Source organism: Primulina huaijiensis, chromosome 15 (assembly GCF_012295235.1).
Source record: "Primulina huaijiensis isolate GDHJ02 chromosome 15, ASM1229523v2, whole genome shotgun sequence".
Classification (NCBI taxonomy): domain Eukaryota; kingdom Viridiplantae; phylum Streptophyta; class Magnoliopsida; order Lamiales; family Gesneriaceae; genus Primulina; species Primulina huaijiensis.
The window spans coordinates 1,954,344-2,024,213 of record NC_133320.1 but is presented as its reverse complement, the minus strand read 5'-3'; the positions used below and the strand labels follow the sequence as shown (position 1 = coordinate 2,024,213).

The 69,870-nt window shown below is 33.4% G+C and overlaps 8 protein-coding genes and 2 long non-coding RNA genes across 13 annotated transcripts in view; 6 read left to right on the top strand and 4 right to left on the bottom strand.

Moving 5' to 3' along the window:
• Nucleotides 1-1,094: 1,094 nt before the first annotated feature.
• Nucleotides 1,095-7,879, bottom strand: LOC140959722 (RNA demethylase ALKBH9B). 2 transcript variants are annotated; one of them, XR_012172053.1, is made up of 7 exons: nucleotides 7,617-7,879; nucleotides 5,924-6,595; nucleotides 2,734-2,819; nucleotides 2,322-2,632; nucleotides 2,176-2,247; nucleotides 1,688-2,098; nucleotides 1,095-1,388 (listed from the first exon to the last, which is right to left on the bottom strand). XR_012172053.1 is itself a non-coding variant. In XM_073417709.1 (6 exons), the coding sequence occupies exons 1-6, from the start codon at nucleotides 7,771-7,773 to the stop codon at nucleotides 1,843-1,845; spliced, it is 1,554 nt and encodes a 517-aa protein (XP_073273810.1). In that variant the 5' UTR covers nucleotides 7,774-7,879; the 3' UTR covers nucleotides 1,463-1,842. The 2 variants fall into 2 exon arrangements, 1 of the variants encoding a protein (XP_073273810.1); XM_073417709.1 differs by lacking the exon at nucleotides 1,095-1,388 and having other exon boundaries at nucleotides 1,463-2,098.
• On the top strand, nucleotides 6,603-7,417 carry LOC140959723 (uncharacterized). The gene is made up of 2 exons (XR_012172054.1): nucleotides 6,603-7,012; nucleotides 7,051-7,417. It is a non-coding gene; the product is annotated as an uncharacterized lncRNA (long non-coding RNA).
• Nucleotides 7,880-8,667: 788 nt separating the features above from the next.
• LOC140959608 (ranBP2-type zinc finger protein At1g67325) lies at nucleotides 8,668-13,599 on the bottom strand. Its single transcript, XM_073417528.1, has 7 exons — nucleotides 13,249-13,599; nucleotides 12,322-12,725; nucleotides 11,355-11,421; nucleotides 10,040-10,113; nucleotides 9,783-9,937; nucleotides 9,377-9,457; nucleotides 8,668-8,896 (listed from the first exon to the last, which is right to left on the bottom strand). The coding sequence occupies exons 1-7, from the start codon at nucleotides 13,457-13,459 to the stop codon at nucleotides 8,845-8,847; spliced, it is 1,044 nt and encodes a 347-aa protein (XP_073273629.1). The 5' UTR covers nucleotides 13,460-13,599; the 3' UTR covers nucleotides 8,668-8,844.
• LOC140959609 (uncharacterized) lies at nucleotides 10,133-11,348 on the bottom strand. The gene is made up of 2 exons (XR_012172018.1): nucleotides 11,156-11,348; nucleotides 10,133-11,096 (listed from the first exon to the last, which is right to left on the bottom strand). It is a non-coding gene; the product is annotated as an uncharacterized lncRNA (long non-coding RNA).
• A 2,111-nt stretch (nucleotides 13,600-15,710) lies between the features above and the next one.
• On the top strand, nucleotides 15,711-17,696 carry LOC140960379 (protein BOLA2). Its single transcript, XM_073418630.1, has 3 exons — nucleotides 15,711-15,902; nucleotides 17,217-17,239; nucleotides 17,328-17,696. Exons 1-3 carry the CDS (start codon nucleotides 15,750-15,752, stop codon nucleotides 17,515-17,517), a joined length of 366 nt encoding a protein of 121 aa, XP_073274731.1. The 5' UTR covers nucleotides 15,711-15,749; the 3' UTR covers nucleotides 17,518-17,696.
• A 3,433-nt stretch (nucleotides 17,697-21,129) lies between these two features.
• LOC140959752 (uncharacterized) lies at nucleotides 21,130-31,786 on the top strand. 2 transcript variants are annotated; one of them, XM_073417749.1, is made up of 15 exons: nucleotides 21,130-21,366; nucleotides 21,685-21,915; nucleotides 23,045-23,359; nucleotides 23,993-24,100; nucleotides 24,444-24,633; nucleotides 25,637-25,899; nucleotides 26,321-26,450; nucleotides 27,129-27,208; nucleotides 28,275-28,523; nucleotides 28,597-28,673; nucleotides 29,214-29,305; nucleotides 30,057-30,139; nucleotides 30,439-30,510; nucleotides 31,303-31,428; nucleotides 31,548-31,786. In XM_073417749.1, the coding sequence occupies exons 1-15, from the start codon at nucleotides 21,223-21,225 to the stop codon at nucleotides 31,575-31,577; spliced, it is 2,190 nt and encodes a 729-aa protein (XP_073273850.1). In that variant the 5' UTR covers nucleotides 21,130-21,222; the 3' UTR covers nucleotides 31,578-31,786. The 2 variants fall into 2 exon arrangements, with proteins under 2 accessions (XP_073273850.1, XP_073273852.1); XM_073417751.1 differs by lacking the exons at nucleotides 29,214-29,305; nucleotides 30,057-30,139; nucleotides 30,439-30,510; nucleotides 31,303-31,428; nucleotides 31,548-31,786 and adding an exon at nucleotides 28,773-29,202.
• Nucleotides 31,787-33,173: 1,387 nt separating this feature from the next.
• Nucleotides 33,174-37,307, top strand: LOC140959137 (autophagy-related protein 13b-like). The gene is made up of 4 exons (XM_073416920.1): nucleotides 33,174-33,474; nucleotides 33,643-35,036; nucleotides 35,110-35,294; nucleotides 36,538-37,307. Exons 2-4 carry the CDS (start codon nucleotides 33,648-33,650, stop codon nucleotides 36,896-36,898), a joined length of 1,935 nt encoding a protein of 644 aa, XP_073273021.1. The 5' UTR covers nucleotides 33,174-33,474; nucleotides 33,643-33,647; the 3' UTR covers nucleotides 36,899-37,307.
• A 1,377-nt stretch (nucleotides 37,308-38,684) lies between these two features.
• On the bottom strand, nucleotides 38,685-43,810 carry LOC140959257 (probable nucleolar protein 5-1). The gene is made up of 9 exons (XM_073417135.1): nucleotides 43,696-43,810; nucleotides 43,423-43,549; nucleotides 43,280-43,321; nucleotides 42,622-42,801; nucleotides 42,350-42,514; nucleotides 40,693-40,893; nucleotides 39,532-40,029; nucleotides 39,314-39,448; nucleotides 38,685-39,229 (listed from the first exon to the last, which is right to left on the bottom strand). Exons 2-9 carry the CDS (start codon nucleotides 43,498-43,500, stop codon nucleotides 38,834-38,836), a joined length of 1,695 nt encoding a protein of 564 aa, XP_073273236.1. The 5' UTR covers nucleotides 43,501-43,549; nucleotides 43,696-43,810; the 3' UTR covers nucleotides 38,685-38,833.
• Nucleotides 43,811-56,338: 12,528 nt separating this feature from the next.
• Nucleotides 56,339-60,110, top strand: LOC140958658 (uncharacterized). Its single transcript, XM_073416185.1, has 8 exons — nucleotides 56,339-56,964; nucleotides 57,189-58,143; nucleotides 58,232-58,322; nucleotides 58,432-58,589; nucleotides 58,678-58,729; nucleotides 58,821-58,897; nucleotides 58,986-59,079; nucleotides 59,168-60,110. Exons 2-8 carry the CDS (start codon nucleotides 57,229-57,231, stop codon nucleotides 59,707-59,709), a joined length of 1,929 nt encoding a protein of 642 aa, XP_073272286.1. The 5' UTR covers nucleotides 56,339-56,964; nucleotides 57,189-57,228; the 3' UTR covers nucleotides 59,710-60,110.
• A 5,807-nt stretch (nucleotides 60,111-65,917) lies between these two features.
• LOC140959172 (NAC domain-containing protein 82-like) overlaps nucleotides 65,918-69,870 on the top strand; it is a 4,611-nt gene continuing 658 nt past the window's right edge. The window contains exons 1-5 of one of the 2 annotated variants that reach the window (XM_073416977.1): nucleotides 65,918-67,019; nucleotides 67,221-67,495; nucleotides 67,833-68,216; nucleotides 69,098-69,496; nucleotides 69,606-69,870. The exon at nucleotides 69,606-69,870 is cut by the window's right edge and continues 197 nt beyond it. In XM_073416977.1, coding sequence (XP_073273078.1) covers nucleotides 66,863-67,019; nucleotides 67,221-67,495; nucleotides 67,833-68,216; nucleotides 69,098-69,496; nucleotides 69,606-69,692 — 1,302 coding nt within the window. In that variant the 5' untranslated portion in view covers nucleotides 65,918-66,862 and the 3' untranslated portion in view covers nucleotides 69,693-69,870. Of the gene's footprint in view, nucleotides 67,020-67,220; nucleotides 67,496-67,832; nucleotides 68,217-69,097; nucleotides 69,497-69,580 lie in introns of both variants that reach the window. The other variant, XM_073416978.1, reaches the window with a different exon arrangement.

The following is a 69,870-nucleotide window of genomic DNA, read 5'->3' as shown; positions in this document are numbered from 1 at the left end:
AGTTAATGAACATTGTGTTTGTAGTCAGTGTTCTAAAAAGCAATCGAGGCGGCCGTCTAAACGGTAGGTGGCCCTTGGCCGCTTTGCATTTGTCTAACGAGGCTATCCGACAGACGAGCAGGAGGTGGAGACAGTCTAGATGGTCAATAATTTTAAAATCTTAATAAAATGTCACATGTCATCCACCGTCAGCGACCATCTGCTTCAAACCGTTTCCAGTTGTCGTCGTCGTCAACCACAATCTTAATTATCTTGTTAATTTGTATTTATATATTTATTTGTACTTTGTTTAGATTGTATTATATTGTATAGAGTTTTTTTTATGTATAAACATTATTTAATTACATATATTACATAAAAAATGATGATTATTTTTAATTATATTGCATCATTATATAAAATTATTTATAAAAATTGCTAAAAAAATTCAATCACCTAGATGGTAATAGGTCTTTGATCGTCCCCCACCGCCTCTCCCATTTACAACATTGCTTGTGGTTACTGGTTAGTCGTAGTCCTTTTAATGCAAATTTTGTATGCATTAAGATTTACTGATGAATTCTTTTAAGTGTTTTTAAATTTATTATTATTTTAATCTTTTGAATAACAAACTTCTGATAAAAGTTCCCTGGTCTAAGGATTGAACTATTTTTTTTTTTGGTAATTTCTGAAAAAGAAAACGAAATACATGGTATAAATTAAAAAGAAAAGAACAAGATATTTTTTTACAGGAAACAGCCCACTCTTTGAGATGACCGACGGGGGCTTGTTTCATCATAAAAAAAAATAATGAAATTAAAAAAATAATAATAATAAAATAAAACTAGCATCCTCATTTCCCTCCCAAACCAGCAGAAGTTTGATAAAAATCAACTATAAAGAAACTCATCACTGAACATTAAAATTGAATATCAACAATCACAAAAAAAGAACAAATAGAATATTTGATAACGAGGAAGGCTCTAATATTTTTAAAATAAAACTCAATAGTCATTACTAAATTTAACATTCAAAATCAAAGTGTACTCAATTTGAACCAAGCATGTGAGCATATCCATCTCAAGTAACATAAAATATAAACAGTTCTTGTGATACCAATTATCAATGCACCAAAACCTCAAGCCTAAACCAAGTATGAGATTTTACAAGATAGGACCATTCAATTTGGTCAGGTTCAATCTTAAAATAAGAGGCCAATAATACAAAAAATCAACTCAAATAAGGAGGATGTGTTTCATCAATCTTGATTTTAATACCCAAAAAAAATGTACAAGTTGAGGCCTAATGTTGATTCCAGGTGTAGAAATGAAGAAAATAGTTTCTGGTATTTCCCTCTATCAAACATTTGATGGCGACCAACATGAATCCAGTTTTCTGGTAAACATGTTCTGCAAATTTGATAAGTCGAAGTTCGACCAAGCTGACAATACATGAAGGAGCCAATGAAGTAGGAAACAAACAGGATAGACATCCTCCAAATTTCATCAGTTTTTTTCTATTAAATAACAATGACCACCCACCCACCCTACCTAGGTCCACTGCTGAAAGCAATCACACTAACATGAACTTCCCCAGATCATTTTCAACATAAAAACCACACACTTGAAGTTTAAAAACAAGCACAACTCATACGGCTGCTACAACTATATGCCAACCAAACTTTTTGCAGTGATGACCAAAGTGATACCTCATGATCTCTTGAGTGGATAACCAGTATATTTAGTACAATTGTATGCAAACTGCCTCCCTTTCTCACAAAAAAATGATAGAAGTCACACTTGTTAGAGCTGTAATAATAAAATTCACTTTCATCAAATTTCCACACCTACTCAAAACTTTCGCCTACTGACTGAACCTCCTTGTTGGGTTTTGACCTGATTGACGAGCATCCAAATGTACACTATTCAATCCCCTACCTCTGTCTACCTGCTCTCTTCCGCCAGCTGGCTTATTCAAAGAACTTCTGGATCTTGAAGCACTATATTTCCTTGATTTATCCACGTGATCTGGCAGCGGTTGCAGCCCTTGCAGATCAGGTTCAGGGACATAATCGACGGGCCATTTAGATCTATCCATTTTCCTAAAGGTAATTGATATCCTGGCAGACGAACAAATAAGATTTAGCATGATTGGAAAAAAAATGAAAAGAAAAAGTATATTTTCAAAGAATGGTACCTCTTTGTGGGAACTGCAGGCACAGAGTGTTTAGCCACATCAGCCCCATTTCCGTTGAGAACAAGAACCGACCTAGAGAGGTTTAAAACAGCTGATCAGTTGAGGACACAACCAAACACTTTAATTTATATAAAATAAAGGCTTACCCGACTGGTAGGGGGATAGAAAATGAACCGGCAAATTCACCAGGACCAAGTATTTTCAAGTTTGATCCAAATATTATTTTACACTCACTGAGAAATGAAACAGTACAAAATGGTCTGACAAAGTCATGATTATCAATATGAGGTGGTATACAATCTCCTTCTTCATAAATATTGACGATACAGCTGTCAGGAACACAAGATGGAGGTATAACGTGCCACCTAACAAGCCTTTTTATCATAACCTTGAATAGATGAGGTAAAGGATCTACAATTTCATTCTTGAGGATGCCTGGTGGATTACCAACTTTATCCTGTCACCAGCGGAGTTAAATTGAGGACTGATGAAGTCAGTCGTATCACGTATGCGAAAACAAAAAAAAAATTTCAACAGCCAAAGCAACGAGGAACTTACAGAGGCATAATTGTAACAGCAACCAAATTGGAGTGTTACACGTCCTTTTCCCCTCATCCACTTTCGAGGCTGAGAGTAGGTGCGATCTAAAAATAGAAAGGAGAAAGCAGTATATTCGTTATAACTTTGAAAATATTGCATATAACTCCTTGGGTTGGGCCCACAATACAAAAACAAGAAAATAACAATTTAAGTGCCGAATTGCAACTTTAACATTACAACTTAATGTCACAGTGTCATAATCGATAAGATCCATGTAGTACGTTAACAAATGAACAAATTTGGTTGACTAAGCCAACATAAGACAGGAAAATGAAATTTTATCAATACCCATTGGTTCAAATTGTGCCATCCCCTCCTGTCCATGTTTATTATTCTCTTTGATGTTGATGACAACAATGTTTAAGAAAATACTTTCACAAATTCCATGTCACAATGCTTGAGTCAAACAATTGATAAGACTCTTATACAATCGATCACTTTACTTTCAAAAGCAAAAACTAGGTTAGGCTCATCATCATAAATAGAAAGCATCAGACATAATATGGAATACTCCATCTACGAAATTAGAAATAAAAAAATGGGGAAGTAAAGGAATAACAGATACATGATATTAATGAGTAAACATAATCTGAATTAAGTAAATAACCTCATAGCGGAAAATTCATGGTTAGATTAACTCTTCAAGTTGAAAATTCAGATTCGGGCATTAAAAACAACCTCTTAAATTTTTTTCTTATAACGTTAAAAATAGTATGTCTTTAATTTTTAGTTTTTACCATGAAGCCTAGTATAGGTGCGTGCTTTTTTATACTTAGTTTTAGCTTTCAAGAGCATCAGAATTGGTTTCATCTTGGTATCACTTTGTTTAATGCCAAAACCGAACAAAGGCTTCATATGAAATGAACAATGAAATTAAAGAAACTATCAGATGGAGTTGCAAATACACATTTCAGCAATCCAAATTCGCCATTTTGAGCCCTCTCAATTAATCCATCTATCTAGGGGTGTTCAAGTATGATTTGATTTGATTCGATTTCTATAAAAGTTCAAACAAAGGCTTCATATGAAATGAAAAATGAAATAAAAAGAAATTATCACATGCAATTGCAAATACAAATTTCAGTAACCCAAATTCGCTATTTTGAGCCCTATCAATTACATCCTTCAGTCTAAAGTATTCAAGTACTGTTTGGTTCAATTTTTACAAAAGTTCGAACGAAGGCTGCATTAATTATCACATGGAATTCCAAATACAAATTTCAGCAATCTAAATTCGCCGTTTTGAGCCCTCTGGATTACATCCTTCCATCTAGGGTATTCACATATGGTTTAGTTCGATTTTTACAAAAATACGAACAAAGGCTTCATTAATTATCAAATGAATTGCAAATACAAATTTCAGCAATCCAAATTCGCCATTTTGAGCCCTCTCAATTACATCCTTCCATAACATTCGAACAAAAGCTTTTTATCAAATGAAAACGAAATAAAAAAAATTATCACATGAAATTGCAAATACAAATTTCAGCAAACCAAAATCGCCATTTTGAACCATCTCAATTACATCCTTCCATTTAGGGGTGTTCAAGCATAGTTTGGTTCGATTTATAAAATTTCGAACAAAGGCTTCATATACATGAAAAACAAAAATAAGAAGAAATTATCAAATGGAATTGCAGTTACAAATTTCAGCAATCCACTCTCAATCACATCCTTCCATCTAGGGGCTTTCAAGTATGGTTTGGTTCGGTTTTTTATTAAGTTCAAAGCAAGCGAAGTTTATCAATTTTATTGAATAACAAACGAGTCAAACCACAAATTATTAATAATCAAACCAAACCAAAACTAAGATTTTGATTCGGTTCGATTTGAATGATCGGTTTTTAGTATTGAATATGATCTCAAGTTTTATACTTTACTTATTGTTGAACATATTTTAAAATGTCTAGTGTAAGTATTATAAATATACGAATATCAACATATATACAAAGATCCGACGCATTTAATAACACATTGTAAAACATGACAAGTTTAAGATAAAAAATATAAATCTTCAAAATCGGTTACTTTATTTTCGAAAGTACTCTACCATCATCTAAACTTTGAATGAAACCAAATTTTTTGGTTTGGTTAATTTTAAAACCGACCCAAACCATGATTAACCAAAAACCAATTAAAACCATGCGGCTAGGTTCGATTTATCGGTTTCTGAACCGAACCAGACAATTAAAACCAATCTACACCCCTACTTCCATCATCCACTAGTTTCAGGCGTTCAGCCATATAAGAATTTATCGCAGGTATTAATAAATATGCAGTTTGGCCAGGTTGCAGCATTGGATAGGCACGGAAAATGTAGTCCTAAAAAATATGGATGAACTTTCGAAGTATCGGGTAAAATATTATCATCAGATTTGATGGTGTCATAATAAAAGGGTGACAATATTTTCTCCCCAAGATTTTAGAAGGTAGGGTAAAGTTTATGCTGGGAAACACTACAATGTTGTGATTACAAAAGAACAAGAAGTCGTCGAGATTATAAAAAATGCCTTTAACTAAATGTGCAATTCAACTTATTTTTGGCGTCGGTGGACTCCAGGCAAGTTGGCTGGATGAGTTAATTCAACCTGAATCGGTATGATCTAGAGTAGGATAGTCCGATAGTGATGTACGGATTAGGAGCAAGATTTCACTGCAATACAGTATTTGAAAGAATTTGATTACCTTACCTTAAAAGAATCACAAAATACAATCCAGGTTATACCTTTTAGATTGTGGGATCAATCTAGATCCTGACAATCATGAGTATCACTAACAACCAAAAGGCTAAGGTGCCTAGTATTTTCATAACTCGAGGGCTATATTGCAAGTTTGTGAAAACAAAGCAAATTGTGTTTCACCAATGATGATTCATCCAATTCTTTGCATCTAGAAACATAAATTAAGTCCGTGCAACTAGATTAACTTTTCCTGATGGTAAAAACCAGCAAGTTAACCACTCCTTCCGGACAAAAATAACTTCAAAATTTATGCAGCTTAAACCAGACAAAACTGAAGCCATTAAACCAAACCCCATAAAAACAAAGCCAGCCAATCAAAAAACCACAAGGCTGAAGTATACGAAAAGCATATACTATTTCATCACCAAACTTCTAGAATGTTGGAGAACTATATGTCAAGAACTCACCTTTCAACTGATCACTCCTTCCCATCTCTTGAAGCTGTTCAACATACCGAACAATCCGACTCTGTTCTGCAGCACTGAAAACACCAGTATGTAACTCCAGCCCATCTAGTACATTTACTATTCTCCCAGTAACCCTTTCCAGACATATGAAATCCTTCTTCCTTTTCACACTGCCAAAGCGAATGTATTCTCTCTGATCCCTGGACAATTTCACCTTCGGTTTTGCTTCCTTCGGTGACGTTCCATCCCCTGTAAAATCATTGGCATTGGCATTGACAAACTTATTAATCTGTTCGTCCTCTTCATCTTCCTCGAGCTCATCTCCCTGAGCCATATCAGCCCAAGACTTCTTCATCTGTGAGCTTTGAGCCACATCATCCCAAGACTGTTTCACCCCAGGGCTTTGAGCCACATTAACACAAGACTTCTTCACTGGAGTGCTCGTAAGAGGTGCTGACTGGATAAAGTCACTAGTTGATGACTCTTCAACTGGATGTTCGGACAACCCATCAGCCTCATCTTTCCAACTGCCCAATGAAAATGTTTCTGCGCAATCGTTATCATCCACACTATCTTTCCTACTTCCAGTGGAATGGGTACTACAATTACCCTGATATTCCACGCAATGTTGATGATCCATGATAACAGGAGTCGAAACAGTGACATTAGCTTCTGTTTGTAAGAGTTCAAAATCATCAGATAATGCATTCATTGTCAGCATTCAATCCGATAATTCAAAATTAATAATTGAATGAAAGGGGATAAAAAGAATCATGATAAAAACTAGTTAATGAAAAGCACATTAACAAATGAACAAATCAAACTGTGAAGGGGAATTATGCAATGACAGGATAATCAAAAACAGGAATCTGGAATAATTACTCAGCTGGAAAGGTGGAGCAGCTATCACACCAGTGGCCACTCTGAAGGATGATCTAGATTGATTAACCAGAACTGAGATATCTAACCAGACCTTTATTTTTGTTGTCATTTTCGATTACTCTTTCAAATTTTTATTCATTTAATCCTCCCATTTTATATAACATTATTTGTTGGTAAAAAATTCTAAAAGATAAGCTCTTGGATTTTGTTTTAAAGTCCATATCTATATCTTTTTTTTTTATAAGAAACAAAAGTCCATATCTATATCTCTTTTCAGTTGGCTTGTTAATTCATAAATCTACAAAAGAACATAATTGAAAAGAAATTAAATCCTCATAAGCAACACGCCTACAACGTGCATTGTACCAGTCCCGCAATTTTAAAGGGGAAAAAACAAATATATCTTAAATAACAGGAAGAAAAAACTAATTTTAACATTTATAGACCCTTGACACCAAAAAACCCAGCATTGCAGATATACTTTTCAAAACCAATTAAACCCCAAGATAAATACTCCCCTGATGATAGGAATAAAAACTGAAAAGAAACAACAATTATCCCCAAAAGAAAAAGGGGAAAAAAAAAAACCACTCGCAAATTTATTGTTTCTTTTTTTAACAAAAAACTGATTCCGCAAAGGGGTCGCATAAAAAATCTTCCAATTTACATTAGTTGTGACCCAAAAAAACTCAACTTGCACAATTAAGGAAAAAAATGACGCTATAAATTCAGTGAACGGGCAGAGAACATAACAACTTAAAGGTGCGCATATACATAAGTTAGAAAGACTACAGAAATAGAGCACGCAAACCTGAATCGAGAGATCGGATGTGATCGGAAAGAGTTAGCGTGCAGGTCTTGCAGAGGCCCGGGGACAGAAAAGGCAGCCAATTGGACAAGAATTCAGCGGCAATTCGGAGTTCTTCAGCGTTGTATTTAAGCAGAAATTGGTCCATCTCTGAGGTCATTGATCGATGAAAAGCAAAAAAATTAGGTCGGAGAAAAATCTAAAGGTGGTGAAGACTTCAATTTGAACTCCGGTTTATTGTGAATTTTGACGCTGGGACTTTTGTATTCGACTTTACTGATTTGATGTATAAACAAATGGATTTGGTGGATTGGAATTTTATTTTGCGGTTGATAATAATTCACTTTCACAATTAAAAATAATTTTTTTTATATTTAAAAAATTAAATTGCTTATTTTTATATTTTTTATTAATATTTATATAAATACTCATATAATTTTTATCAAAGAAAAAATTTATTTTAATTAGATAATTTTTTTTTAAGAAATGAAAAGAATATAAAGTTTATAAAGATAAAATTAAAAATAAAGTTATAAAATTTTGATAAATTAGGTATTTAGTATCAAAAATAATTCTTTTTTAAGAAAAAAATAATAATTTATAGAATTTTTTAACTATAAAAATATGGTTGTTTGATTTTCTTAAAGTATATGTATTATATAATAGTGTGGATTGATTATAATAAAGATTTTTGATAAATGATATTTAGTTAATCCGATACAAAACAGTTTTTTTTTTTTTTTTAATCAAAATCAAACAAACAAAAGATTGGTATGAAAAATTTTACTTTCCGTGAATATTCCGATTTTGCTTTGTGCAATTATCTTGAGTAAATCGGTTTCGTTTGGGAAAAGTCATTCTATTAATTCGGTGCCTAATGTAAAAAATACATACAAATCAACTACTTCTAAATAGATTTAATTGTATCGAGCTTTTAATTGCAATTTCGAAACCCATAATAAACTTATCTCCCTCGTTAAAGCGCTAACTTTTTATGAAAGAAAAAATATCATTATTAGCGGTTGGGGTTCTATTGTCATAAATTTTTCATCTATAAAAAAAAAAACCATATTTGATTTTGGAAAAAAAAATTCAAAAAACAAAACGAAGTTTAACGTACAACACACATCATCTTCCAAGAGTCCAAGTACGAAGACTAACCAATGTCCAAGCTTCTAATTTCAGAACAATATAGTACATAACTAATATTTAGCTCTTCACAAGTTGTGAATTATGCAACACTCACTGCCTCAGCAATTGCATCATCTCTCTCAGTTTTGCACCTGCAAATTCAAAGCAAGAAATTATGGAGCTCATTTTACAGTATCACACTGAATCGAACGTAGCTATTATTTTTCTTGGCAAAATTATGAGTTTTCAATGCACAGAAGAAAAATGCCAAGAAATTTGAAAAACAACAGAAGCAAACCATGAGGAAAAGTTCTCAATGCACAGAAATTTGAAAAAATATCATTGACTAGCGGTTGGGCGTTCCCAGTTTCGTCACGTTTTACACGATAATTTGTTGACTAAGTAGTTACCATGAGGAAAGTTACTAGTGAACCAAACTTTTTTCCTACTAATCCAGTGGATGAAAATTTACCATCCATGCTTTACTTTGCAACCAAAATGTAGCCTAATGATATTTCATCAGCGTGGAGTTCTTAGGTCATTCCGTCACTTGACAAGTTGATGACCAAGTAAACATGCTAAGAAATAATCGGCTAGTGAAAATATGTTTCAATTTCATCTCACTCGCTCACCTGTTACACTGAGCTCGAGATGCATAATTGTGATTGTTACAATTTGAGCACATCCAATCCCCATTACGCCACTGCTTAGCTCTGCAGATACAACAGGCATATATTGTCAATACAGATTAATGGTGAATAATAAGTGGGATGGGGATATGTTCTCTATGAAACTTTCAGACGATGGATTTGATGAGTAAGATTTACTTTAATGGCAATACTATAGTTGAAATATTCCATGACCTAGTGATGTAACTTGCAAATCATACAAAACGAAAACATAATGGGAGAAGACAGACTCCACGTGGAAAAGAAGAGGAACAAATAAGCACCCAAAAAAAAAATTGGATGATGATCTCCTTTGAAAGTATACACAAATATGCTAGAAACAATTACATCTAATAAGATCCTGTCTTACCCTTTCCCAAGGAGCACGGGTGCTGCCGATACAGGCAACATTTGAAAATTGACTTGCAAATTTGAAGCCATCGCCGAGGTTCCACTGGAAATGGTGGGGTAACCAGACACTTGGAATGGCTCCAGTGCAGAAGATGCTTGCTGCATCCCATATGCCTGAGAGTTCATCAAATAAAGCATGCAAGGGACCCACGTCAAAATTAAAGATTTCATCTTTCAGCGTGTGAAATGAACCCGGTGATCAAATCAGTCTCTTACTCGTCCTGCATTTAATCTCTTGCTGTCCCAGTTGTTTGCAAATTCTTCAGATGCCACACGTTTTGTTCCAACAGCTTCAATAGAAGGAAAATAACATAAGATTGCGTGCTTGCTTAGATGATAAGGCCCATCCAGCTATGCAGCGGAAGAAGCACAGTTTTGAAATATTCAACACAAAAGGTACAGAAGTGAGGAACTTGTGGCAAAGTTAGCAGAAGACTTACACAATATATAAATCAACAGTACAAGTGCAGTGAAAAGTAGGCGGACATCACTGATTTTCCCTTACTTGTCTATATCCCTACCCCCAACAAGAAAAACCTGACACACCCCATATCACGGATAAAATTGCCATTTACTCACTCGTTCTATAAAATGTAACCGCCACCTCCACAGCCTCAAACCACAAAAATATCATTCCTCCCTTAAAATCACACAGCCCAAAACCACCAATACCATACCTTTTTCAAAAGTTGCAAGAACTTCAGAAACCATATACATCTGACACAAGAAAACTTTGATCAGAAAACACATTAGTCAGTGGGTTATAGTTATCTTAATGTTTTCAATATGACGATCTGAAGCCTGTGTCAGCCCATGGCACCCTGGAGTTGAAGACAGTGATTGCAGGAGTTACTACTGTTCAGCTTAGCAGCTTTTATTCCAGTTTCCCTTTCTCACTCCAATTTTACTGTTTCTTTAGAAGCATTGGTAAACAACAGTGGTTTTGGAAGCAAGATATGATGGAGTTCTTTTTTTTAATTGCGACAGAAGGATATGTTGGATAGCATTGTTCAGCACAGGAACCGGTATAGGATTCCAAAATTGATTATTTTTTTGTTAAAAGTTAAAATAGTTGACCGATTGAGGATTATGGTTGACTATTCAATTACGACACCTTTGAAATCCCAGTAGTTTGTGAATCATCAAAACATGTGTTGTCTATTCAAATGACCAACCAACTGATAATTTCAGTGAGGCAATATATACTGCATCCCTATAAAGTGCAATGGCAAGATTTTAGAGGGAAGGAACTAGTAAAGGGAATCACCGATGGCTTCAATGCTAGTAGTCATTGTGAAAATGAAATATCCATGGGCAAAAATCAAACAACACTCAGCAAAAAAAAAAAACATTTTAAATAGTTTCCGGGCAAGAAAAATTCACCACCAAACCCCCTAAAGCAAAAGAAAATAATTAAGGTTGTGATGTTAACAGGATATTCGAAACTAAATAATGTGTCCAAAGCATCAATGACTTTACAAACCTCCTCAAGTATTACGCTACTATAAACAGACATAATGAATAAACAAACCTGTAACCGCAGCATTCATGAGAGATGAAGGTGTCTCTGTTGGTGTAGGAGCATTGCACTTTTTGCACTAAAAATGACGGCAACCAATGCATATGAGAAATATAGTTTCATCAAATATAAAAGAACTTTTGCACAATAAGTAGATTAGTTAAATTAGTTTCACTCTCAAGAAACCAATCAAAAGTTCAAAAATGCACCCTAGAAGGAGGCAAATTTAGGAATTGGAAATGCCTTCTTCAATACCTGTAGCAACAACCTAGGCCTCTAGAGACCATCAAATACAGTAGACTAAGATGAAATAAAATCTAATATCTAATCTAATATATGAAATAGAACAATGAGGATATTTGATCCCACTCACAACTTTTGTTGGTCATAATCCTACCAAAATAGAACTAATCAAGTTTAATACTAGACTGACTGGCAACTGCAACAGCAAAATGACTGAGACCCAAAAAGATGACGAGATGTTGATTATGGATCATCACACAGTAACAGTACCTTTTTGAATTTTGATCGCGGGTGTGGTAAGAGAGTGCTTAACACCTGGAACTCAAATGCAGACAGCTGGTCTGAGTGCAGGGCATATTTATGCCACCCAATTCTCAAAATTCAGTAAGTTTAATGCCAAAAACCTTTTCTTAATGCTTCCTATTATCTTAAATGTTGACACTCCTTATCATCACGAACCTGTGATACCCAAACGGATCCCAAATCCTTAAAGATACGATATTTTAATGAGATTTAACGGACTAAAATTACACATCCTTTAAATTCTCCAAGCTATATACACTTGTAATTGGCAGCCTACATTAATCTCTTTAAACCGATAACCTTCCCTCCATCTCGACATCAATAATTAGCACATAATAATTTATAACTTCATATATTGTCTGTCATTATAGACTTTCGACTCTACATCATGAAAATGATTTTCCTACACCACAACATATAACACTCTGCATACCTGTGCACGTGAAGAGTAATTGTGGTAGCCACAAGGGCACAACCAATCACCTGCACGCCATCCATTTGGAACAGGATTCATGTTATCTGGTTGACTAGAAAATGGAACCATGGGCATGCGCATGCCGTTCCCACCCAAAGACCACGTAGGCTGAAGACTATAGGGATCAGCAGAATGGATTCCATACTCATCAGTCCCTCCAAGAGGCCAACCAGAGCTCAAAGATTGTTGGAGAGATCCAACACCTAACATTTGTTCCACTCCTCTTTGAACCCTGGCAAAATAATTTGGATGAGTATGGACTGAAGCTCCAGGCATTGCAATAGCTGGCATTGCGGCTACCTCCTTTGGCTGTCCACACTTTTTGCAGTTTACTCTTGATGCATAATTGTTGTTAGTGCAACCTATCGATCCATAGTATACACATCCACACCAATTGTAGCCATGGAGAAGACACATGCGAAGAGATCACACGCCAAACCGCCATCCAATACCAAAATACACATTCAGAAAGCAGAAAACAACTCAACCAATTTGAAATCAAGTTTCTTGATTGACTGACTTGAATAAGTAACACGGATTGAAAAAGAGATTCATCACATTTTCCCACAGATTCTAAAAGAGATTCAAACCATTTACAGTCATACAGTTAAAAAAATAACGTGATCATGAACAATATTTAGTAGCATGAAAGCAAGACATTTAAGTAGAGAAAAAAATACTGTGGTTTATATACCGTTATAAAGTTGAACTACTTCCACATATTTACTGATAAGCATGGAAAGGAGCAGTACTTCGGTGATTAATTGACGATAGTTTAAAAGAAAGCACACACAAACAACTGACAGTAAATTAGCATATTACAAGCTTTCCCCAACAAAACAACGCTGCCGGCACTAAAAGGCAACAAATTCGAAATGAAAGTACCAGTGCAGATCCAATCGCCGATTCGTGGAAGCCACTTGGAATCGGAAGGGGTTTTGGTATCAACGAGAAGGCGGGGCTGTTTGCACCGATTGCAAAATGATCTAAAGGCGTAGTTTCTGTTGCGGCAGCCATTGCACTCCCAGTCCCCGTCTCTTCCTCCTCCCCCGCCCCCGCCCCCGCCCCCGCTTCCGCCTCCTGCTTCGCTGCCCATCCTTTTGTTTCGTCTAACCTAAATTTTCCAACTCCTACCAAATTTTAAACAGCGGAAATTGATCGCTAACAACTGAGGTCTATATGTTTCCAATGTTTTTCAATCAGATCAGTGAAATCACTCTCATTTCGTTTTAAAATTAATGATTAATTATCTTCAGCAATTTGGAAAATAACCATTCATATAAAATATACAGTTTTTATTTTAAAATTTTTTGTGTTATTTTTTTGTATTTAAAATTTTTAAAAATAAATTTTACTTATTTATTTTGTGTTTTTTTTTAAAAAAAATTAATGTGAATGGTTTTTTTATTTAAGAAAATTAGTAGATTATAGTAATTTTTAAAATTCTTGATATTTTTATTATATAGTGCCAATATATAGTCCATATTTTAGGTGGAATATTTTTTAAAATATATTTTGAGTACCAAAACCAAATAGTATAAAATATTTGATGTTTAATATATAACAACAGGATTTTGTAATGGTTTTAACCATGACTTATAGCTTATTTGATCCCAAAATTCAGAACGAGTATTTAAATTTGAAACGAATTACAATAAACATTTTCATCAACTCAAAAAAATAAATAAATATATCTATACTATTAATATATTATTAAGTGTGATATCCTTAGAGTAACTAACTTTTAATATAATGGTCTGTTTTAATAATTATACATATTAATAAAGTGTTAAAACTTTAATGCAAGACACATACAACTTAGCGGATGGAGCTTTTGTTTTCTAAACTTCAATTTGTAGTTCAATTTCTACTATTGCTCTTTTTTTCTTGTTCTTTTATTTATTTATTTTTTAATTCATATATCAAATTACAATATAGTTCATCGATATTTCTTATAAGTATATTTTGATCTCGTTTAAATATAAATTAAATTAATTATAAAAAATATTGTATATAATATGCCTACAGTGTAGTCAATAATGAATATATAAGAATGAGATTTCATTAATTAATATCTTAAACATTGTATCAAAATTTAAATCAAAATTATTGTTTAATGTTTATACTTTTAAGTTCGTTAAGTGAGATTTTCAATTAACAATTTAAACTCACATGCTTTTTTTTTAAATGGGAATTTCGATTATCTTCGAAATATAATATGGATATCTGACACTTTAATTGAGTTATTAAAGTAAATTAATGTATGTTTACCACGATTTAGAAAAAATATGAACAAAATACGGATACCCCATTGGATTTAATGCACAGAATATCATTTCGAAGCAATAGATTTAGTTTAACTTTCTTTCTAACTGGTTAATAACTTATTTTCCACTGTAATTTTGGAAAATATTTCGAACATGTGACGTCGTTTCAGAAAAATTAAATAGAGGATGGAACATGAACACACATTTGTATGAGTTTTTTTTTATCAGATTATCGTTAGTATATTCAAAATCAACCATAATTACATAATTTGAAACGAGTTTAATTTTTTCCATCCGAACAATTCAAATAATTTGAAATCCATTATCTCGAATACATTAATCCAAGTACGACACAAGTGAATTTCAATTTATTTCATATAAGTAATAGAATTTCGATAATAGTTATGGTTTCAAACAAATCTATTAATCCAAACATAAGATAATGTATTTTTGCAGCAAAAACTTGTGTGAGACGGTCTCACGGGTCATATTTTATGAGACTGATCTCTTGTTTGAGTCATCCATGAAAAAGTATTACTTTTTATGCTAAGAATGTTACTTTTTATTGTGAATATCGGTATAATTGACTCGTCTCACAGATAAAGATTCGTGAGACAGTATCAAAAAACTACTCATTTTTGTATTCCCCACACACTTCAGAGTGAGATTGTTTTCATTTGCAAATTCTAAATAGCTTGTTTTTGTTTTTTTTTTTCTCTCATTAACAACCAACTTATTAATTGAAGGAATTAATTATTAATTAATCTTTTATGTTTTCATATATATATCTGAATATATTAACAACAAAACTCTAAATTAGCAATTAAATAGAAGAATTTGAAATACACAGGCTTGTTCAGTATAATTAATAACGAATTTCAAATTTTTAACTGGTTATTTTTCGACATGCTGTGATAAATTTTAAATTCATGTCAATATTGAATTATTTCATAGTCAAATCTAATTTCAACTGTACAAAGTACAACATATAATTTTTATAAAACATTTTTTCTAAAAGAAATATTTTATTTATACTTCCATTTTTATGATGTATATATTTTATTTAATCAAATATATATTTTCAAAAGATATATCCTCTGAATCCAATCCCGATTCCGAATGCAATTCCTCTCAAGCTCGACTTGCACGCACCATTTACAATATTTGCGGGCACGCACCGAAACACACTCGAAATACACACAGCGGAAAATGGGGGTGACGAAGGAGCAGGTCGAATCAACCCTGAAGTCAACGATGAATCCATCTCATCTTGTAATCGCTCTTATCTAGTATTGCTTGTTGTTATACGTGATTTATGGATATTTGTTTCGTGGGTTTTGGATTTTAGCATTATTAAAACGTTGGAAATGTTCGCAGCAGATTGCATTCGATTGACATTATTAAACTGATTCTCCATTTTATTTTCAGTTTGCAAGGTTTTAATGTATTTTAATTTAATTATATTCTGTTTGGTTTGCGTTTTTTTTCCCGTGTGCTGTGGGAAAGATTGAAATGATCTAAATCACTAGTCTACAGTGTAATTAATTAGCGAAGTGGGTTTTTTAGTATTTTATTTGTGACAGATATCATAAAGTTGATTGCTTTGCTTGTATCCTTCAAAAATAAGCTTGTAGTAGGGATTTCTTTCTTTTGCCTGAGTTTTGTCTTGGCAGATTGTGGCTGAGCCTACCCCACGCGCTTGACTCCACATTTTGGTTCTAATAACAATGGCTGAATCCGTCTGTTATGACAATCATAACCAAGATGACTTTACATAATAGAATTGAATGAAATATCAAGTGTTTTTCGGAGAAGAGGAGGCTTAAGATAACTGGCAATATCATGATTTTGTGCGATATTTCGATTAAGGAGTGCTGTGGCCATTCAGGGGTGAATTTTTATGGTGGATGAGGGCCATAATGCCACACATTTCTTGTGTTCTGTCTGTTAAAGAAGAAAATTGTATAATTCATTGTGTGGTCTAACGATTAATTCTAAAAGCAGCTTGTGTTGTATCGAGTGATTGCTAGAGCTATGTCTGACATTTGAAATGGATCGCCATCGAGTGCATGGGAGGTGTTGAAGGCAATTGATTGGAACCACCCAAGTTTCTATTAGCTCATGCTTCTTAGATTATCTGGTCATGCTACAGAGTCAAAGTCTATGTTTTTTTTATCGAAATTTAAGGTGTTTCTAAGTGGAGAGCTAAAGCTTAAAGTGCTAGCTTAAATATGTCGCCTTCCCATTGGAGATGTTTCTTCGTTGAAATGTGGGGGATATGCAGGTGAAGGGGTTACAAGTACGGATCCTGAAAAAAAAACAAGACATAAGGGAGTTTGGAGGGCGATTGCCCCTATCTTTTCTTTTTTTTAGATGCAATTTGGAGTCCTAGTGATCTGGAGCAATGACTTGTATGCCATATGCATCACACCTACATTATGTGGAATACCATTTGTAACCAATATTTCAAATTTTCAGAATGAACTCCATCTTTCTATTTCTACCACAATTTGCTGTAAACTCTTGCTGATCTGTTCTATCCTGTTTTTGTATCTCATTTTTTCATACTATCACCCCTCGTTTCAGGAGGTCATCGACATATCTGGAGGGTACGTTCTCACGTGATTCACTTTTTAGGTTTAATCTGATTCTTCGTAAGTTCATTGCATAAACAATCAACATCCGTTGTGCTCTCAGATGTGGTGCAAGCTTCACAGTCGAGATTGTTTCAGAACAATTTGTGGGCAAAAGATTGTTGGAGAGGCATCGAATGGTGAATGCTGCATTAGCGGAAGAGATGAAAGAAATTCACGCCCTTTCCATAACAAAAGCTCTGACTGATGAGCAGTGGAAACAAGAGACCCAAAAGTCCCAAGCAGCTGCTTGAACATGGTTCTTGACAAAATAAAATGTGCTTTCAATTGCAAATGCTGAGCTGCAAATTCAAACAACTCGCCCTCTCTGTCATTTACTTGATAATGATGAAAGTGCATTATTAGTTACCTAAAATAAAATAAATTACTGCTTGCAATATTGTCTGCTTATTATGGATCCTTACTTTCCTATTATGGTTGAGTCAATATGAATGGGATGTGTCCATGGATATGGATGAAATATGTGAGATTGTGGCATCTAAGTAGACCTTTTCCCCCTTTTAAATGTTTATTTTTTTAGAAAAAGACAGATACTCCCAATGCTCCCTAACAAGATTTTCGTCTATATTCGATGCGGTAAATATAACTTAGAGCTTCAACTATGCATGCGTTTTAGTATTGGATTATTAATTATATCATTTCGCCTTTTAGCAACCTATTTTAGTGCTTTTTAGTTTGAATTTTTAATTCTTCCACCAAAACGTCTATATTTAGTGTTTGGTTCATGGATTTAATGGAATATTGGTGAGATTTGGAATTGGAAATTCTATTTTGAGTGTTTGCTATAATAGAATTTTAAAACGAGATTGATATGTGGTAGGATTTGAAATAACTAAATGGAATCTTAACAAAAATAAAAATGATTTCATTATATTTGAGTTATATGAACAAAACAAAAACTTATTTTTTTCAAAACTAATTTATATGTCATTTTCTCAAAAAACTACAATTGAAAAATTATTTATACATTAAAAAAATTAATTAATTAATTTTTTCTTATGGGCCATTATTTTTTAATATAAAAAACTTAATTTATCATAATTTGATGATTTTATTTCAGTTTTCTTTTGATTAAAATTTTTTTCATTATTAAAAATTTTATTTAATAAAAAATATATTCCTTATTTTTATAAATTTCTTGTATATTATGTATAACTAATATGTAAATATTAAATTTTCCTCATTGTTCATTTATGTCTTCTTGCTCATTGCTTCATTCATGTCTTCTTGCTCCACGTGTAAATCTTCGATTACAAACTCGTGAGTGATATTATCTTTCAAATGAACTTTTTTTTATAAAATTATGTAACACACAACAAAAAATTATGAAGTATGTTTGGTTTCTTAAAATAAATTTTTTTTAAACACCAACATAAATGTTACTTTTAAAATGAATTTCATTGTACATGTAATACCTTAATCAAATATGTACCTTAAACAAATAGTTCATTGTTCCTCCGAAGCAGTAGTGAAGGAAAATATAATTTTTATATTAAATTTATTTCTCAAGATCAATTTTTTCTTGTTGATATGATTTTGAATATTTAATTATAGTTTTGCCTTTCTAGATAATGTGATGATTATGCTAAGATTTTTGTGATATGGAATCTTAGTTTAAAAAGAGTTTGTTTCTAACAAAACTCTTACTTTCCATATTGTGCAGGCTTTCTTATTGATAAATTCTAGGGCTATAAATAAAAGGATTCATCTCAGGTGTTGATTTACGCTGAAGCACATACATACTATTGCACTTTTGCAAGCCATAAACTTTAGAGAAAACAATCTACAAGGTTGTTGCTGATCGAATAGTGCTGAATCCATATGTTGTCGTGATTGTCGGAGACATCTGCAGACAACAACTGTGAAATAGTTGGTTGAATATTTGTTTTTGTTGCTCCAGTTTTGACATCGTGTTTTATTTTCTTAAATACTGTTTAGTGTGGTTATTTGTTTTAAGAATCATTTGATTTTCTCAACGTGTTGAGCAAATTGGTTTTTGATTAGAATCACTAGTGTTAGTTTTTGTTTAAATTCGGTGGTTTTCTAGCAATTATTTTTGCTCCGAGGCACCGCGCAAGTATTTATACTTGTGCAAAATTTATTTCGTCAATCGTATTTACTTAAAATTAATTTGTGTTACAAACTTATATATTCTGCTGCATGTTATCTGAAATATTTTAAAATTTCACATTACATTTAAATCTGATAAACACAAATTTACAGTCACATACGATCTTACTTGTTTTGATGTTAAACAAAATATATCACATAACGTACAAGTAGCATTCTCATTTACAGAGTCACACCTTAGTCCATCATAATTATCACGTAAATATTTGAATCTACACCCATCTGCCCTGAATTGGTTAAATTTCTAAATCATTAGTTCCGGAGTCTGTCTAAATTCTGCTTTGAAATTGAATTCATTGCACATATTTTTTCTATGACTTGCCAAAATTGTTAATTTTCATTTCACATCTCGTTTCGCATACTAGCAATGTATCAATAAACAGCTTAACATCTTTCGTACTCCAAATATATTCGAGAGGAATCATGCTTCTGTCAGATGAAGTTTCATCAGTAAAAATGTCATGTATATGTGTACCTCTTGGCTATTTTTTTGTACAAAGGCTTTTGCTAAACATCTTTTTGTTTACCTGAGTACGTCAATCGCAACAACTATTTTCGGCTCACGAACACGATTAACAAATGAAAATAGATTGTAAATATTGCATAGTATAGAAAAAACCAAGATCCAAATGGCGTGACAGGGTGTGGTGTGCAGACAGAGACCAAATAATCTCCCATGAACATCATACTATATTGTCATTCACCAAGAATACAATGTTATGTTGGTCCCACACCAAGATTTACGTGGAAAACTCTTAAAAATTATTAGGGTAAAAAACTACGGGCAAGATGAAAAGAATTCCATTATAATATTTTATGGTGTACAACCACTCACCGTGTTTCCAAAGAGAACACACACTCTCTTAATAAAAGAGAACAAACAACTCATAAATATTATAGAACTAAGCTCAAATGCTATAGAATAAGAAAAAACTCGAAGAAGAGATGATTTCAGAATGAAAGGAAGATCTATATTTATAGAGTCTCTTGTTCGTGTGAAGACGTGTTTCCGTCTTCTGTCTGAATTATTAGTCAATATGCCAACCCACGTTTTATAGACGTTTTTGCCGCCAACCTAATAAATATAGTCTGTCCACTTTATTTGACAAATGACCTGCCTACATATTAGAATTAATTAAAAACCTTTTGAAAGAGATTGCACAAAAACAACCACCACATTTCTCCAAAACAACAATCACACAAAGTAAAATTTGCTGACTAAGTTGATGAAACAATGGTGTTGCACAAAAGCAACAATGATTCCAATCATATTCAACAACCACGTTTCTATAAAACAATAATAAAACAAAACGATATTTGTTGAAGTTCAGTGGCAATGGTGTTGCATAGTCATGTCCAAACTGCGTGAAGAGAAAACCAAGAGATGAGATTTCTTCTCCCAAATATTAGCTGTGGATTTGGGCGGCGAGTTCGGATGAAAGGACAGACAGAAAAATGTTGGCGTAATGGGAAGCCATATTTGTTTGGGAGAGAAATGATCCATTTAATTATCATTCCTTTAATCGGGGTTTATGCCCCCACAGTTGCCAAAAAATAATTTTTAGAAAATACTTTTAAAATGAAAATAAATAATATTATGTAATTTTTTTTACATGCTTTGACCAAAAAATTAAATATTTTTTCTTATTCCTAAATTTTAATTACATATTTTATTAGTTTTTATACGTAATTTTATTTAGAATCAAAAGAAATTTCCCCAGAAAATTAAAATTACAGACTAAACTGAAAAATTCGCAACTGAGTCTCGCCGGGAGTAGTCTAACGTCTGCGGTGGCGTGAGGAGGATAATGGCGGCTAAGAAGGGAAGCAAGGGAGGAGCGGGAGGAGAAGATGATGCCGCGGAGGAGCTGACGCGTGTTCCCTTTCAGGCAATCTTACTGGCCGATAGCTTTGCCACGCTCTTTCGCCCCATCACTCTCGAGCGCCCCAAAGTATGTGCTTTGCTGTTGCTACCATCATTTTGTTTTAGTAAGAGATTAACGCTTGAAATCTTACGGTGGGCTGTATTCCGCTGCATAATTAATTGGAGAACTGATTAGTTTATGCAAATCAGTGATTCACTGCAAATGATGTGGAAAACTATAAGATGACTGTGCTGTATATTACTCTCTTCTTTTTCGTCATAGCGCTAATAGAATGGTGATATCTCAACTCATTTTTGGTATATTATGCAAGTGTTCTGGTGTGGCTGTCAGCTGGAAGGTTAATCGACTTCTTTTGGCGTGAGTTGATACGTTTGTTATTTGAAGGTACTGCTGCCGCTCGTCAATGCTCCCATGATTGACTATACGTTAGCATGGCTTGAATCTGCTGGAGTTGAAGAAGTTTTTGTGTTCTGCTGTGCACATTCCAAGCAAGTGATCGAGTATTTGGAAAACTCTAATTGGTTTGGCAAACCAAACTTTTCAGTCACCACGATAGAATCACATAATGCCATCAGTGCAGGAGATGCTTTAAGATTGATATATGAAAGGCATGTGGTATGTTGTTTTTATTGCTTCTATTTTTTATTTTTTGGTTTATAAAGATATTTTGATTTCTGCTTCAGAATTATTTCTTACGCTATTGTGTATTTTCTTTCTATAGCTACTCCTGTTACAGGAAATAGTCAACTACAGTTTATTTTCTGAAAGTTGGTTTTTCCATTAAAAGAAAGTCTCACAAAAAACTGTTTTCGTAAGTCTTTCCATGGTGCCTAGATTCGTTCCTGTAAAAGTAAGACTAAAGATTACTTCGCAATGACATGCAAAATTATTTTGGTTGTTAAAGGCGAAAAGATAAATTGGCATCTGAATAAACCTACATTCATTCAACTTAGTTCGGCATATGAAGGGTGATCGCATGGCTCATACCTGAGATGCAGACATCGACTGAAAATGTTTGTCATTTATTCTAGAGACTTCATAAGTTTGTGAGACCACCAATAATATGTGAAATTAGTGGATTGTAGAGTTTTTGAAAGTGTAATGTCACATTGAAGGTAAGTTTGCATAAGGTTGGCACGTGTCAAGATAAAAATGCTGCTGAAGCAGGCAAGGATGCTAGTTGAAATGCATATTATTTTCACTTTTTGTCGCAACAAGGAGCATATTGAGCATGGGTTGTAGGCATTGTCGACTTCTGGTCATATTTGAACCATCTCAGTGAGGAAGCGTGACATAGAAGCAATTATATGGTGTTCTTTCTCCCCTCGGTTGATTTTTCTCATAGTGAGAAACAACTTGCACCAATTATCTATTCATCTTTTGAAGTAGATCATTAACAATTTGCTGCAATATGAAGTGCAATAACCTTATTCTTTACCTCGCTTTTGTGTTCAATGCATGCCATAGAGGCTTATCATTTGATATCTAACAATGGATTGCCTTAATATATGGGTGAGAGAATATCCACCACAAAAGGTTGTGTCAATCCTATGAAAAATCAAACAAAATAAGAAATTCTTCCTTCACTTTAGCCTTTACAGTTTTAGCACAGATAAGCATTTTGATCTATGTTTGAGACTTGAGTTTCTGTTAAAGAGTTGCAGTATTCGATCTGTGAAACATACTATTTTTCTTTCAACGAGCTTATAATTAGATTACTGATTATATTTGTTTCTCTTGGCAGATACAAGGAGATTTTGTCCTTGTTACTGGAGATACAGTGAGCAACATGTCACTTTCACAGGTACTCAAAGAACACAAGGAAAGAAGAAGAAAGGATAGTAATGCCGTAATGACAATGGTGATTAAACAGTCGAAGCCTTCTGCAGTAACTCGTCAATCTCGTGTTGGAACCGAGGAGCTGTTTCTGGCAATTGATCCTGATACGAAGCAGCTCCTGCATTATGAGGAAAAGTCTGATAATATGAAAGGAACAGTCAATCTAGACAAGGGATTGCTGATTGATAACTCCTCTATATCTCTCCACAATGACAAACAGGTTCCAGATCCTTTAGTTTATTTTAAGCTTATGATTTATGGCTTTCTGCATTTCAACCATTGGACCACTTACTGAAACCCCTCTAACCCTCTAATAAAATGATTTTGTTGAATTATCTTAAACACTTGTGTCTCTAATAGATAATGAAATTACGCAAGCATTTGGACTTAATCCTGATCATGTACACAGAGCCACGTGAGTACCTGGCACTTAGTATTCAGAGTATTCACCTTACTTTCCTTATTACATGACGATCACCTCCCTTTTTTATATGATATAGATATTAACCAAAGGGAAAAATATGTGAGCAATAATAAATGTAACTTGCATTTGCTTTATCCCTCTTCATTTTCTTATCATATCAACTTGTCTCCATCATTTTAGGCATCTGATTGAACCTTTTTATGTGAGGTGGTTTTTAGTGGATATTAGCATGTCGTGGATACCAACGCCGTGTTCTGTGCATTAAACCAACATTTTTTTAGAGTTTTAGAGCTAAGCTCATTTTCACTCACGAATTTAGGTCACTCATATTGAACTTCATAATGTAGGCTTAGTGGACACTTGTTGCTTGTGAAATCTCTTTTAAGATTGGTTCTCTTGATATTCCACTTTTTGAAATGATTTTTGCAGGATTGCTATATTGACATATGCTCTCCAGAAGTGCTGAGCCTTTTCACAGACAATTTTGATTATCAACATTTACGTCGTCACTTTGTGAAGGGGTTACTCGTTGATGATGTATGTATGATTGAGTAGCAAATCTTTTTAGGTTCTTTGGAGTTTGTTATTTTGGTGGACCGAAGTCAAACTTAGGATCAAGCTATTCCATAACACTAAAATGCAATGATTTATCTTCTTCCTAAATGAACATGATAATCATTTGGAAACATTATTCATTCTTCAGCATGTATGTAAATGGGTCCATAAGAAAAATAGTTGGTCTGAGATTTTAGAAATGTTTAGAGGCCCCTCTGTTGCTGGACCTGGGGTTTCAATGATGATCTTGAACTACTCTACAGATTTGTAGCATGTTTTCCTCCTTTGGCCATTTGTACTGCACATCTAATCCTATTTTTTTCAGATAATGGGGTACAAAATCTTTACCCATGAAATTCATGCAAGTTATGCGACTAGGGTTGATAATTATCGGAGCTATGGCACCATTAGTAAAGATATAATCCAGAGATGGACCTATCCTTTTGTGCCCGATGTCCAGTTTTCCGGCAGTTGTGTGACCAGGCTTGAAAGACAAGGAATATATAGAGCATCAGGTGAAAAAAACTCATTTCTGTCAAATTTGTTATATGTTTGTACTATAAGTGCAGATCTATATGGTTTGCACCTGCTTTTGTACTAAAGTATGGTGGAGGACGGTTGCAATAATAATTTATTTTCTAGAAAAATAAAGGCTGTTACAATGGTACAACCCTTTAGTGGTGTTCCCCAACATGTTATTTGCATTCAAATTTGTCGGCTTTACGTTAAATATGTCAGTAACTGCTGTAAAATTGTGAGTTGGAGGATTCATAGAACTTCAAAATTTTCAGCAGTTCGATACTTGTACATAATTCCAGTCTTGGGTGTCGGCATACTTATAACTAGTTTGGACCCTTTATTACTTTTTTTTCTATAACAGCAAACTAGATAATATTTGATATCCCAAGTTTATGCTATCACAGTGTTGAGAAAAGTAAAGATGCGTCGAGGATTTTTTCCGGCTACAATCCTATATCCTTTTCTGAAGCTCGAAATAAGCTAGTGTTGTTTCTGGAATTTGGCTAATTGATAGAGGCTCTTGTAGAAAACGATTTTGATCTGGATGATTTTTGTTTTCTGCAATCAATGAAGGATGTGCATGCTCATTTTCTAAGTTACTTTTTTTCCCCAAGAAAACTTGCTCTTACACATGTATTTCCTCCATCCTTTTGTGAAGCTAAAAAATGCAAATATTCTTTCTGGAATCCGGCCAATCCCTGGAGGATCTAACAGAAGATGCTTTTTATCTAGGGGAACAATCATACTGGTTTCTAACTTAAAAGTCGTTCATCTACAAGTGTAACTTTTGTATGTTCTTCTTATAGTCTTTACTTTCTAATTCTAGATGTGATTCTTTTATGTTGGTGAAATACCTTTACCATTTTATTATTGAGCATTTTTGTTTCTCTTTGGTGTTGTTGGCTTAATTACACATGATCTCTATTTTATTTCCAGTACCATCTCAGTTGCATCAATGCCTTTGTACCATCTTGACATTGTGTTGAATATACTTCACAGATGTTGGGTTATCACATTCTGCACATATTGGCCCATTTGCTGTGATTGGAAATGGCACCACAATTGGAAGCTGCACTTACTTATCAAATTCTGTGATTGGGGAAGGTTGTGTCATTGGATCAAATGTTTCAATTGATGGTTGTTATATTTGGGATAAAGTTACAATTGAAGACGGCTGTAAACTAAAACATGCAATAGTGTGTGATGGTGTGATAATGAGATCTGGGGCAGTTTTGGAACCTGGTGTTGTTTTGTCTTTCAAGGTATTCATTGTCTAAGTGGCTAAAGAGCAGCAACCTTTTTTTTTTTGACTTTATATTCATTTCCAAAATCTTCCTTATTCAGTGGTACCGAATGGGTTTTCTTTTTTCACCTGCTTGGGAGTTTTGTTTACGATTATCTCTGATACTTGAGTTTTATTCCTAAAATATTCAAGCTCCACAAATTTGCTGCGAACCCAGTATGAAATAATTTCTTGGTTTATCAAAATTTTGTGTGAATCCAGAATGAACAAATTTATCATCTTATTTCCCTGTTGTAATTAATCGATTCAATTGTGCTGACAGTTCTTTTGTGCCTACAGTTGTAAAATTATAATGAGCAGAATATTAATGAAGATGTTATCACAGCTATTGCTTTTTCTCTTGGATTGAATTTTTTAGGTCACACTTTCAACTTGTGCAGGTCATAATTGGAGAACGATTTATTGTTCCTGCTTATTCAAATGTGTCTTTGCTTCAACAACCTGTCAAACAAGATAGTGATGAAGAGCTGGAATATGCTGATAATACCAGTGTGAACATTGAAATATCATGTAATTTATTATCCTCTTAACTATCATATGCTTTGCCATTGGTATGAAATAATTATATTGAGTCTCATTGATCATTAGGAGGAAACTTTGCATTAAATTTGCTTCTTTTTTTTCTCCTATGTATCAATTTTGAATTATGGTTTCTGAAATGTATGTGCAATGAAATTATCAAATATCCCTCTTTTGTGTACTTTATGGGAAAAATATTGATTAGTTATGACTAGCTTGTTCTTTTTTATGTTTCTCTTCTTATGCTACTGGATTTAGCTTTCAGCAGTATGTATGTGCATTTGATTTGTGCAAGGCCATGAAAATTTTAAATCAAGCCAAGCATTGCTGTTGACAACTGATGCATAGATCTTAGTGAAATACATTTAGTCATATATTCTTTATTTGTAACATGATAATATGAAGCTATTCCTATGGATGAATAATTCCTTGCAAAGTCCTTGTAAATTGTACTTGCTTGTCTTCAGTATAACATCATGTTTGATAGATAATTATGGAAACTTATGGCAAGAGACAAGTGTGTGTTCATGCACATACCCGCCCATTTTGCAAGCCCTCCAAACTGTAATTTAAGTGACAAGGCCGCGCAGCATTCGTATTGATCCAGAACTATATATTCTTTGATTATTTTTTTAAATGGACACTTATCATTTGTTCTTTGGTATTCAGCAATATCAAGTACACCTAAACAAATGGATGAGGAATTGAGGGAGAAGTCATCCGATCCACAATCAAACGCCGCATCCGAGGTCATTTTTTTCTTAGTCAATTTTCTTCTTCATTTACAATTTGAACAAGCATCGATAGTTGCTGGCTTAAGTTCTTCTCATCTTTTAGTCTTTAACAAATGGAAAGTTATTTTTTAAACTATTTTCTTTCTTTCCCTATTCCTTGGTGAATATTATGTCGTGATACTTACTTGTGGCTTCAACCATTATGCCTTCAAATTTAAATGAGGGTGAAAAACTGCATTGCCCTATAAAATATAGACCGAGACTGTGTTCAAGTAAGACAACTTGATATCTATCCATTCAGTTAACTGGCTATCCCACTTAAGTTATTGAAGTGTCCTATCTCATTAAGTCTTAGACAAGTAGCCTTCTCAGTCTCCCGATATGCAATATCGGGTGCTTTTGAACAGTAGGCCTCTACATCCACTTCTTGGATTTATCTAGCTACCATTATCACATGAAGCGGGAGACATTTTTTGGTGCTTCTTTCATAATAAGTCTGTTTCGATGTACTTTTTCATATCTATTGTGAGAGCTAACTATTGGAAATTCAGATCTTAACCCGTAGAGAAAGTGTCAGATGGTTCTGCAGAGTGTGGGTTAAAAAGTCTCAAAAGCCCACGTATCAGCTTTTCTGAATCGTCAACACTCACATTGTTCTAGAAAGTGTATCTGTAAATATAGAATAACAACAAAACTTTCATACTAATATCATCTGGGATGTGGTCTACAATGTTTCAAAATTGGGAACTAAATTTTATTTTTCTCAACAAAAGCCTGGTATGCTTGGTGGTCTTGTGAAGACTGCATTATTTTATTTCTTGACATTTTTGGTTTATCTTTGGGAAACTGGTGGTACTCTACTCCGTTTGAGTATTTGGGACAACTTTTATCCATTTGTAAACCTTTCGTGTGAATTACTTCTTCAGATGAATAGTTAAATTTAACGAGTTATCGTATCGTAATTTTCCGCAACAAGGTTCTCTGTAATTTTATTTCCACCAATAATTTAATTTCCATGTTTGTAACATGTGGTAGAGCGAATCTGGTTATATTAGAATTCTGATGACAATTGATTTGTCAGGTTGGTAATGGTGGGGCTGGCTTCATTTGGTCGATTAGTGAGGCAGGGCATGAAGAAGAATGGAGGCATTCAGTTGCCCCAATACCTGCAGATAGACTAGTTGAAATGATCAAAAGTGCTACTGATGAACTGGAGGTATCCAATCAAGATGGCGATGTTCTTCCACCTTCAGGAGAGCTGGAGCGTGATTCAATTGACAGTGACTTTGATGGAGATGTCAGAGATGATTCTGCCCATTTTGAGAAAGAGGTACACGCTGGTGTTGTTTTTAAGGCATGGATTTGTTCGAATCTTTTGCCATTTTTGACAATATTTCTTGCAGGTTGAAGCAACTTTTTTAAGGGCTGTACATGAAAACGTCAAAGAAGATCATGTAATTTTAGAAGTGAACTCTCTGCGGTATGATTCGAAAATTACTCTTCCGCTTTTGCTTTCTAAACATATTATATGCGCGAGCCTTTCTTGTAGTTGCTTCAACTACAAGTTTTACTATTTTAGGCTCACGATCACGAAATATACATGTTTGTAAAGAAAAAGGTTCCTGGCCATGACAACAGGAAAACCGGACAGGAAAAAGATTGATAGTTCATAGGATTCATTACAATTCTAGACCTACATATTCCACTGATCAGGGCGTGGATTTCAATTTCTTTATTTGTTTTCCTCAGTTGATTAGGATTTTCTCTTCGTGTATTTTGGTCCTTTTGTTCCATTTTTATGACAACAAATTCTTTCTCATGGACCACCTTAGCCTCTTTTGGTTTTCTTTGGTCAGTCCAAATAATACCTTTTGCATTCAGATGGTATCCTCATCACTTCTGACAATATTCTTGTTTTAGAAGCTCGACAAAACTACCTTATTTTCCTTACAGGTTTTGTGACCTTTGATGTGTGCTGGTATAGGGTCTTATGTTCTCCATCGTCTCTTTTATGATTCAGGTTGTCATACAATCTTACTTCAAGTGATTGTGCTGGGGCATTATTCTGTGGGATGATGAAACTAGCATTGGATACACCTAACAATTCACTTGGTGAGTTTCTTCTCATTAAATTCATTTTTTCTTCCGCCTTTCAAAATATATTGACCATCTAGTTTTTGTTTACTTTGCTTCTCATTTTGTTTCACTGCAATAATACAAGTGTGAACTTTTATTGAACTACACGATGAATGCATTGAAATTGCTGTGAAACAAATTATCTTTTTTTTGCTCACTAAACAATGTTAAAGAACTCAATGGCATATGCTTCGAGGTCAATTTCTTATAAACAAAAGCTTTCATCGCATACCAAAAGTAGAAGCTTAGTCTTACAAACATCAGTTTTTGAATAATGCCTATCTGAGGTTGTAAGTACTCTGTTGAAAATGTGGAAACTCTCCCCCTATCATCATTTACTGTCAAGTATCCACTAGACTGTGAACTGGAGCTTGTGACAGCGAGAGCCATCATTGTAATACTACTTGTGAATATAACATCCCTCCTCTCATACCATATCTTTCTTATTGATTTTCTACATAATGACGCTGCTCAAAGGAAAATCTAGACGTGCAATGGACTGATCGACTAGTTTTATGCAAGTCTTTGAGAATAATTGCTTCGATGAAAGCATTCACTACAAATCACTTGATATAAGTCTTCAGAAGATGATGATCTAGGACGGCATGTGCAATTTCCCTGCTCAATATTACATGTATAATATTGTATTATGTTTAATGTTATATACACTCGTCTTTTTATTATTATTATTATTATTATTATTATGGGATCTAATTCTTTGTTGCAGGCGAACTTGTTAAAAATGTTGCTAATGTGATTACAAAATGGAGAGGGCTTTTGAAGTATTACCTAGCTAGCTTAGATGAAGAGGTTGGTTTATGGACATCTTGAAGTTTTGCTTACGGATCAATTGTGTGTGTTGCTTTTTCAATCAAATCCAATTTTTGCCTCACCGGTGGTGGTATAATTTTGTTTTGAGAACAAGACGGTTCACCATTTGAATCAATCTTCACTACATTTCCGGAAGCACTGGTTCAATAGTCCGTTAAGAAATTTGACTGTTCTTGCTTTAATTATGCCTAACAACTCCATAAAACTTAGTTTGTTTAGGTTTGTATCAAATTATTCCTGACTTGGTGTTGCACTTGTTTTGTCTCAAATGTCTACAGATTGAGGTGATTCTGAAATTTGAAGAAATGTGTTTAGAGTCCACAAAGGAGTTCGCTCCACTTTTTGAGCAGGTAACCTATTTCTATCAAAGCGTGTGCCTTTTGTAAGAAGTTGTATCATCAGTCCTTGTCAAATTACAGTGTATTGCTGATGTTGGAGATGCTATTTTCTTCTTCATTTTCTTGTCGTGGCACCATGATTCTCATGTATAATTTCTAGTGAACCTCTGCTCCAGTATTAATGTGTAGAAAAAAAAAAAAGAAAAATGGTAATGAACAATGTCTAATTGCATGGTAACCTTGGCGTTGGCAGAAGCGGGAAAAAAAGATTTATCTTGCTGGTGAGCTTGGTTTAATTGCTGTGTATTGTCTAAAAACGTTCAAAAGAAGAAGAAGAAGATTTATCTTGCTTGTGAACAAGGAAAAACTGTTGTGTAATGTCTAAATTACACAGCTCCCTGATAATCATAATTGTGCTCATCTCCCTCGAGGAAAAATAGATGTCAGGGTAAGTAGATGTTAAAGAAGGCAGACATTTTATAAATTTTAGGAAGTTATAAATTTTAGGAAGGTCCATCTGAGAATTACTTTCAAATGAGACTTGTAATCGGAACTTTCCTAAGTAGAGTTTTTATGCAATTGGACAATACATAAAGGAGATGAGATTTCTTTATTTTTTTCCCTTCTCGAAATCCCTGTGTGCAATTGGACAAAATACATGAAGGAGATAGACATCTTTCTTTAGGTATTTTTCCCCCCTTGAAATTCATATGAGGTGCTTGTATGTGTCATGTATGCATGATCTTCCTGATTTTCTCGATAAGCCCATGTGCTCTGGCTGACTATTTAAACAAAACTTGATAGATTTTGCCAATTTTATACGACAAAGATATATTGCAAGAGGAGGCTATACTTAATTGGGCAGCTGAAAAGGAAGAGGCGGACGAGTCGGATAAAGTTTTCCTGAAGCAGGCTGAAAAATTCATCAAGGTAAGCAGCAATTAGCTTCTCTTTTTTCATTTTTTCTCCATTTCGAGAAGTGGGAATGTTGTTCGTTATGCCATTTTTCATGGTAAATTTGTACAAATATGGGGTTACATTCTATGCAGTGGTTGAACGAAGCATCCGAAGAAGAGTAGTGAAAGAAGATTTAGTACAATCACGAATTCTGTTGTTAGCTCCAGTGCACAATTGCGTGATAGTGATACTGATTTAAATTCCTTGAATTTGTAGCCTATTCATCTGCTTTTCGTGCTGAGGATCAGAAACCAAGTTAAATATTTTGAACATGTTTCCTAATTTTTTTGCAAGTACTTGTGGATTTTGCCATTTTAACAATCGGACAACCCAAGAATGCCTGAAATATATCCCATAACTCCATTTGAGGCGAATGCATGTCAATTAGGATATTAACACTTTTGAGGCAGACAGCTATGGTTCAAGTCTGCACATGAAGCAACCAAAATTTCATATTCCAAACATTTTTTAGTTCACGTATTCTAAAATAGTGTTAGCTTTTGTGTTTTATATTATCTAGATAGATGCTAAAATATGTGCTATAGTATTGTAGTTTTCGAATCCGAATGACATGCAAAAACAAACTCACTCTACCTTAATTTTATAGATAGATAATTAAAATAAATACGATAAGTCCAATATAATTTAAAATCAGTGCATTCTTCTGTAACACTCGATTTCGTTCGATACTCATCCATCTATCGCACTTTATCGACTCTGATAACACACTGGAATTTAAACATCAAATTCTACTGCCCAAAAAAAGATGTTTAGATATTTATCAAACTTTATATTACAAAATACTTTTGAAATTACAAAAAAAAAAAATCAAATACACTTTAATTAATTACTTTTTAAAACTTTTAAATTATTTAGAACGATTAAATTAAACATATTTATAATATATTCTATAAATGTAAAGATAAAATCGTGATAGAGAAATGATATAATAATTATAAATTATCGATGTAAAAAATATCAAAAAAAAAATTCAAAAAATTTCGGGACATTAAAGAGCATATGTAATAACAATATAAATGTTATTTAAATCATGTATATAAAGATAAAATATAAGATAAATTGGGAAAGTTTTTACTTTTAGCATACTTTTGGGTTAGTTTTTTAAAATCTACACATCTAGACTCAAATATAAGCTATATCGTACTTATATAACAACTTAAGTTAACTATTTTTGTAAATTGGATGCAAACAAGTTGATAGAAGTTTATTGCGCAAATCGGGGAAACAACAATAATAATTGGAAAAAATTATCGAATTTTATGAAATAATGATATACACACACATATATACACACATATAATTATGTGATATCAAATGGGTTGAGTAAATAATGGGTGCAAACGAATCGAATCGAGTCGGATACCAAAAAAAATTTAAGGCTCAAATCAGTTATATTCGAGCTCGAGTTCGATTTGAAGTTCGAAAAGTTTAATATATGTAACTCAAAATATTTAAATATATTAGCGAACTATTCGAAAATAAAGAGTCGAAATATATTTATTTAATATATAATTATATTATTTTAATAAAAGCTTCTCATAACCCTATAAAATGGGGTAGGGAAATAAGATTATTCGGAAATTCATGTCGATACAGTTTAACCGGTAGTATTTTGCCATTATTGAGGGTGTAAAAAATTTCCGAAATGTACAACTACACAAAGTACAACTGCATGAAGCGGTAGCAGTGATCCTCAATCATCTCTGAGCTGATCATCTCCTCCAGATAAAAGTATAACAATGTTCTCATCTCTCTATAGAAACCCAGGAAGCTGCGCCGCGCATCTCTCTTCATCGTTCGTCTCCGGAAACTATGAAAGCCGCCAAATTTTGAAGTCATTGGGGAGTATTTATTGCAGAACTGTGAGTATGTGTGCCTGTCCTTGATTGATTACTGGACGCGTAGAAACCACAAACGCGGCAGAGCTAGATATAGGCGTGCAGAGACGAGAATACCCATTGGGAGTTCGGATTTCTTTGATAGAACAGTCAACAGTCTGTGAGTTTTATCTTCGTCTTGTTTTCCGACCACCCTTTAGCAATTTCAAGCTTGCTTTCTACTCATGATCTGATTTTGAAGTTTTAGAAGATTTGGGTTCTTTAGAATTTTGATTCTTATTGAGTATTTTGATTGCCAAAGTTCTTTTGTGTTTGTTTATTTTGATAGAATCTATGGCTACATATCATGGAAACTGTACCAATTCAGAACCCGCGAGAATGGAACAAATAATCACTGAATTCTTTGCTAAAAGCCTACACATAATACTGGAATCGCGTTGCCCATATGTTTCTTCACGGAATTACAGTGGTGAACAAGTTTTATCCTCCCCGTCACCTTCGTCATCATCCTCTTCAACATCGAGTTTTAGACCGAGGGATAAATGGTTTAATTTAGCCCTTCGGGATTGTCCCGCTGCATTAGAAAATATAGATTTTTGGCGGCAGAGTAATCTTGAACCCATGATAGTTGATGTCTTTTTAGTGCAGAGACCAAGAGACTGTGACCTCTTGAATTGTTCCCCTAAAAGAATGCTTGTGCAGAATATATGGGGAAAAGAGAGGTATTATTATGGTTCTGATAATGATGAACTTGGGTGTGAGACAAAAAATGAAAAGATGGTTGAGAGGTGGGTTTTGCAGTATGAGAGTAAGAAGACTGATGCTAACGGGGGTGGCTCGTCGGGTAGTAAGAGAACAACTTGTACGAGCTCTCATGCTCTATACAAGAAGTCAATATTGTTGTTACGGTCTCTGTATGCAACTGTTAGGCTCTTGCCAGCTTACAAGTTGTTTCGCGATCTTATTTCATCAGCACAAATTCGATTGTATAATCTAGGCCACCGGGTTTCATCTTTTGTGGAGCCATTTACCCCTAAGGAGGAGGAAGATATGCAACATTTTGTGTTCTCTCCAGTTGATACTTCTTGTGGTAGGCTTTTCCTCTCAGTTGCATATCGATCATCAGTATTGGATGTAAGTTCCGAGCCATCAACTCCTATGTCCCCACAATTCATTCCTGAATATGTTGGAAGCCCAATGGCAGAACCACTTAAAAGGTTTCCCTCATATCTTAAATCACAAAGCTCCCCATCTCAATCCCCATTTTGTAGGCGGCATAGCTGGAGTTATGACATATATAGAGCATCACCACCTTCAGTAAACCCTACACCTTCACCCACATTTTCTGAATCTCATGCTTCAACGTCAAGAAAGCATACCTGCCGTCTTCCTCCTGCAAGCTTACCTCGTAATTTGCCCAGTGAAACAACTGCCATTCATGTGAAAAATCCAAGTTATGACGAATATTGGCCTTCCCTCGTATTTTCACCATCTCCATCTCCATCACCACCAACCTACATTCCTGGCAGCCATTCATCAAAAGCTCTTTTACGGTCTGAAAGTGCCCCAGTTAGTATACCTGCATCAAGGCTTTCTAGCTTCCCTTCAGTGCCCAGCAATCAATTGATGCTTCCTTCTCCTCCTATGAAAGCTACTCGAGTCACTGTTGTTAAGCAAGTTGCACATAGAGGTCTTCATATGGCTAATTCAACAGTAGACAAGGTATACTTTAGTTTATTTGTCCTTTTAAAATATCACCAAACGGTTTAACCAGTAGAGCCGTTTTCTTATGCAGTTGTCTTCTTTCAGCAAGGATGGGCCCGGAAAAATGTCTGCAGTGAAACCATCGTCAAATAGCTCTCCTCCAAAATCTTTGTCTAGATGTTCCAGTAGGTTATCTTTTCAGGATGATTATGATGATTCTGAGATTTCTGGACCATTTTTTGTAGACGACGACGACACTATAGATCCACTTTCCAGGTAATCATGAAACATTTGTGACTTGATTCTATTACTTCTAGGTGCAAAAAAATATGTTTGTCTATCTTTTGATGATTTTAGGCGCACCTGTTCTATTCTCATGTTTTGTTTATGATAGTGGAATCAAAATTGAGTGCAGAGATAATTAGTGATTTGAGCTTCAAACTTCAAAGCAGCTTCAGTTGAAATAAAATATTTTTGAAATTAAATGTAATGTTTTCACCTGACTGAAAAATGAATCTAATGTTCCCAGAGAAGAAATACTTCTGTGAAGATGTATGGAAATAATTTTAAACTAATCTCAATTTTCAGAGAATTTTATGTAGGAGGCAGAAACCCTTTTGAGTTCCTTTTACAAACAGTGCCGCACCGGTCTTTAGTAGCTCCTTCTAATGAGAATTGTTGGAGAGTGCTTCCAACGCCGCTATTAATGTTCCATGATGAAGTCCATTTTTTATTTATTTTAATCATCTCAAGTCATTGTTGCAGTCAGCACCATACATCTATGTGAGTCTGCAACATATGAGTTATTACCTGGAAAGGGAAAAAGGACCCCATGAGATTTTATGGCATGCATTTGTTGTTGACTAGAAAATATGGAATGATAATCGCGAGATACCCACATATAGCATATTTAAATCATTGCCGTGACTCCTACCTAATCTATTCTTAAGAAAGATGTATCTACTTGTATTTGCTTGTCTCCCACTCTTCGAGGTTTAAAGTTTAGTCATTCACTCGGTTGATGATATTTACGTGCAACATTTGGCTCTTTATCATGTTTTATTTGGACAACCTATCTTCCCGTTTTGTTCGGCATCTGACTGGTGCATCTTTCTCATTATCTACGTGCTAACATCTGCCAGGCACCTTTTAAATTTTTATTGCCTTTGTCGTCAGCACTTTGTGGTTGGGGTGACTTCCCAATTTCTCTTAATTGAATGGAGATTGCGTCACTTGATGGCTTTGTTGTTCTGTATTTGGATATACGTGTAGTGAACACAATCAATGTACAATGTTTGCTTTGTTTTAAAGCTCCGTTGAAACCAGAAAGTTCTAGCGTTGTTCTTTTTTATAATTTTTCTGGTCTTATGATACAGCTTATCTGAGTGTCATGCTACAAGCATGGAGCGCCTCTGTAGTTGTGATTTATTTCATGTCATATATAGGAGTAAGAGCTGTAATCAAATTTAGTTTAAATCACCCAACTATTTGAAAATAAACTGTATTGTGATGGTTTCAGGCCTGGTTCGTTTGATCAGCCGCGCCATCCAATGGTGCCCCATGAGCCTGGTGGGATTCTCCTGGTTAGAAAATCACAAGATGCTGCAGTCGGTGCTCTAGTTCAAATGCTGAAGAAAGCACCGCCTCTTTGCCAAGACATCTCTTTTTCAGCAGATTCCAAGCTTAAGACACCAACGAACTGCAATCAAGATTCAAATGAAAATTCTGAAAAGTCCAATATACTGCAGTCTGGTTCTACAAATCTTGCATCTTCTGGACTTGCTTCATCAAAGACCACGTCTGATGCATTAGACGAGCTTCGTGGGTACAGAGAATTGAAAGACTCGCTATTGAAGAAAGGTAAAATTTCTCAGCAATAGGCAGCCTTTTTTACCAAAGAGGATGTGTGTGCATGAATAAAGGAAGTTCCAAGTTCTCTTGCTATATACTGGACATCTCTGTAGCATTTTCTTTGCGGTGTCAAGGTTCTCTGAAATTGCACAAGATCTCGTTTGTTCCAGCCCCATTTCTATTTGTACATTTTTTAGTAAAAAAACATATGTGGGGCATGTTTGTTATCTAATCTAATGAGACGTTCGAAGGGTTCGAGTCTGGCAAATAAAATATGTGGTTGTATGAGGTGTACTGTACTCACCGATGTTGGCCGAGCCATCTGTAATACTCTGATGTACATTATAGTTGTATATACATATACAGTCACAGAGAACAACACTATGGTGATATTTGTTTACCATTTATTTGGTATGAAAAAAGTGCAGAAATGTGTGATAGGCTCATGAAGGTGAGCATGATGGTAAACAACGACTTTCCTTTATCTAATTTTGCTATTGTAAATGTTCCATCTGGCACACGTTGTGCTCGAAATAATTTGTTTACCATTTATTTGCTGAAAATAATAGAATAACCTGTTATTGTCCTCTTCTTTTTTAGAGGCAACGAACAAATACTTAAGCACCACAATCTTGGAAGTTCGAAGTGAAAAAAGCACCTTGGAAACTCTCCAGCTATCCATCAATAGGAAAAATTTCACGTTTGTCATATACTCAATCTTTTGTTGCTCTGGATGGATTGTAGAATGAATGGTAAGGGGCGGATCCGGAATTCGGACGAGGGGCGAAATGTAACGAGCCTATAAAATAGTATACGGATGGGGCGGCAATTGGCCTTGAGGCGGACATTGCATGAAATGATGTGCAAAAAGATTCAACGTTTTTCCTAGTCTCGCGTACTTTCAGTATCCCTTGGTGATGAAATGGTACGTACAGACACAAGACTCCAAATCTCGTTACGATATACATTTTCTCCCAAGATATATATCATTTGACTGCTCAGATTTGCGACAATTTGGTACGTGAGAATCATTCAAAACCATATGTCACGAAACAAATCTATCAACCTTAACTATTTGAAAACATGGCAAAAAAATCTTTAAAACGAACTGTATGATTTTTTTTTTACTGTAAAGAAGAAAAGTTTCAATAGGGTCTGGATCAAAATCGAGGGACAAGGTTGTGATTGTGGAGGAAGTAACTTTATTAAACGTATTCGATGCTCTAGATGGGTTTTAAAGAGGTAGGTAATGTTAACGTGACAAAACATGGATAATTAGATCAAATAATAAGATAATACTTTTAAAATGATTTGAATTCAACCTAATAATGTTAACTTGACGAAACATGAATAATTAGATCAAATACTAATAATACTTTGAGAGTAACTTGAATTCAACTTACTAGATAAACAACATAGTATTGTTAATTTCATAGTAAGAAATACTAAATGGAAGAAGGTGTCTTATGCCAGCAAAACAATAAATATCCAAGTTGCAAACTAGAACTAGGAAAACTAAAGCTTGCGTTACCGATTGAAAATTGAATGAAAATGATAGCAGCTATTATTGTTCAAGAGAAAAGAGAGGAAAACAAAGAACCAAGAGAATTCACGGTCTCATTAAATTTTAATTCGAAATATGGATATAAATTTTAAAAATCTAGAGTTATCTCATATAAATATTGATCAAACAAATGAATCGCAATGCATGGATACGAACGAAGGCCCCATTTTCACGGGAATTATCGAGCAAAAGCGCGCACATTTTTCTGACCGTACCAATAATTCAGATTTCTCAAAATTCACACTTCTAGAAGCTATAAATGTCTTGTTCAATTGCATTTATAATCAGGCAAAATATCCCAGAGCCAAAAAAGGTATAATCTTACAATACCAAATCAAACACAAGAAACACAAAACTGTAAGATCTGGTTTTTTCTTGCATGCCTCTAAAATGTTACAGCTCAATCATCACTTCTCTTCTTCTTCTTCCTCACCTTCTTGCTCGGGGTTTCGACTTCTTCAAGATCCTTATGCTTTCTCTTCTTTTTCTTCTTGTCTCCTGCACTGTTCTGTTCATTTTGGTTCTGTAACTCAGAATCATCAGATAAATGTTCCCTCTTTTTCTTCTTTTCCTTCTTCCCAACTCCATCTTCAGGTTCAACATCTTCAACTCCATTTGGAGCCACGGTTTCTTCAGCATCTGCCTTCTTTTTCTTCCTTTTCTTCTTCTTTTGCTCTCCATCGGTAACATGAAGGTCGTTGCCAGCTTGCTCTGTGGGAGATGCTACCGCTTCCACATCTTTCTTGGATAATGGCTCGAGTAGACCAAGAATTGAATCTGCTGCAGTATTGTAAGTCTGCAGAAAAAAAAAAATAGAATTTAGACATGAAAGCACAAAATAACAAGGAAACATAGTAAGAGATTGGAATTTGTTGTCGACCTTAGCTGGTGTAATTAGTCCACCAGAACCCTTCTTCCTGTCCTTGTCATAAAATTCAATCTTCGGTTTTCCTTTCACTGATCCAACAGAACGACTGAGTTCTTTGCCTTCTAAGTTCCTCAACCGAGCTTCAAGCTGTAAGATTGAGAGGTCGACAAATCATGAACACAATTAGTATAAAACCAGACATAAAGCACGTATCAACCGAAATGAGGTACCTTCGCTCTGTTCTCCAGTCCCATGGAATTATCTTGCCCCTCTCCAAGAGCATCACATCGAATAGCCAAAGCAGCTTTTGCAGCGAGAGATCGTGAAATTTTACCTTTATGCTTTGGTGCTGCTTGACCAATTAAAGATGCATGGTAAATGAGCCCATATTTAGGAGTTGCATGCTTTGTTTTTAAAGCTCTAAATAGGGCCTTTTCTGCTCCAAGTATTTGAACTGTACTTCCAGGCTGCTTGGCGAGATTTATTAAGCTTCCTCCATGAGCAATCAAGCGAGCACCGACGAGTTCTCCAACTAGGGCAGTAAGATTCGGGGCGACTGTGTTCATTCTGCTCTTCAAGTAGTCGTACAATTGAGCTCTGTACTCGGAAAGTGAAAGAACTTGGTTGCACAAATCCTTGATGTTCTCTAGATCAAGATCACTCACTTCAGTTCCCATAGATATCATGGCAGCCTCTTTCAGTTCTGCCTCAACCTCTTCTGCAAGGATCTGTGATCAATGTAGAGTGTTACGCGTGTATAAGCAGCAACAAATTAAATAGGAATATACTTCCAGGAAATGCAATGCAATTCAGTCGAGGAATAAATTTTGATGCATCAAAGTTCAAACAATACCACATAAAAAGAATTCACCAAAATATTTTTTCTCTCTGCTTGGGGTGCAATGCTGCCACATGACAAATTAAGATAACCCCTTGTTAAAAATTAAAAGGCAGCAAGCATTTAGCCATTGGCTAATCAATAGCCTTGATATCTATTTATGGTGCAGAAAATTCTCATTAGGTTCTAAGCTTAGAAAATGAAAGAAAGTCAAGTACATCAAATAGGTAAGCAAACGAAAAACCAGAATCCTAGTAAGTATAGCTTCTGAGGCATTTCACTAAAATTAAATGCACCTTGGTAGAGTTTCACAAAGGATTTTTATATACAAAAAAAAAAAAAGAGAACTACGCTTTCTTGCATTCAATTTACTTTTATTTGCACAAAAATATGAAGGGACGTAGCATTTTGTGAGTCTTCGTACTTGTTATTCCTATTCATTAATTCCATATTATCTATATAGTTATAACATATTTAACATTATTGCATTAACATAATTATTTATTTACTAGCTGGGATGGTGCGTGGGAGGAACAGAATCTAGAACCTCTACCTCAGAGAAATCAAGCTTGGAGGCATTCGTCCGGTTACCCATCAACTTCACTGCCTTTGCATAAAGGATATTGTCCTGAACAATCTTCGCAAGTTCTGGAAAATGCCAACCATACCATTCCCTAACCCTCATGGCATATGTATTTAGCTCTTTGTCCAGATCATCCAGCAAGCTAATGGCTTGTATTATCATTGTATCAACCTAATATGCAACAGCCAAAAACTATCAGAAGCATGAACTTTGGGAGTTATGATAACATGATCGATTGATGCCCATGGTTTTTCACTCTTCACAATCATTAAAATGATATAAAACCATTTCCACTCCCCAGGAAGTGGGACTGATTTCAAATTTTGGTTCCGATAGAGGGAAAAATATACTTTACTTAAGATAATTAATTATCAAATTTATGCTATCATAAAGCTCGGAACAGTAGTTGCTGAAGTTCCTTCCTCCAGTATTTAGAGCAATTTAACTGCTTAATGTCATAAACATTTGAATTTTCGCAAGGTATGCATCCTTGGAAAAATAATACAACCATACTGGTTAAATCAATACTGTCATTGAATCATCAGAAGATAAAATATTCAAAACAAGCAGTTATCTACACATAACTGTTTCCATAGCCAAAGTTGTAAAAAGCGTCCTGGCTGCGCCTAATAGCCAAAGTTGTAAAAAATGCCGACCTTGCAAGAGACGAGCCCTTGCACGCCGCTCACCATACCATGCAAGAGACGAGCCCTTGCAAGGTCGAGCCCACACGTGCGCCTCTCGCAAGGCACAAGGCTTTCCTGAGGCGGCAAAAAGCACACTTCAGTATTTCACTGGCCCAGTTTCTCTATTTTTTAACAAAAAAAGGGATGCAAAGCTTAGAACCCAAAGCTGGTTTTAAAAAAAAGAGCCCAAAGCATAAACCCTAAAAATATTAACAAAAATGGGATGGAAAGCCTAGAGCCCAAAGCTGGTTTAGGAAAAAAAAAAGTCAAAGCATAAACCCTAAAAAATAAGAAGCAGGGCAGCAACGATTCCATGTTAGCTTCTATTCTGTTTTGAAAAACTAAAATAACGATCAAAGCCCCAAGATCAGCAAGCATCATGAAGAAGAAGAAGAAGAAGAAACACAACAACGAACGGTTTCCAAATCATCAAACAAACAAATAATCACTTTTATTGATGAATTAGACTTCTTAACAGCTTAATTATTTCAATAATAACATTTTTGTCATATAATGATAATAGTATATAAATATGTTTTTTTTAAAAATTAATAGTGTGCCACGCTCCAATATCCCTTTGCAACTTGGTGTGCCTCTAATAACTATGATCATAGCTCACTACTCCAGTTCTTCAAACAAAGGCATCGAATCTTTGAAGCAGAAATTTTCTGATATTAAACATTATGAGATTAGGTTATGTTTGCCAATCACAAGCCTAGTTCAACTTTCATAAATCGAGCTTTGTTGTCATCAGCATAAGAGAAACCATAAAATTAGCAGCTGTGTGGCAGCAAAAACAATATACAGCTTCGAATTTCGATATCGCATACATAATGCTAAAAAGCAACCTCATAGAACGTATAATATCGTATGAGTTGTGAGAATTGTAAACAATTCCAACGCAATTATCAACAACAGAAATTGACTGGTTAACAGTTCACCTTATCTGGACTGAATTTCAATTTGTATCTGGACAGGCTGTGAGATAAGCCCAGACTCATTGGAGCTAAATCTTGCACAGCAAGACCAGATATGAGTTCAGTCAACTGACTTCTTACTCCCCTCATCAGTTCCATGACAGCATTGTTGTGGACACATTCAATACGCTGAGGCATAAAATTGAACCATGAATAGCCAAAAATCACACCATTTTGATATAAGTTATTGGTAACATGCAAAACAGTATATCTAGTACGGTATAGTGATGGCTCACCAATTTCTCTTTAATGGTATTCCCAAGTTTGGAATCAGCTACAGCTAAAATGTCACCTTCACAATGGCTACGCAAAAAATTGCGAAGACCTTTGCTGGGCTTACTGTCTATCAACAAAGTAGCTGCTGATAGAGCCTCTGATGTGTTCTCAAATTTAGAAAAGGCTTTAAGCTTGACAACCTGATTTTGAAAATCAAAGAAACTGTTAGATATATAGGATTTAGAAATCGAAGAGCAATATGAAGCGCAATGTAGAATACAGAAAATTAACATGAGAATCACAAAACACACAAAAGAATCGCCATGGAGCATTTCTGGTCGACTATTGCATCCCTTCCAATGAGCATCACAAACTACTAGCATAAAGGGAGTTCTAACTCATAACCCACTTTTCAGGTGTAGTGGATGATTAGAGGTGTATTATCTTTATGCTAACATAAAGATTTAAGTAGCTACACCTACTTCATGCCAAAAAAATGATGAGCTCCATTTCTGTTACCATTTCACAGAACAATCCAAAACTAAACCAAGTTAACGTTCCTCCATATTGTGGAACACCGGAACCCAACAAGTATCCAACATCAATCTGAGGTAAATAAAACGAAATCTAACGCAAATGCAGCAAAAAGAAAAAAAACCACAAGCTTAGAATCACGACCTTTCTAGCAGACTCGGAAGTGGAGAAATCCTTCCCTAAATCCTGAAATACCCAAAAAAAGGAAGGGAATATCAAGTGAACAAACATAAACATCAAAAGAGTGTAAAACAGGAGCAAGTAAACAAAGATAGAAGAAAATAAACCTCAACTTTGGAGAGTTTGCCTTCATCCAAAACTTTGAAAAGAGCAAAACCCGCCGGGGTTTCAAACAAAAGCAACATTTTACTCGACCACCGTCAAATAAATGTGTCTCCAAAATAAACAAAAAACCTGGCCAAAACAACATAAGTTAACACTTCGTGACAACGAAATTAACGGCCTTCCGACAAATAGATTTTTTAATAAAAATAATTGCATGATTTTACTATTAAAGTATCCATTTCCGGAGACACTATACTGCAGCGTTCTAAATTTACCTGAAACTCGCCGCCGAGCTGAAGACGCGGCGGGTAGTTGATGAGGGTTTTTGAGGAGACGCTCGTTGGGTTTTTTGAAGACTCATGCTTGAGGCAGCGCCACCACCTATTTAACCCTAGAAAGGATGTTTTGGTAATTATAGAGTATTTATTTATTATTATTTTAATTTATATATATTGAAGTATTTATTTATTATTATTATTTTAATTTAATGTGTTTGATTCACATTTTCGATGCTTGTAATTGTCCTTTTTTGTATATAATTGTATTAAAAAAATTATTTATTTCAATTAAAATATTTTTTACAGTAAAAACTACGTTTGAAAATAATACATTGAGTTATCCGAAAATTTAAATATAATCTATTAATTTAAGTATATTTTGATAAATAAGTAAAAAAAACATATTGGATTTTATATAAAATATAATTCTCTCATATTCAAAATACATTGAACTTTCATCATATCTAAATTCTTTATTTTATTTTATTTTTCTTTGAGAAAAATCATATAAAAATTATTGGGAGCTTCAATATTTGATCATATAATGCGTCATTGTGTATTATTGCATGAAGCAAGCTAGTAGACGGGCTAGTTTCAGGGTTGGGCTTGTTTGGGTTTGGGTTTGGGTTTGGGCTTTAATGAAATTGGTCCTGGGCCTTGTGTATGAACCGGATCGTTGATCTAAACATATGTTATCTGTTACTAGGTTTAACATTGATCCAGTGAACAACCGGTAGGGTTTTTTGTTTTGGGCTTGGAAGAGAATTCGATTCGAAGCTCAAAAATTTTTAAATTTTGTTGTCGAGTTCGACACGAAATTTTTGAATCTATTCGCGAGCTGTTCGAAATATATTTCGGATAATAAGGTTCGAAAACTTGAAATGCATAAATGTTTAATATAAAATTATATTATATTAATAAAATATTGAAGCTCGCGAGCTTTATGATATGCGAAATGAAATTAAATTAAAAATATAGAATAAATCCGTAAAATATAGATAAAATTATACTGAATATGAAAAGTGAACTATTGATGAAAAAAGAAACGTGGTCTTTATATTTGAGATAAATAAAATATTTTTATATTAAATTATTATTCTTAATTATAAATATTAATCATGTCTCCGACGTATGATATCTGTTCAAAAACTTTTAAGTCGCTCACCCTAAGTGGAAATTGATATTTTTATGTGATTGAGATATGTCCACGTTTTACTCGGAACAAGGTAAAGGGCAATAAGGTCCAATTGGTCAACCGCCGATTTACATGATAATATAATATATGATTAATAAAATCACAACAACTCCTATAAAATAATTTCATTTGATAATTTTGTTAGATGATGAATATTTTATTTGAATAACTCAATAAAAAATAATATTTTTGTAAATATAGATATGGTTGACATGTCTCACGAATAAATATATGTGACACCGTCTCACAAAATACCTACTAAATAATATTACCAACCAACCTAATCTATTAATTTAATGCTATTTACAATTATTTAGGATATATATATATTTAGAAAACGAATGAGATAAACCAAAAAAAAAAGATCAATTGAAGATATTGCATTAAATTAATTGGGTAGATATGTATTTATTTATATTGTTGGAAATTGTGAAAATAAATATATTTATTTGGGAATTTATTGCAGATTTAAAAATAACTTTCTCTTACTATTCTTGCCCATATATTTCTAACAAAATATATATTTTATAGAAAGAAAAATATGAACTGCAGTGTGCCACGATCACTCTTTCTTAGACATCTATTAAATACAATTATCCATCAAGTCATATAATTTATTTATTTTTCATATTTTTTTAGCAAAATAATTTTTTCATATATATGTTGTTTTTTTTCCATATTTAGAGTGATCCATAGTCGAGCGTTTAATATAAAAAAAACAAACTTAATTGATTTAATCTTAAGTAGTGTTCAAATTACACACATACATATTTTTTAAAATAAAATATTCAATCCACGAGATATAAAAATCGAACTATGGTATTTAAGTTGTTAAACGATCGAACTGTTAATATCAGTTATATCTTTTGATAAAACGACAAACGTTCGATTCTACATTGATCATATACGTACCACTGGAGTGACACTCACATATTAAATGTATAATTTTTTTTATGTTTCATCACATCTAGAGGTGAGCTGTACTTACATATATACATACACATGCACAAACATGTATCCTAAAATTTGATTGATTAATGTTTTTTGAGATAAAATATTCACGCCATGAGATATAGTAATCGAAGTATGGTACTTAAGTTGTTAAACTACCAAACTGTTAATATCAAATATATCATTTGATAGAACGACAAACGTTCGATTCTACGTTGACTATATACGCACCACTAAAGTGACACAAACATATTAGATGTATAATTTTTTATGCTTCATCACATCTAGATGTGATGAAGCATAAAAAATTATACATCTAATATGTTTGTGTCACTTTAGTGGTGCGTATCTAGATGTGAACGGTACTTGCATATTTACACACACGCACAAACATGTATCCTAAAATTTGATTGATTAATGTTTTTGAGCGTGTCACGTCATTGCTTAGCTTATTTAGTTTTAGATAATGACAAATGAACAGTAAAAGGTTCCACAAGCTCTGAAATAAATCATGCTTAACAACGTAATTAATGATTGTTTAATCAATAAAACCTTGCAATCAATATTATTTTAATAAATAATATATCCAGCAAATCTAGCATCACATGGTTTGGAGATTTTATTAGTCTAACCTCCTTAATTTTAATAATAAAAAAAGATAATAATTTACACCTTTTGACTATATAATTGGATCATTTCCCAAGTAATTGGTCCGTTAATCGTGCCAACTAGCGAAGATTATTATTAATGAAAAAAGGCGATAAGATCTCAATTGAAATTTTTTGGAGATTGTGTGATACGGTCTTATGGATTTTTATTTGTAAGATGAGTAAGCTTTGCTCATATACACAATAATAAATAATATTTTTAACATAAAAATTGATATTTTTTCATGAATAATTCAAATAAAAAATATATGTCATAAAATTTGTATTTAAAAAATTAGATCAAGTGTGATCTGAAATAAAATGTTATAATATCACAAAAAGACATTTTGGGACCGAGATTTGGTGATTAAGTGCAAGTGTGTGAATGTCAAAAGTACAAGTGATTGGACTTCATCTTGTTTGGTTGAAAGTTTATAAGTTTTCATATACAATTATTGCCGATAATTAATAAAGTATAGATTTCAAAAATAAACTTAAATTAACTATCTCAACGATATCAAAATATTTAATTTATAATTATATTTTTTCCTCTATTAAATACTTTTTCAAATCACTCCATATTTTACATTAGAAAAAAATTTAAACAAAACTTCATTTTTAAATCGACTAACACTTCTAAATTGAAAATAATTTCGTGTTAATTGTTTAGTATTATTTAATCAAATTAAAAATAGTAATAACACATGCAACGCGTATACATCTTTTACTAGTATTAAAAAAGAATAAAAGATTATATGATTTCCTTACTTCCCCAAAAAACCATAAATATCGAGCACCGCATATTTTTTTTTGAGACAATTTAATTTATTTTCTAAACTATACCAGATATATTTTTATTCATTTTATTTGATTGATAAGAGTGATTCTATGCACGTTTTGTCTGTCTAATTATTATTGACAAAAACTTGTGTGAGACAGTCTCACGGGTCGTATTTGTGATACGGATCTCTTATTTGGGTCATCCATGAAAAAGTATTAATTTTTATTCTAAGAGTATTACTTTTTATTGTGAACCATGAAAAATTATTACTTTTTATACTAAGAGTATTACTTTTTATTGTGAATATCGGTAGGGTTGATCCGTCTCATAGATAAAGACTCACAATAAAAAGTATACTCTTAGCATAAAAAGTAATACATTTTTATGGATGACCCAAATAAGAGATCCGTCTTACAAAATATGACCCGTGAGACTGTCTCACATAAGTTTTGTATTATATTAAATATGTCATTTGCATAAATACTGGGTGAATATTTGAAGTTTTAGCTTAAATGAACCCGCCAATAAATATATAATGAGTTTGAAATTCGTACCACTAGTTCTTTTAAAGATCATGATTATGATTACTAGCAGATCGTGAGATACATGATATATATATTGTTGGATTGTTAGAATGTGTTTTGTTAATTATAAAAACACTTCACCGCCGGTTAGTAAATTGAGTTTAACTTTAGGCAAAAACTTATGTGAGACGGTCTCACGGGTCGTATTTTGTTAGACGGATATCTTATTTGGGTGATCCATGAAAAGTATTACTTTTTATGCGAAGAGTATTACCTTTTATTGTGAATATCAGTAGAGTTGACCCGTCTCACAAATAAAGATTCATGAGACTGTCTCACAAGAGACCTACTCTTAACTTTAATAAACATTGTAAATAAGAGTAGGCTTAGATGGAAGAATTCTGAGCCACTGATTTCAAATTCATTTGATATATCAAATTAATTATTGTTGGATGAATTTGAATCCATGTAGATATAATGTTAATTATAATCGATTTAAAATACATACATACCAATTTCATTTAAAAATAAATAATTATTGATTTTATATAAATATATATATTAATGTATATAAATGTAAAAACATGAAGCATCTAACACTGCTGACATTTGAAAGAAATTGCCATTTAGTGTTATATTCCACCTAAGAGACCATGCGATGTGAATTCGTCGGTAAGAAAAAAAAGTCATTAATATTTATATAAAATTAATAAAATATAGGCAATATTTGGATAATAGTTTTTTAAAAATATTATTGTTCTCGATCCCAAAATTAAAATTAATAAAATATAGGCAATATTTGGATAAGAATGTATCTTGTATTTCTAAAAAATAACTTCAACTTTATTTTCATAATTTTCCAATACACACATTAATTTAAGGGAAAGCTTATATTTTTTACATGTATATTTGTTTTTTGTGATTTTGTTCATTTATGTTATTAAACATATTTATCATGTGAGGTAATATCATGGATTTATATCTGTGTAGACCTGATACTCATTTAGAGGCGATTCTATATGGACACCCGAGGGCGAAAATATTAAATTTTTTTAGTATTATATATAGTTTTTTAGTTTAGTGTGTGTGCGTGTGTATGTATATATGCTAAGCAAACAAGTAGATCAGATAGTTGGACACTTAAATTTCTATCTATTACAAGTAGTACTTGATTCGATTCTTATAGCCCTCAATTTAGTATTTTATTAAAAAAATATTTATTAAATTTTTAGTATTTTATTAAAATTTTATTTTTTTGTTTTGGACTTGGTGGATTTATTGGTCCATCTTCAATATTTTTCAATTGAGCTAATTTCAATCTCTATTATTGAGTTGAACTAACTTTTGTCTTTTTTATGTAACCTAATTTTTTAAAATTTATTTTAATTCACTTTTTTCATATTGAAAAAGATCTAAAAAATTAGTAAAAAAATTCTTAAGTACTTTAAATTAAAATTTTAGAATAAAGTATAAAATGGCAAAAAAATTAATGAAATTAGGGTTTTTATTAAGTTAAAATTTGATTTCGTTAGTAGTGGCAGATCTATGTGGCGTTCGAAAATTAAAAAAAAAAACATTTTTCCTTTTTTGCATTCTTTTTCACTTAGACTCAACGTTCGGGTCTTTTAGTTCTCAATTTTTTTCGTTTCTATATTTCTCAAATATAAAGTTAAGAAAATAACGCATAGACCACAAGTCAAAAGAGCGAAACTAGCAACCCCACAACAAATTGCTAGCTCCACACCATCGCACATCGCCGTCATTTAATATGCATAACCCAAAAAAAAAAAAAACCTAAATTCCTTGATATGCCCCTGCATGCATTGAAAATTAATAACAAAAAAATTATTACTTTTCTTTAGTAGGGTTGAAAACTCATATCACAAAATTAATACAAAAGACGATCTCACATGAGTTTTTATACGTTATCAAATCTAAATCTTAGTCATATATCTTCCGAATTCTGACAATTTTAGNATATTGAAATTGAAATTTGATCACATATACGACCAAAAGTGCCAAATGACAAACATAAACAAAAATGAATTTTTCTCTTATTTTAATTCAACCTGTGACTAATGTTCACGTAAAACTACTCTATAGCTACTGATTTTTTTTTTACGCCTCAATACAATATCTACAAATCCATTATAATAACTAAATATATAGTAAACGACATCAGTAATTTAATAATTATATTTCTTCATGCCATGAAATCGAAAGCAAAAAATCTATGCGTCAAAGAATTAAATAAAATATAACCTGGCCGAGTCTATTTTTTGTTTTTAAAGAACAACATCTACACACAAATTTCCCAATACACAAAACACAATGATTACATCTATATTTCTATCTCGTCGTTCTCTTATTGTAATCGTTAAATTACAAAGAAAACACACAAAAAAGTGAATATATAAGATTTATAAACACAAAAGTTCATATGAAACCTTCACACAAGTTAATTTTGTGAGACAGATCTTCGACTCAACCTGATATGTGGAAAAATATTAATTTTTATGTGAAAAATATCACTTTTCACTGCAAATATGTACTGAATCGATACATCTCATCAATATAAATTAGTGAGATCATTTCACATGAGATCTACTTTTTTTTTAGTCATTTACCACAAATAGTATAAAAATAATTACATTCTCAATGCTTATATCACAGATTCAATAAAAAAAAAATTCCAACGTACATGTTTTAGGGTTTAGAGTTTATGATACAATACAATGAAAAACAATCTCAACCTTTNTATGTCATGCGTGACCTCGATCGTGTAATTACAAAACTATCGACATATAAAGGGGACATTGTGAACTGTGAAGTCTGCATGAAAAGGTTGTTTCAAGTTCCCAAGAGATCATATATTTTATGTTATCAGAACTGAAAAAGTATGATTTTGTTTGTATTTCATTCAAATGATATATATTCGTTGAAATACCTTTATGGTTTTAATGAGAAGAAATCAAGAAAAGATATGTTCCCATATGCGCCTCCACCATCGTATATTTCTTGGCACTCGTGAATGCCTTTACAACTTAGTTATCTACACAAACAATTTATGTCTTATTGTTTGCCTTCCTTGACCGGAAGATCCAATGTGAATGTGTCGGAGGAATTGGATAAACTTTCGAAAAGTTCGAAACATCTCATAATTTTAAGGAAAAAAAATTACGAGTAATTTTCATAAGAGCCACTCAATATTCTAAGGCAAACCACATCGAATTTTCGAGAATCTATAACTTAAACTCGAATGTTCAACAAGATATTCGAACTCGATCCATATTCGAGCATACAATATATTGAAGATGGAATTAAGTTAAAAACTAATAATAACTAGATTGATATATGATCAATTGTAGCTCAAATACAATGCGCCATTAACTATTCGTTGTCAATTACGTACAAATCTTCAACCAAAAAATCAACTCGATTTTAATTATTTTAATGAAAAAATCCAATTTTTTTTTTAAAAAGGAATCGAAAGTGGAACGACGTGGAATAATGTGATCAATATATGGTTCCCTTCGAAATACGTCCAAATTAAATGTAACCTACATATACAGATTGTATGGTATAGTATAAAAAAGAAAGATCACGATTCCTATTAAATTATAGTAAAATACAGCTATGCCAAAAAGGCAACTTTCATCTCTTTATGTCGATCAACAAATACTCCGATGTAAGGTTTTTTGGATTAAGAAATTATGGGAAAATAGAGATATTATTATTATGTAAATGGGATTTTTTTTTTTACGAAATAGTAATTAATGTATTTTGACGACAATTTTTTTTGGGGGTTTAACAGTAAATTTATATTTAAAAACAATATGAAATATCTCAAAAAAATAAATGAAAATACAAGTGGGAAATTAATTGTCTTTTTGTATTAATTGAAGGATGGGGAAATCAAGATTGAGCTGGGCAGAGATATGCTTCGTAGAACAACTACAAAAACCGAGTAAATATCTAAAAAGTGTTGGGTTTTTTTTAGAATAATACTTTATAAATATTAAAAAATTTAAAAAAATCATATCCATATGTTTAATATAATATAAAAATAAAGGTATCCCATACCATATATATATATATATATATAGACGTGTAGCCCTTATATTTTATCATTCTAATGCATGAGTCGATTCAAGAATCGGGCAAGCCATAATCGGGTGAGGTTAGTTCAAATTCCAACACTTTTTAATTGGTTTTTCTACACAAATTTTATGTATGTGTTTGCATTAATGGATTTGATTTGTTCGTCGGTTCATGTATTTGAGTACACGAATCGATGAACAGATTTTTGTTTTAGAGTTAATACATATGTGTCTAGAGCTTTAATTGCATCAAATCTTTGAGCTGAGGTATTAAAGTTTGTATAAATTTTTTTGTGATACAGTCTCATGAATCAATTTTGTGATACAGATGTCCTATTTAGGTTATTAATGGAAAAAAATATTACTTAATATTGTAAATACAGATATAGTTAACTCATCTAATGCATAAAGATCCGTGATAAAGTCTCACATGATACCTACAAAATCTTAAATTAATATGAAAAAAATTATATTTCTTTCACGACTTCTCATTACATTAATATTAATTTCGTTTCTTCTTACTCTCCACACTTATGTCAATTGGACCACCAATAAATTAATTAAATAAATTCATTGAAAACGCAAATAATTTATTTTTAAAAAGGCAATAAATAATTTCAGACAGAATCAGAATCAAAATTTGGTTGCCCGATCACATACTATTATGTTTCATAGTATTTTTTATAAGAGGAAGAGCACAACTAATAATGTTTTTAAAAAATATAATTACTAAAAAAATATAATTAAAACGCAAAATTTATTTTCCACACATTCTATAAGGGAAAAAAATAATTAAATATTTTTTTAAAAAAATTGTTTATGTAATTTTAACAAAAAATGTAGTTAATTCGGTGATAAATATATATTTAATTGTTTTACTTCTCTCACTTTCAAACTTTAATGAATCTATAATCTTTCCTGGACCACTCTATTTTATTCTTTAATTTCCAATGTAATTTTATATTTGTCAAATCGTGACCCCATTTTTTAAATATTACGAGTAAGATCATATAAAATATTTTCGAGATAAAAATTGATCATTTTTAAAATTATATCTAATTTTAAAAAATATTACAAATGGCAATTCTTTAATTAAAATATTTAAAGGCAATTTAACTTGTTGCCTAATGACATAGGGACAACTAATTCGCCACGCCCAGTTGATAATTATATTACAATTAATTAATTAAAAAAGGTACTATTAGATTTGGTTGTTGGTACGTCCTTATAACTTGGAAAGGGATAATTATTACATTCCATTTTCTTTTAATTTAATTTAATTTTTTTATCCGAAAATAATAATTTAATATATAGTTAATTAATTAATTGTTTGTTTTTTTTTTAAAAACACGTGGTTTACAGGTTGTCTCAGGGAATCAGTCAAATACAAGTATTCATATTTAAATTGTTCACCGTGTTATGTGTTTTATTTTTAAAAATACCTTTTATTTTGTTCGAAATCTTGTATATTTTTATTTTTGTGTATAATTGAAAAACATAAATTCTTAGTGGAATGCATTTATAGAAATCTCGAAGTATAATAATAATACAAAAATTTTAGTGAGATCGTTTCACATATCATTTTTATGAGACATATCTCTTATCAACCCGATTCATAGAAAATAATAATTTTAAGGCAAAAACTTGTATGAGACGGTCTCACGGGTCGTATTTGTGAGACGGATCTCTTATTTGGGTCATCCATGAAAAAGTATTACTTTTTATGCTAAGAGTATTGCTTTTTATTGTGAATATGGGTAGTGTTGACCCGTCTCACAGATTAAGATCCGTGAGACAGTCTCACATGAGACCCACTCTAATTTTAATACCAAAATTATTATTATTTTATCTAAACATTGATCAGATCGATTAATATAACGAAAATAGATATCTGAGATCGTCTTATAATAAATCAACTCAATAATAAACGAGTTTTAATTTATAAATAATAGTTAGTTTTTTCTCGTTTCGAAGTGTGAAATAATTTGGAAAACATGATGTTGTCCACCCACAAAGAAACACAAGCCTTATCCTCTCTATAAGATGAAGATATATCACACTAAGCAAGAATTTATTGAACTTTTGGAGACATGCAATCAATTTGAATATATGTGGGGCTTCAACTGTGACATTTAAATGTACAATTTTCAACTATATATATTCTCTTGATAAGATAATGTTTACATCACAAACTTTTCATTCTAATCATAATCAAAGTACCAACATCGCAAAATCTCGTCATGAATAATATGTTTTTTTTGTCATACAATCTCACGAATCTTTATATGTTATACGTATCAACCATGCTCATATTTATCATAATAAATAATATTTTTAGTATTAAAATTAATAATTTTTAATGAGAGATCTAAATAAGATATATGTTTCACAAAATTGATTTTTGAATATAAATATGTGAGATCGTATGAAATGAGATTTAGTCATTGATTATTATTATTTAATGGTTTAATTTATTTAAAAAGCATTGACATAAATGTGTGCATAAAATATAATTGTACATCAATCTCTGTGTAGTGTTTAAATTTCTGCAAAAGAAAAAAAAGTAATAAAGGGATGGGGTATGTGAAAGCTATATATGATCCTAAGTGGTAAAATTAAATTCCCACTCTCCCATTGTCATATCAAGCTGTTGTACTATCCTATCATTATTACCATTGATAGGTATATATGCATTGCATGTAAATTATTTATTATATATTAATACATTTGTCACTCATTCATGATAAATTTTGAGTAGGTTGAGATGATATCACGAATCTTTATTGTAAGATGGGTTAATCCTATCGATATTCATAATAAAAAATAATACTCTTAGCATAAAAAGTAATATTTTTTCATGGATGACCCAAATAAGAGATCTGTCTCATGAAATACGACCCGTGAGACCGTCTCACAAAAGTTTTTGCCATAAATTTTTTATGTTCTCAAAAAATTAATAACACAATAACAAATTTTTTATCTTAAAGAAAAAAAAAACAAAAAGTTACTTGACACAATATTATATTAAAATTAAATACTTCAAAGATGATTTTTAATGAAATTTTTGGTAGAATAAATTTTGTGATTTTAAAAAACTTTAAGGCCTTTTATAATTTTTATTTTTTAAAAAACAGAATTTAAGGTTAAATGATTATTTTGTGAAACAAATCATCATACTAAAATAGTTACTCGATATAATTTATTTATTGCGATTTGTTAGAGATCAAAGAAATCAAGTAAATGCGTGAAAATAGCAACAAAAAAAATATATAAATCCACAATTAAATTATTTACTTGCAATGGGATTTCCACATGTGTGCATTCATGTCTCCTTGATCTGCATATTACACGCCAATAATAATGGGTAATAATATTAAGCATCAAATTAAATAAACCCGTCAATAAAGATTTAGGTAAATTTAAATTTTAATTATTAAAATTGGACTCATAATTAGTTTAAGAATTATAATTACACGATTATTTGTAAAATATAAATTAGGGCATGATCTATAATTTAATTATGAATTTTTAAGTTTTAATTTAATTTATTTTTTTTTACTTAAATGACATTATAACCAACACAAAATGATTAGGTCTCTTGTGAGACGGTCTCACGAATCTTTATCTGTGAGACGAGTTAACCCTACCGATATTCACAATAAAAAGTAATACTCTTAGCATAAAAAGACAAAAGTAATACTTTTTCATGGATGACCCAAATAAGAGATACGTCTCACAAAATACGATCCGTGAGACCGTCTCACAAAAGTTTTTGGCATACAAGATTCACATACTAAAATAATTATCTTAATTTAAAATTAGATTTGAGATGATCCAACATGTCTAATATAACAAGATTTCTTATCCCTATTATTCCTCGTATTACGATAAGGAAATTTCTTTATTATTTTACGGAAAAAATTTGATTTTTAAATGTAAATATTATTATAAACACACTAAATAAGAAAAATGTTGAGTGTATACACTCATGCTTACATTTTGTATTATAAATTACAAAAATTCATTTAAATTCAATCAAATCTCTTTTATTTTTCACAAAAACTCTTCGTATTTATCATAAAGATCAATTTCGTGAAACATATATTTTATTTAAATCACCAATAAAAAATGATTATTTTTTATGTAAAAAAATATTATTTTTTATTATAAATATGAAAGAATCGACTCATATTAAAAAAAATTATATTATCTTATAAATATCAGTTTAGAGACAATGGTTGTTGGGATGAATACAGACACAACTACTTCACCGCTCCCCGTGTTGAATCCATCCACGCCCATGCCTCCTCTAAAATACTACTCCATATATTTCCCATTATTATTATTGTATGATAATCTTTAAATTACCAATAATTACGCAGAGAATATCAAATCCCATTGCTTTAAAAAGGTGATCTTTGCGCAAATATGATGCTGCATGCAATATATACGGCTCTCTATTCTTGTCCAAAAGTCAAACCCCGTTCTTGTTTAAAAAGAAAAAAATATTGGGTTGCTTCTATTTTAGATAAATAAATTATCGCAAATCTTGTGAAAAGTGAGTTTTTTTTCCCCTCATTTCTTCTGTACTGCAGTGTTTATTTTTATCAGCTTGTTGCTGAAGTGGTGTGAAGTCTTGGACTTTGTGTGGAAATTGACTTTGGATGGTGTTGTTTGGAGGTGTTGCCTTCTGAGGGTACAAAAAGGGAACGAGCTTTTGCAAAAAAAGAGCAGCAAATTGCAGAAGACACAAGCCTATACATACATACAGATATATGTGTATCTATATCTATCTGTACACATACACTCTGTATAGGCATCTGTAATCGCCTGTTGCTATTCTGCGCTGCGCCGCTCGTGCACCGCCGAAATTCCCGAGAACCCATCTCTGAAATTCGCAGATCTCGTGACCCATTAATGAAGATCAATATTTGGTTGGTGGTTTATCGTCGAGATTGATCCTTATTTAAACCAAAAGATCGGTTTTTTTACCTTTGCTTCGGTTTCAAGGGAAGGAGGTTTTGTGATATAGTTGGGATTTGCTGTTTGCTTTTGAAGGTATTTTAAGGTACATTATAATAATTTCAAGTTTCAACCACTTGAGGACTCTGGGTTCCTGGATTTACAATTGGAATTACTGGCATTATTTTATAATTTTCTTGTGTTCTGGGATCGCAAATTATCTTGATTTATTCCCTTGTTTCATATCGTTTAGGGGGCAAAACTTTGTTAATTTTTCGGTAATATAAAAAGCTTAATTGTGTAGATTTTTTCTGTTGGAATCTGAAACAGGTACTGATATGAATATCTACTGTTTTGATGTGGAATTCTGATGCAAAGTGCATTTCAAGAAATGCCGAGTGTCGTTGAAGGAGAAGAGGTTTTCTTTGACAGCAAAGATCGATTGACGTGCGACGAGTTTTTCATTGTGAAAGAAGATTCGGTTTGTAGCCGTATGGAGTATGATATGTGGTTGAGCAAGCCACTTAGTGTCAAGGAAAGGAGGGAAAATTTTTTGAGCAAATTCTTTGAGGATCCAACTTATGGTGAGTTTGAAAGAATGGATATAGAAAGGGCTGCGGAATCTAGTGCATCATCTAGTGCCAGCGTGGATGAAACTTTTCTATGCGAAAGACGGCAATCTAGTAGCGAAGCACGGAGTTCGGTTGATTATTCGGATCAGGATTGGCTGGATGAAATATGCATCAATCGGGAGCCAGAGATTGAAGAAAGTCTTGAAAATGGTCGGGTCTCTGCAGGTGAAAGCCTCGACTCGGACAAGAAAAACAAGAACGTGGTTCGATGGTGGAAACACTTGGTGGAGAAGATGAAAAGGCAAAGATCCCATATCCCGACTTCCAACATGGGGAAAATGGCTCGAGTGAGGATAGAACAGAATAGGAAGAAGTGTATGGAATGTTCCGCAGTCTATACTGGACAACAGATCAAAGCTCATAATGGCCTTATTTGGACTATGAAGTTTAGTTCCGATGGTCAATTTCTTGCAAGTGGTGGTGAAGATGGGGTCATCTGCATATGGCGTGTGAACACGGTGGATTCCTCTTGCAAGACTGTGAAATGCGATTTTGGCCGCCAAGGATCGGTAGATAAGTCCGGTCATAAAAAAAACATATTGTGCCACACTCCTGTCATCCCTGAAAAGATATTCCATATCGAGGAAGAGCCATTGCACAAGTTGAAGGGACATTCTGGCGAAATTTTGGATCTTGCATGGTCCTCTTCTAATGTTAGTCGATTTACCTAAATTTAAGCTATAGTTATCCCATCTAACCGTTTATATATGCCTGAATTCTGAAGTGGATTTTTTGTTGTAGCATCTTCTATCAGCATCCACAGACAAAACCGTGCGTTTATGGCAAGTAGGATCGGACAAATGCCTTGGTGTTTTCCATCACTGCAACTATGGTTAGCATCAGAAAACTTACCGTTGATTTCTTTGGCATTTTGAAATGTTTTGTGTTCTTCGCAAAATAAAAAAAAAACTAAACTTATCTTGGTTTGCTGGCGTGTTCAGTTACGTGTGTTCAATTCAATCCTGTGGACGAGAACTACTTCATCAGTGGCTCCATTGATGGTAAAGTTCGAATTTGGGGAGTCCACAAGAAGAGAGTAGAGGACTGGGCGAACATTCGAGATTTAGTTACAGCAGTATGCTACCAGCCAAATGGAAAAGTATGATTTACAATGATAATTTTATTGAGTTGAAATTATTCAACCAAATATGAAGTTTCCTAATATCTTTCCTTTCAAATAATCCCAGGGTTTTGTCGTTGGTTCTGTTTCCGGCACTTGCCGTTTCTTTGAAAGATCAGGTGCACATTTCTTCCCTGCTAATAGATTTTTGTATAATGTTAGCATATGCTGTAACGAGAAGATTTTAAACCCGATTTTTTTGTTTTACAGAAGGCGAACTACTGTTAAAAGCAATGATAAAATTTCGGGGAAAGAAGTCATCTGGCAACAAAATTACTGGTATTCAGGTATGTCACGTTCCCAAACCACTGAAATTGTAGCATTTTATTCTTGTCAAACGTCGATGAAGTCTAAACAGATTTTTTTCTCTTCCAGTTTCTCAAGGACAATACTCGAAGGGTGATGATAACTTCTGAGGATTCGAAAATCCGAGTACTTGATGGGCTAGAGGTTGTCCGCAAATACAGAGGTGCACAAATGAATTGATTCTAGTTCTTATAACAATACCAGTCAAGATTTAACCTTACCTTTCTGAACCTGTTTTCCACAAACAACAGGTCTGGCAAAATCAGGTTGTCAAATGTCGGCTTCGTTTACTTCAAACGGAAGGCACATTGTATCAGTCGGGGACAATTCTCGTGTTTACCTGTGGAACTACGATGATCCATCCATCCAAAAATTAAAACACACCAAATCTATACGTTCTTGCGAGCATTTGTTTATTGAGGGTGTGTCAGTAGCCATACCTTGGAAAGATTTAGATACGGACTGCAATATGTTTCCGTTGCACAACTGTCTAGAGGCCTCACCAAGGTACTGGGATTTGGAACGCTACTCCCTAGCGAACTGGTTTTCAATGGACAGTTCATCTAGGGGTTCTGTAACATGGCCGGAAGAGAAACTTCCTTTATGGGATTCACTATCTTCAGAAAATGATTGTCATCCATGTAAAGAATGTGGTGATCATCTTCATCAAAAATTGCTGCACAAGAACAACTCCAGGATTGTATCAGCAACATGGGGCCTCGTGTTCGTGACTGCTGGTTGGGATGGGACAATCAGAACGTTTCATAATTATGGATTGCCTGTTCAAAATTAGAATGTCAGGTTACGTAAATTGTTCGCTCGATGGAGTTGTAACATAGCAGAAGTGGCTGCTTAACCTGCATTCAAGCTTCAAATGCACACGTCTGTTTTCCATGGTGGAAAGTTGTTGGAATAGACGCCTGACGGCCTGAGTTTGGTTTCTATTTCAGCAAGAATTTTAAGAATCTTGGCTTGCATTCAAGGCCAAAGTAATCTGTTAGGCTTAGTTTAGGTCAGCAACAAACTATTTTATGTGGTTCAATTCATTGGTTCAACATATCGCAAAGTCTTTCGATTGTAAGTTGCATCATTTGCAGAAACGACACTTACCCTGTTAAAGTTAACAAGCAGATTAAAATAGTTCTTGGTTTGTTGTACAAATACTGATATAATAACCATTGAGAAAATTAGCATCAGCGGACATTTTTCCAGTCTTCTATACTTCGCATTTTGAGCAAGAATATATCAGAATCAAATTAATAATCCATGCATATATGGCAAAGTTCAAGGCGGTTGATGAAATGCTACTCTTAAGAGTTAGCTTCAGGATGCATCCAATGGTTCACATCTATATTGAATAAATATATTCAAAATATCATGACAATATTGTTTTAAAAAAAATTTAGTGACAAATTTATTGGATGATACAATTTGTCTAAAAAATTGATCATGAAAATGAATAATTATATTCAAAATATCAAATAAATATTTGATGTTATAACAGACCAATATAAGAAAACATTATAACTTTTTTTTAAAAAAAAATACCAACTCTTAAAAGTACAGTCATTTCACTTCAATCCATTTTTCTAAAAATAATGGTCACTCAACCAATTAATCCAATATTTCTAAACATATGAATTAAATTGGTTTAATCGATTATTTCTTTTTAATCGAAATTTTGATCGCACTTCCTGCATCTTAACTCTCAAGGTAGAATATCAAATGTTTCAGTACCAAGACATGCACATAAATCCGGATATTTTTAATGCTTACCAAAGCTGTTTATTGCACGTTTCTTCGAAATAATTCTGCGCTTATAAGTTGACATTTGACAAACAATCTTGTGATATCCTTTTTTCATCTCAAGGCACTGAAAAACATTGAAGAAGAATAATGCTACAAAGTTGATCATCTTCTGTGTTTTGATCCCGTCCCTGTTCTGGGAATTTTTCTGTCAATTCAAGCAAAGTACATTTAGACTTGTATCTCAGGAAAATATATTCTATTTTGTTCTCTCGTTCTTGACTTACTGAGTACAAATTATTGGTCCATTGTTTCTAAAGTTTATGGATACCAGAAAACGAATGTTTGTTTGAGAAAAATGTTACATGGGAATCCTTGTACCCTGAATGGATTGATGAAGAACAAGGATTGGATGTTCCCAATTGCCCTTCTCCCTGTNTTTTTTTTTTTTTTTTTTTTTTTTTTTTTTTGACGACCAGCTGTCCAGTGCCAAAACTGTTTATATGCAAAGATTTTGTCGCACATGAAGGAAATTCATGGTTATACACACCAAAGCTGAATGCACTGAGAGAAAAGATTCGGCTTCCAATAGGATCATGTGAAATTGCAGTACCTCCTGGAGACATAGGTAAACTCAAACCAAGCTTTCTTAATTCTCGGTAAGCAAGAAGTATAGAATGATGTCAATCTTAAATGAAATTTAAATTTATGTGGTTCATAACTAGTAATTGAGAAGCTGCTAATGCAACCTTATGAAAACAGAACAAGATTAATCTGGGAAAAGGCAACGAGAGGCATATGCCACCATCTTGCATTCAGATCATATCTATGTTTGTGGGGCCATAGTTGCAGCTCAGATCATTAGAATGGCAGGATCCAGCAAAGATTTCGTGATTCTCGTTGATGATACGATCAGTGATCTTCACAGACATTGATTTGCTTATTCCCAAAAACATTGCTAGAACCCTCTTCAACTCAGGACTAATGGTGATAGAACCTTGAAATACCACATTCCAGCTTTTAATGGATCACATAAACGAAATAGAATCCTATAATGGTGGAGACTAAATTCCTGGAGCAATCAAGATTGTATAGCTGAAAGACCAAATTAATTCCTTGATCAATCTAGATTTTATACGTCCACAACTGTCAATAATGTTTCACCTATATCTAACTGCATTTCAAGAGCCTTTGATAAATTAAGTTGTTCCAAAACTTCTGAGCATGTTTTTACACACAAGTCAAGTCGGTACTCTTCAAAAGTAGGAGGGGCTCTCTTACATGAAATGAGACAAAGAGATGTTAGCTAGTGCTGATATGGATAGTGGATAACAGAATAAAGTGACCAGAAGTGACAAGCAACGTAAACCCACCCATTTTTTAAATGACAATGTTGCATCTCTCTTCTTCAACTGAGATTTAATCTGGAATTGTGGTGTTTTGCCTTTATGGTACTTCAAGAAAAGAGTGCGCTATTTGTATTTGTGTACAACCATATTTCCTTTGTCCATAATTTCCGCTGCTTCATTTGCTCGAACAAAGAATCCACCTCTCACAACTGTGTAAAGTACAGCATCCAAGAGTTTCTGATCAAATCTCATTCCACTGGAAAATGCAAAACCTTTCATCTCACCCCATAAGTTGGTTACCTCAATATATTTCCCACCTATAGCAGAATACCCAGTTACTAGGGAATGGAAAGTCTGTGCATTGGGGGCATGTCCAAAACTCATCATCTTCTTCAGAGCCTTCTCGGCGTCTTGCATTGGCTGTTTCTTGCAGAAAAAAGTGAATCAAATTATTCCATTCGTGAACTCCAGATTCCACCATCTACCCTTCCTTTTGTTTCCTGTAATAGCTTTCCCATTAAAGCAGTTTCTCTTTTCTCCGTAGAACCTTTGACTAACTCATCAAATGTTGCCTCTGGGTATTTTAGACTCTTCATTTCCTTGAACGGATGAAGGGCTTCTTCCGTATTCCTTTCATTGCTTCATAAGAACTGGCATCTAGCTGCACACCAGCCTTACGAGATGCTACTTCACCGATTCGATTTTCTTTACAGTATACTGTTAGAAGGGATCCATACACAGAGGAACCAGTGCCAGCCAATGCGCCTGATCGAGCCATCCAAGGGCAATGCATGAGTTGATAATTAATTTTTAATCCAATTATTACAGAACTCAAGATAAACGTATCGCGATCTCTGTCCAGAACCACGTAATGACATGAGACAAATATATAGGATGGAAAAAAACCCGAACGAGACAAAGACTTTAAGTCCTACCGATCGCATTAAACGATGTATTTCATATAAATTACAACTTTTTTTTAGTATAAATGCATCATTATTTTAAAAAAAAATCACAAATTTCTCAGACAAAAATTGAAAACTAAAAAAAAAACATTACAAGTATCAGTGATATGATTGTTCATTTGTTTACTACGTGAGACATATGCACCCGATTCATATCTATAATTAAAAAGTAATATTTTTGAAATAAAATGTAAGAGTTATTTGCACCAAAATCCCATGTTAAATATAAAAAATTCATACTTCAATCTCATGAAAATTAAATATGTGTAACAATCCTTAACTTTTACAAAATTTAAATGATTTACCTTTATTAACGTGGTTTTTTGAACACGCGTCGATGTTGTGGCTAAAAATCCAACGTGAAGTCTAACATTGAGTTGAGGTTTCCCCTACAAGAAACCATGGAATCTTCGAGCAACATTTCATGGTTTTTTGCTCAAAGATTCTTTGGTTGCTTTCTCAACCTGCTATGTGGATATGGGAAATTTGTATTCCGATTAATATATTTTGTGGATCTGGAAAATATATTTGATTAAAAAAATGATATTTTTGTACTTTCGATGTAATATTGTTTAAAATTTGGTTTTTGGTCGTAACATGAACGCATATTCAAAAAATCGTGTTAGCACGGGTAAATCGTGCAATTTTATAAAAATTCGAGAGTTGAGATGTGTATTTAATTTTCATGGGGGTGAAGTATATATTTTCGATATTTTACAGAGGTTTTGTTGCAAATAACTCTAAAAATAATATTTTTTCATGAGTCGGGTCAAGTCGGAGACTCGTCTGATAAAATTGATATGTGAGATAGTATCTCATAGGAGTTTTTTTTGTCTGTATAATTAGTGATTAAAATTAAGTATATATAATGGTTTTGAATAATTAATTAAAATTATTCATCAGTCGGACGAGTTCGGAGATTTATTTCACAAAATTGACCCATAAGACGAAGTCTCATAGGCAGAGCCGTACTTGTGTTCGATGAGACCTGAGATGAAAAATGAAAAATGAGTCATCTTATTGCAAAAATTAATTGTAAAAATTCGTAAATAACAAATACAAAGAAAAATACATAAATACATCACATGACCAGAAACAACATATTACATTAATAAAAAGTCAACAAATATTTGAAATAATTACATAAATAATATTCGTCTAATTTTTTTTTGAGTGAAAACTATTTATCAAATATGTATAGTTTAGATTTCAGACTATTTATTTGTTAATCGACATCGTAGCTAGTTCATTTAGTTTAACCTTTGTTATTATTGATCAAATTTTTTTTTTGATTAACTTCAATTTTGAGAAATCTTTTTTTTTTTTTGCTGATGAGTTGTTAGTTGTATGGTTAACAAAATATTACCAGCAACGTAAGTATTTGAGAATAAATCATTCATTATCGCCAAATGAATTATTAACAAAAACTATTCAAACTGGCATTCTTATTTAATATGTTGCTAGATATTTTTTAGTATATCATCAACTCAACATATTGTTATTATTATTATTATTATTATTATTATAATAATAATAAATTTTTCTTTTTTAATATCAAGTTTTCATCGTCCTCAATTGTATATTCAATGGCTTTTCTCACATTTTTTTACCATTATGTGATTCATAAACTTTTTTCATAGTTTCATCATCTCTCTCTCAATAATCTTCTATTTTCTTTTCAATTATGAGGTTTCGAGAAATTTGGATGTTCACATGCTGCCACATATTGGTAGCTACCGATCTTGGGAGAATGACAAATTGATGCATTCTTGTCTGATTTCTTTGAGCATCTGTAAGTGATCTTTTCCATGTCGTTTCAAGAGACCAATGATCATTCATCTTTATTTTCTTTCTCAACCTAAAAGACGATGTTCCTCGAAAGTATTAGTTCGCCGACCTTTTGGCCATGTATCTCCTATGATACTTTACATCCTCCATTCTGTCAAGTGCATTTCCCCTGCCATAATGATGATCATAATAGTGTCTCACTGAGCATGTGAAATCGTACCAAAGTTGTGAAAAATCCGACTTCTGAAAACAAACGACGTGAGTTCCAAATCGTTCTAACTCATTTGATTAGCCATAACACCATGAAATTAAATTTGTAAATCGAAAAATTACAGAGGAAATTCATAAATAGCAACTAAATTAATTATGATTTTTAAAACTTGAAAAAACATTTTTACAAAATTTGTAAAACTAAAATGAAAAAACTAGAAAAAAGTATAATTTGAGCGATGAAATTGATAAACTTAAATTAAATATGCAAATAGTTTTGGTAAAAACTTGTGTGAGACGGTCTCACGGGTCGTATTTTGTGAGACATATCTCTTATTAGGGTCATCCATGAAAAAATATTACTTTTTATGTTATTACTTTTTATTGTGAATATCGGTAGGGTTGATCCGTCTCACATATAAAGATTCGTGATACCGTCTCACAAGAGACCTATTCATAGTTTTTGTATTCTGAGTTGTTGATCGATATTTTATTGATGTTTATATCTGTTTTTGTTCATATTCTTCCAAGCAGTTTCTCCTTCTTCCGACTATTATCATAGCTTTCCCCCGTTCAGCCATGAGTTTGGACCACAAACTGCCAAAAATATTATAGCATAATGGGCTATTGATGCTTGGATTTTGGCTTTTTGGTTTCGCCACATTTTTTGTTTGATATGATATGAGAACATGGAATTTTTTTGAATGTAAATGAAATGAAAACGCGTCAATTTTTAACCAATAGGAAGCGTGTCTTCCCAAACAAGCTTCACTCACCCTATTCCTCTCTTTGCACTCTCCCACAAATTGCATTTTTCTATAAAACTCCTACTCCCTTCAAGATTTCCGCCTCCATTTCACTCTCTACAATTCATCTTTCTCTCTCTTTAAGTCGCTCTCCTCCTCCTCCAGGTCGGTGCTTTCTTTTTAAGGTGAGTGTGTTTGCCTTTTTGGGTGTGATGAATTGGATTTGTGGGTGGTTTTTTCTTGGATCGGTTGTCGGATGAACTGGGATTTTTTTGTTTCTTGCTTTTGATTCATGGGTTGGTTTCTTTTCCCGGTTTCTTTAGTGGTCTAGTGTTTGGTGCTGTTTGATATATGAAAAATGATTAATTTTCTTCTTCTGTCATAGGTTCTGATTCCGTGGATTGATTGTAGGGTTTAGATTGGTTTTTTGTTTGTTCTGGATTATAGGGTTGATTTTTCATTTTCGATTTCTTGAGTAGTTTTGTGTTCAATATTGCTAAAAATATAAGAAAATCGAGTCCTATGGGCTTTTGATTCAAGGTTATGATTGTATTGGATTGTTCAATCCGTTGTGGTCTGCTTCAAACCTTTTTATCTGGTTTTATATGTTCTATTGATGTTGAAGTGTTACAGATTGCTATTCTGTCTGAAACTTTCGAAATTCGAACTTGTCTGCGGAAAGGACTAAGAAAGATTCTTTGGGATCTCGGGCGGATTATTACTTTCATTTTGTTGTCGTGTGTTGTGTTTCTCTGTAAAGACTGTACTTTGCGGTCAGGAATTGTCTTGATACATAACTTTATGTGGTGAACATGCTAGGTTCTGTTGCCACCAAATGTCTTTTGGTTCTAGCAAGAAGTATCATTGGCTTGTTTGGTGTACTTTCTGTTTGATGAACCTGGGGAGGCTTTGGTGCTCTCGAAAAGCTTTGTTTCGGCATTGGACTTGACAACATTTGCTTGTAGCATTGAGTGGGAGGTGGTGTATAAACGTGCTGTCATAAATTTTCTTCTTTATTTTTTTATATCTGCTGGCTGTTGCTTTTGGGAGTAGGGTTTGGTCGGCTGAGGTAACATTGTTCACAAACATTGTTGGGGGGTCTTTCAATACTTGAACTTGGGGCGTTCTGTTGTCATTTTTTGATGGGGAGGACGTCCCTCCTTCCGGGATTTCGATTTCATCCTACTGATGTGGAGCTGGTTTTGTATTTTCTGAAGAGAAAGGTAATGGGAAAGAGGCTTCATGTTGAAGCTATTACAGAGGTCAACATCTACAAATTCTCTCCATGGGATCTCCCTGGTTGGTATTTCCGTATTATGCACGGTTTTTTTAATTTATTTATCTGCTGCATTTGCTAGCTATTTATTAACTATAGGCTAACTGATGTGTTAGAACCACTGGGCCTTATCTTGAGTGGAATCTTCGAGTTTTGTTCTCTCTTTTGGATCGTTGTCTCCTTACTTATTACAAGGGTATTAAGTATTCTTTGTTTAATTTTAGATAAATCTTGCTTGAAAACTAAGGATTTGGAGTGGTTCTTCTTTTGCCCAAGAGAAAAGAAGTATTCAAGTGGAGTTCGAGTGAAACGTGCCACTGAAACTGGATACTGGAAAACCACAGGAAGAGACAGGCCTGTCCATCATGATAGCAGAACCGTCGGAATGGTGAAAACCCTGGTTTTCCACAGGGGACACGCACCTCATGGGGAGAGAACAGACTGGGTCATACACGAATATAGAATTCTAAATGAGCAGTTGGCTGCTGCAGGGGTTCAGGTATATTCACGGATACATTTTTCCACATTTGGATTATGTTTTTGAACTTTCATGTGATATCTGAGCCTTTGAAATAGTAGGTTAAATTCATTTAAGATCATTCAAGTTACCTCTAGATTTCTATACCTTTGATTATACGATGGACACATGATCTTGGCTTAATTGTTCATATGATGTGAACTCATATAGATAGTACACTATTCAAACTTGTTCATTAGGTATGCTTTGGTTGATAAAGAGTCTTTAAGACAGTGTTGGTACTTGATACATTTAACACAATTTTTTGAATGACTGCGGATGTTCTATCTTGTATTTATTTTCTTGATTGTTTTGGCAGGATCTGTATGTCTTATGTAAAGTCTTTAAGAAGAGTGGTCTAGGGCCTAAAAATGGTGCCCAGTATGGAGCACCATTTGACGAGGATGATTGGGCTGATGATGATCTTGACTATGCTCAAAATCATGGGATAACCTTTCCATCTGTCATTGCCTTGAGTACTGCATCAGTTTTACCTGATGTGCAGAGTAGGTCTGCCATAACTGGCTTGCTTGATCTTGGAAGTACACCTGGGTTGCCTTCCACCGAAGCTGGTCCATCGTTCTCATCTGGCCCATCAAATAACGATGTGCCTATTAATGACTCCATGGATGAAGTTGTTCCATTGTTGGCACCATTTACTGATGAGCATTCATTGACTTTCAATGAGGATGGAAGTCACATGGTAGGTGTCCTCAATAGTGAATTCTGTTTATCTATGCTGAGTATACCTTTAATGTGGATGAAATCATGAAACAAGCCCAATGTTGAAACCATATCGATATTATTAACCACTTTTATTTTATTTTTATCCTATTCCTCTGCTTACAACCAACATCCCAACTTGCTTAAGAGTCTGAAGTGCCTCAGGCATTGAGCGATTGTTTTCTGCTGTTCAAAATTGTTCTAGTCTTGTATATCAATGATAGTGAAATGCCGGTGAAGAAAACGAGATTTTTCATATGATTTGGTTATTCATTTAATGATATATGATTGCTAAAATTATTCAGAGGTCTATCACTTTTAATGCGGCAGTGTGATTCTTTTATCAACCGGTTCCAGTAAGCCATCATTTATAAGCTTGCCAATTTTTAACAATTACCAATGTAAGGGCTCTCCACTGTTTTCCTGTGTCTAATCGTAATGTTCTCCATATCTATTTGTTGCATCAGGCACTCTCCCTGTATTGAAAATATGATGCTTGCTTATTCCTCTTTATCACAGATTTATGTTTTTTTTGTCTAATCATCTGTGTCACACCACCACTTAATTGAGAGCATGTTAAGATGAGACAACCTTGCCTTGAATTTTTGCTCGCATTTTATTTTTTGGTCTATGTCCCATTGTCCCGGAACTGACAATATTCGAGAGATTACGTGTATAGATGCATATTATTTTTGCAATCCACTTGATTTATGTATTGTTATCTATTATTTATTTTTTAATTAGTCTAACTAGGTTTTTGGGATTGGTTGATGCAAACATCTAAGTTGTGTTACTGTCTTTCATCATTTTCTTTGCCATGTTTTAACTCGAGCACGTTCTTTCTTGATTTGTGCTTGGCAGGATGATCTTATTGGCAATGCAAGTGATATAGCTTTACCGAACTCTGATGGGAATGCGATATATAACAGTCCTGGTGACTTGGATTGTTGGCCTATAATCAATGAAGGCAATTTCGATTCATTGGTCGGAATGGATAGCTTTCCTCTGAATAGCATGCCACCGCCAGATGATTTATCCTATATAGAACTTGATGATTTTATGGTCCCATTGAATCGCGTTGCTGATCCTAATGTGTCTGAACTGTTGATTTGTCCGGACATATTTGGATCTTTCAACCATGAAAATATGCCTGAAGGCACTTTTGCGGTTATGGCTCATTATGATTCTTGTGCAAGTCATCTTCCTGTGCTACCAGAAGGAGCTAGTGTGGAATATTTAAGTTCAGATGGACATCAAATGGTGAGCCCTGTGATTTGTTTTTCTCTAAATTTCAAGTATGATATATGTTTTTTTAATTTATCTTCTCATGTTTTTCTGTATCAGTTATTGTTAAAACTTGGAATTGCAGGTACATGAACAGTTTTATGGAGGGTATACTTCCATAGGTTTCAACTCCACCAATGGGCAACCAGAGGACGTGGGAGATTTCACTTAAGATTCGGGACGTGGTGTAAGTGATGGCACCTAATCATGGTGTTGACCCTCGGAAGTTTGGAAATCTTCTGTGTTTTTTTAAACGGTTGGAGCTTGGACGATGCGGAAGGAATAAACTGCATCTAAACTCCATCTTGCAAATATTTTCCAGAACAAAGAATGACTTTGCTAAAAATGGG

Coding starts and splice junctions, on each gene's coding strand:
- LOC140958658 (XM_073416185.1), top strand. CDS start 57,229: ATGCAAAGTGCATTTCAAGAAATGCCGAGTGTCGTTGAAGGAGAAGAG. Junction 58,590..58,677: donor GCTACCAGCCAAATGGAAAA/GTATGATTTACA, acceptor AAATAATCCCAG/GGTTTTGTCGTTGGTTCTGT. Junction 59,080..59,167: donor GGTTGTCCGCAAATACAGAG/GTGCACAAATGA, acceptor CACAAACAACAG/GTCTGGCAAAATCAGGTTGT.
- LOC140959722 (XM_073417709.1), bottom strand. CDS start 7,773: ATGACCTCAGAGATGGACCAATTTCTGCTTAAATACAACGCTGAAGAA. Junction 2,820..5,923: donor AAGGAGTGATCAGTTGAAAG/GTGAGTTCTTGA, acceptor TTCTATTTTTAG/ATCGCACCTACTCTCAGCCT. Junction 2,099..2,175: donor CCTGCAGTTCCCACAAAGAG/GTACCATTCTTT, acceptor TTCGTCTGCCAG/GATATCAATTACCTTTAGGA.
- LOC140959137 (XM_073416920.1), top strand. CDS start 33,648: ATGGCTACATATCATGGAAACTGTACCAATTCAGAACCCGCGAGAATG. Junction 35,037..35,109: donor CTAATTCAACAGTAGACAAG/GTATACTTTAGT, acceptor TTTCTTATGCAG/TTGTCTTCTTTCAGCAAGGA. Junction 35,295..36,537: donor ACTATAGATCCACTTTCCAG/GTAATCATGAAA, acceptor TGATGGTTTCAG/GCCTGGTTCGTTTGATCAGC.
- LOC140959752 (XM_073417749.1), top strand. CDS start 21,223: ATGGCGGCTAAGAAGGGAAGCAAGGGAGGAGCGGGAGGAGAAGATGAT. Junction 24,101..24,443: donor AGGGGTTACTCGTTGATGAT/GTATGTATGATT, acceptor TATTTTTTTCAG/ATAATGGGGTACAAAATCTT. Junction 25,900..26,320: donor GTGTTGTTTTGTCTTTCAAG/GTATTCATTGTC, acceptor CAACTTGTGCAG/GTCATAATTGGAGAACGATT.
- LOC140960379 (XM_073418630.1), top strand. CDS start 15,750: ATGCAATTCCTCTCAAGCTCGACTTGCACGCACCATTTACAATATTTG. Junction 15,903..17,216: donor CGATGAATCCATCTCATCTT/GTAATCGCTCTT, acceptor CCCTCGTTTCAG/GAGGTCATCGACATATCTGG. Junction 17,240..17,327: donor GTCATCGACATATCTGGAGG/GTACGTTCTCAC, acceptor TTGTGCTCTCAG/ATGTGGTGCAAGCTTCACAG.
- LOC140959257 (XM_073417135.1), bottom strand. CDS start 43,500: ATGTTGCTTTTGTTTGAAACCCCGGCGGGTTTTGCTCTTTTCAAAGTT. Junction 42,802..43,279: donor CTTCCGAGTCTGCTAGAAAG/GTCGTGATTCTA, acceptor TTTCAAAATCAG/GTTGTCAAGCTTAAAGCCTT. Junction 39,230..39,313: donor GACTAATTACACCAGCTAAG/GTCGACAACAAA, acceptor TTTTTTCTGCAG/ACTTACAATACTGCAGCAGA.
- LOC140959608 (XM_073417528.1), bottom strand. CDS start 13,459: ATGGGCAGCGAAGCAGGAGGCGGAAGCGGGGGCGGGGGCGGGGGCGGG. Junction 12,726..13,248: donor CGGCGATTGGATCTGCACTG/GTACTTTCATTT, acceptor ATGGATCGATAG/GTTGCACTAACAACAATTAT. Junction 9,458..9,782: donor CCCGTGCTCCTTGGGAAAGG/GTAAGACAGGAT, acceptor TTGTATCTGCAG/AGCTAAGCAGTGGCGTAATG.